Raw genomic sequence first — 70082 nt, 5'->3', positions numbered from 1 at the left:
TACAGCAACCAGGAGCTGGTTGGGCAGCAGCAGTGCCTGGGGCAGACAGTGTTTGTGCTGAGCTGCAGAAGAGCTGAGCCCAGGGGCTGTTGGCCAAGGCCGAGGCCCAAGGAGCATTTCTCATCTGGCAGGGCGGCCTGAGAAGGGGAGGGGTGAATGCAGTAGCACAGGGCCCATGGAACCAAGGGACCATTGTGACACTGTGGGGCCTTGTGACACCAAGGGACCATTGTGACACTGCGGGGCCACATGGAATCATGGAGAGCACTGTGACATCGCTGGGCTCATGGAACCAAGAGGACTGTACTGATACTGTGTGACTCCATGGAATGTAGGTATCATTGTGACACTGAGACGCCCCATCAAACCAAGGGTCCATTGTAACATCGTGGGGCCTCCTGCAACCGTGGAGACCATTATGACACTTTGGGGTTTCATGGGACCAAGGGGCCATTGTGACACTGAGGGGACTCCATGAAGCCAAATGTCCCTTGTGACATTGCAAGGCCTCGTGGAACCATGGAGGCACCATTAAGTGACTTTACAGCCTCATGGAACCATGGGGCCGCTGTGACAAGGAGGGCACTCATGGAATCATGAAGATACTATAGGGCCCTATGGAATAAGCAAAGCATTTTGATACTGTGAGGCCTCATGGAACCAGTGAGACCATTGTGACCCTGGGGGTCCCCACAGAACCAAGAGGAACATCGTGATACTGTGGGGCCTTGTGAAACCAAGAGGCCTTTGTGACACTGCAGGGCTGGAACCAAAGTTCCATTGTGACATTGCAGGGCTCCATTATGACACTGGGCAACCAAAGGAGACAATTGTGACACTCCAGGGCTCATGGAACCAAAGCTCCAGGGCGACACAGAGGGGCCTCCTGTCATCAATGGTCTATTGTGACACTGTGGAGCCAAAGGAGACCATTGTGACACTGCAAACCCCCAGGGTCCAAAGGTCCATTGTGACATTGCAGTGCTCATGGAACAGAGGAGTCACATGTCATTGTGGGGCCTAGGGAACCACAGAGACCATTGTGACAATGCAAGGCTTCATGGAACCCAGGCATCGTTGTGACATTATGAGGCACCATAAAACTAAGGGAACACGGAACAAGTCTGGCTGGTTTGACCTTCCGGGCCCCCTGAATGGTCCAGCTGACCTTGGTATGTTTAGAATCTCCTGTTACCTCCTACTGAAACACTGGGGCTCCGTGCTTTCCTTCCTATGGAAAAGAACTCTCCTTCTCCTCCAGGCACACATGGCCAGAATTCAGATTTCACCTCCAAATTTCCTTATCTCAAGGAATTCTTTCCACAGGAATATTGCCAGGACAAGTCTGGCTGGCAGTGGTTTCATGGTCACTTCCCATCTGTCTTCAAAACACTGGTGAAGGCTCCGTGCTTTCCTTCCTAGGGAAAGAACTGTCCTAGGGAAAGAACTGTCCTGCTTCTCCAGGCACCCATGGCCAAGACTGGGGTTCCATCTCCAAAATTCCCTAAATCCAAAGACTGCTCCCAGACAAAATCTGCTATTGCTGACAACTCTGCTGGCCTTGGCCGAGTGAGGCTCTCACCTGCCTTCCAAACACTGGGGCTCTGTGCTTTCCTTCCTATGGAAAAGAACTGTCCTTCTTGTCCAGGTGCCCATGACCACAATTGGGATTTCACCTCCAACATTCCCTATTGTGACAGACTGGAGGAGATTGTTGGCTGGAAACATTTCACGTGTGGGGGAGGAAGGAGCAGGTCCAGCTTTGCCCTGGAACCCCAGCACTGCCCTGTCCTGGAACCCCAATCCCCCCAGAGCCTCTATCCCAGCCCAGCAGTGGCTGCCAGTCCCTGGCACAGCACAGGCAATGCTCCACAGCCACCTCTGGAGCCACCAGCCCAGCTCCTTAGCGACCAAATGACCCCAAGTCTCACCTGGGGGAAGGGCCCAGGAAGACCAAGGGGTATTGAAGGCTGACCACAAGGCAAGCACACATCTTGACCCTGCAGCCTCTTGGAATTTCTGTCTGAACACGGCTGGAATCCAGGAGGCAGTAGCTGTGTGTGTGCTCCTCTGTATCTTTCTTACTTTTTTTCTCTCTCCCTGTCTGCTTCTACTTTATATGCCCCTTGGAAATTTTGATGAACTTAAAATTGAACAGCTTAGAGTTTGCGAAGTTGAATGTGCCAAATTAATGCTTTGAAAAGTGGTTTTTTTGTTGATTTAATGTCATAATAAACCTTTTGCCAAAGTTTCTCTGATTTTCTAAAGTTGCCAGTAAAGGCTGTATTGCTCTTTTGAGCTTTTCAGAATCTCTTGCTGGTATTTCTCCAGGGAGTCCAACTCAGAGTACACAAAGAAATGTAATTCCTATTAAATGTCTCCTTGAGAGAGTTTTTTAGTGGATGGGAGTCAGGGCTTGTCTGTCCTGCTTGGCACAGCCCAGGCAGGGCTTTCCCAGCCACATTCCACACTCCATTGGCCAGCTGGAGCCGCTGGTGCCTCTGAGTTCTGCTGGCCCAGCCCCAGGGACGCTCTCCTTGTCTGCCCATTCCCCCACGGTCTCTGGGCAGGGATGGCCTCAGTGGGGGCTGCTAACATCCTCAGCAACTTGGAGCCTGCTGCTGGATTTCACTGCTCCAGAGGCTTGTTCAGCCTTCAGCTCTTCAGTGCAGGAATTCAGTGTCCCAGGCCTCATTAACATTCAGAACACCTTAAAAATCCAAGACCCCGGGAAGAATTTTTTTCAAATAAACCTTTCAAATAATTTAATTTGTGGTTATTAGACAGATTTCAGGAGTGTATTGAAACTGAATACATTGTATTTTAAAAGACAGTGAGAAATCATTTTTTTAGGTCCTGTTTAGTTTTTTTTCACTTCTAAAAAATTGATACGTGCAATCTAGAATTGATATTGAAGCCAAGTACCTCCTCATGCAGCTTGAATAGATATGAAAATCAAGACCCTTCATGGCTGACAATCAATCAGACTCTGTCCCTACGCCCACCCCACCATTTCCCCCATCCAAGCCCTGGCACTCAGAGCAGCCTTGTGCAAATCTGAGCTCCCTCCAGACAAGGTTGGACCTGCAGCTTTCAGCTCCTTGGCTCCAACTCCCACCTACTTTCCTTGGAGAAGGAACTGCCTGAGACACAGAGGGATGTTCATTGATTGTCAGCCAACAAAGCCAAGGGAAGGCACAGCTCCATCAAATGCAAAAGTCATTCTTCTCCCTGGCTCTGCCCTGGCCCTGATCCCCACAGCCTGTCCTCTTTCCTTCATCCCTCCTTTGCCAGGGAGCTCTGCTCTGGCTCTGGAGAGAGATCCAAGAGCAGCCCCTGGAGTGGGAACCACAACTCATCAGGTTTGTGTGCTTTGAGGGAGCAGGAACGGGTGAGACTCAGAGGCATAGAAAGGTTTCTCTTCATGGCACACATAATAAATGTAAACATGATAAAATTTAAGAAACATCAAAACCCTTCCCTCAGCACCTTGTGACATGCCAGCAACATCTGACATGTCCACCATCCACAATGGATTGCCATACAGGAAGGATTTTAGACAAAGACTTAGGAAGAGGTGACATAAAAGATACAAATACAACTAAAATGCTCACTGAGAAGGTGTTGAAACTTCTGAAAGATTGGGCAACTCCCTGATTCTCAAAGCACTAAGGCAGTCAACAGAGACACAATGGAATGAGCAGAGAACAGCTGCAGGAGGAAATCTGGGAACAACTGGAATTACATAGATCCAGCTGCTCCAAATCAAGAGATCTCAGACATGGCATTTCCACAGGAGAGCTGGAAACACCTGAAGGAAGAAAGCCATGAAATACTAGAATGAAAGTTGGTAGCAATGGTTGAGGGGAAGATCAGTATTTCTTCTCCTGACATCAGCAGAAGAAACCAGTAGATCCAGGAAATTCCCCTTCCTGGTGGGAAAATTTTGCCATTTCTTAAAAGTACTCAAATGCCTCAGATAAAAAATATTTTCTGATATATTATGAAACCAACAGGTATTAAAACCTGTGCCCCTTTCCAGGCCAACATCAGTTTTGTGTCCATGAAGAGGCAGTGCCACTTCTGCATTGAGGTGCCCAGGGATTGGATCTCTCTGAGAGCACCAGCGGGAGAGCAGAGCACCTTGCAAGCTGCAGGTCCCTGCCAGCACCGCAGTGCTCCTGTCCCATCAACATCTGCCCTGCCCCAGTCTGAAACAGGGCCCAGCATGGTGCCGGGATCATCAGAGAGCTGAGGTGTGTGCTGGAATTCCATGCTCTCCCCATCCTGCAGCAGCCCTGCATTTCCCTGCTCCAGCCTTGGTCTCCAACACAGCCATGGAGGCTCTTTGGGCTCCTGACTGTTCCTGCAGCCCCCCAGGGCAGCTGAGCTCTGCCTGTGGCACAGTCAGCCCTGGCCAGCGCAGGCCATGCTCAGCAATTGCTTGTGTGTACCTGGCCTTGCTGTCAGCCCCGGCAGCGGCTGCGTGGCCCCTTGGTGGCCCTGTGCTGGCCCAGCCATGGTGGCCCAGCCCCTGTGCAGGCCCAGCCCAGGCCAGGAGCATTGCGGCTGGGAACGGCCCCTGTGCCGTGCTGCCCACAGCAGCCTTGGGGCTCTGTGCCCCATGGCCTCCCTGCTGGGCAGCCTCTGCCAGCTCCTGCACAGCCCCAGGCACCTGTGGGCCTGCACAGACAGCCCTGCCCCGGGCTCTGCCGGCCTCTGGGCCAGCAGAGAGGCCGGCCAGGGCTGGCCATGGCCGGGAACAGGCCCTGAGCCCCGCAGGAGGATGGAGCTGGGCCACAGCCAAACTCAGCCCAGGGCAAAGCTGGGCTCAGCAGCCAGGGCTGCCAAGGGCTGGGGACAGAGGCTGGCAGTGACAAATGTCCTGGGCCCCCTCCCTGCTCTGTCCATGCCCCCAAGGGCACAGAGCAGCCTCCTCTCTGGGGCACTTGCCTGTTTGCAATGCCTTGCACAGGCGCTGGCCCTGCCCCACAAGGCCTGGCCTGAGTCCTGCCCCTGCACGCTCAGCCAGGCTGAGATGGACACTGATGGTTTCTGGGGCAGGCTCTCTGAGCCCAGCCCAGCTCCCTGCAAGCTCTGCCAGCTGCCCTGAGCTCTGGGCAGCAGCAAGGGCCTCTCCCCAGCCCAGCCCAGCCGGCTCTGGCCCCACAGCTCTGCTCAGGCCAGGCTGCTCTGGCCACTGGCCCCACGGCCTCAGCCCCTGCCAAGGGCACAGCAGCAGCTGCAGCTCACACAGGACTCTGCCCCAGCCATGGGGGAAGGTGCTGGGCCAAGGCCAAAGGAGGCTCCCTGGCTGCCCTGCTCCCCTCTGGCTCAGGTGCTGAGAGCTCTGCAGCCCCTGCTGCCATCCCATGTGCCCAGGGCAGCACAAAAGCCCCGGCCTTGGGGCCCTCAAGAGTTGCTCCTGCTCCAGGCCCAGGGCCTATCCCAAAGCTGGGGCAGCCACAAAGCTGTGCCCATTGCTGTTCATTGCTGCTCTGATGGGGATGGATCCTCAGCCACTTGGAGGTTGATGATGAATTTTCCTACTCCCAAGGCCTCTTCTTTCTTGAGCTCTTCAGTTCAGGAATTCAGTGACAAAAGCTCATAAACATTTGTTCAACATGCCCAAAGAAGAAAAGCCATTTGGAATAACAGAAGTTTTCAAGTTTTCTCTAATTAATTAGACAGATATCTGAAGTGTATTCAAAGTGTATATACTGTCTTGAAAACAATGCAGACAGAACAGTTTGTTCTGTTTAATTTTTTTCCTGTTTATAGATTGATATCAGCAATGTCCAGTTGATATTGACCCCCAGCACCTTCTAATACAGACTGAATAGCTATGAAAATCAAGACCCTTCATGGCTGAGAGTCAATCAGACTGTGTCTCCTGCCCCCTCCCAACCATTTCCCTCATCCAACCCCTGGCACTCCTATGGACCAGCAATGGTGTCACCAGCAGGACCAGGACAGCAATTCTTCCCCTGTGCTGGGCGCTGGTTGGGCAGCACCTCGGGTGCTGTGTCCAGTTCTGGGACCCCAAATTTAGCAAGAATTGGAGGGGCTGGAGTGTGTCCAGAGAAGGGCAACAAGGCTGGTGAAGGGTCTGGAGCAAAAATCCTGTGAAGAGAGGCTGAGGGAGCTGGGGTTGTTTATCCTGGAGAAGAGGAGGCCCGGGGGAGACCAGGTGGTGTCAGGGCACAGGTTGGACTTGATGATCTCCAAGGTCTTTTCCAACCTTGCTGATTCTGGGATTCTCTGAAACCACCCTTGCAGCAGTTGCACGATGAGCCTTGGGCCTCCTCTTCAGAAGCTCCAGCAGCCCAGGTGCCTCAGCTTCTCCTCCCAGGCCCAAAGCCCATCCTGTCAGTCCTCAGAGCCTCTGCAGCTCCTCCTCATTGCCCAGAACAGGGAGCCCCACAGGCAGACACAGCAGCCCAGATGTGCCCCCCTGGCCTGTGGTGCCTCTGGCAAGGGAGCAGCACCAGGCACTGCAGGAGCCTGCAGACAATTCCTGCAGCACTTGGAGGATGATCCTGCTCCCCAAGGGACGTTCCCATGGTGCCAAGTCAGGAACTGCAATGGGGAGTGGGGCCAGAGAGGAAAGGGCAAACAGGGATGGGCTTTTTGCAGGGGAGGGAACAGGGGTGGGCAACAGGAAGAAATTTGTACCAAAAAAAGGGGAAAAAAAAGCAAAGCTGAAGCCAAGGAAATGCTCAGGGCAGTTCAGGGGTGGCTGTCAGGCAGCCCTGGCTCTGAGCAACAGCATCTGCAGTGGGACAGGAATCTCCCAGCTAATGGGAACAAACTTTCTGGCTGACTGCAGAGGCCAGGACAAAGCTGAGTGGTTTCCCTGCTGTCCCCCAGCTCTTCCTGGCCCCAGGGGCTGATGGCATTTGTGCTCCCTCAGGTTCATGTCCCCACAGCAGCAGCATGGGGGTGCTCTTGCCTGCTCTGTGCAATGCAAACAGGGGCTCCTGAGCCAGTGCTGCCGTGGCTGTGCCTGCAAGGATGCGGCACCTCTGTGAGCTGGGGGAGAGGCCAGGGCTGCAGAGGGGGGATGTTGTTGGCAGCTCCATCAGGATGCTCTGGGACGCTGCCCTGGGCTGTGCAGCACCCTGGGGATGGATCAGCCCCTGCTCTGCTGCTCCTTCCCGTCTCCCCCAGGGCCCTTGCAGAGCCCCAGCCATGCTGTTTGCCCCCAGCCTGCCCACGGCCAGCCTGGGGCTGCTCACCCTGGGGCTTTTCTGTGCTGAGCATTGGCCTGGCCGTGTTCTTGAGAGAGCCTGGGCAAGGAGCCTGCAGCCCCCAGGGCCTGGCCTGAGGCGTCAGCGCTGCCCCAGCAGTGCCCATGGCCTGTCCCTGCTGCAGCCCCGGCACTGCCACCCCCAGGACTGTGCCCGGCCCCGAGAGCACTCAGGCCCTGCAGCAACACCAGGGCCACCAGGGCAGCGGGGCAGGGCCACGGCAGCAGCACTGGCAACACCAAGTGCTGCTGCTGCTGCTGGGCACAGCTGCTGTGCCAGCACTGATCTGCCCCAGCTCTGCACACAGACATTGCTGCTGCATCTCCAGAGAAGGCAAGAATAGAGGGATCTCTGCAGAAAACTTTGCTGGGATATCCTTTAGTTCCTTTAAAACCTTTGAGACTGCAGCCCCTCATTGGCACAGTCTGTGGCCACAGGGAAGGTGGAGAGAAACAAAGTCAGAGATGGCAGAAACAATCGTCTAGCTTTAGGAAGAATATTTAAAAAGAAAAACGACAGGGAAATCAAAGAACCAAACCAAAAGAGCTATAAAAGATTACTTTTATTACAAGTGATTTGCCCAAATTAGCAATCAGTTTAATGCTTCCTAAGATGTCCAGTCATCAGTCTCCTCACTGCAGCCTTGAGCTCCTGGTTCCTCAGGCTGTAGATGAGGGGATTCAGGGCTGGAGGCACCAGCGAATACAGAACTGACACCAACAGATCCAGGCATGCAGAGGAAATGGAGGAGGGTTTCAGGTGGGCAAGTATTGCAGTGCTGAGAAATGCATTTCTCCTGCATTTTCCCTTTTCAGATTCTTTCAGTCATCTCCTCAGAGGTACAGTTTGTTTTGGGGCTTTTCATGAACTGATTGTACTCTTGATTTAGATGGAGACTGTGGAATTGTTTTCAGATGTAGAAGAATCTGGACTGAAGACAGAAACAAACTCCCTGTCAGCCCATTTTCATCTTCTAGATCATTTTCAAGATGTCCTTGGGGGTGTTGGAATGATTATCACACAGCTCTCCACTTCTGGCTGCAGGCTCTAGAGTTTCTTTCTCTGCATTCAGTCAGGCTTGCATTCCCTAAGAGTTCTTGGTAGCCTGTCATCTTTTCTTAGGGTAGAACAGTAACAATGAAAACCTTACCAATGGCACAACTGCCCAGCCCACAAGGAAAAGAAAAGAACAAGCTGTCAAATTCTTCAAATATTTCTCCTGCTTTGCTGCAAGTGTTGTGCTGCACCCACAGTGTGGAAAGCTGCAGTTGGTGGCACACCTTGTGACAGAAGCTGCACCTCGTTCTCCGGGAAAGGTTCTTGGAAAAAGCAAACAGGACTGAGGAGAAGATTCTGGAAAAACTGAAAGAGCTTTTAAGAAATTAAATGAAAATTGAAACAATTCAAGATGTTTTTCTCTATTTATTTTTATGCTCCCCTTTTCCATCTTGCACTAGTTGTCCATCCCATTAATTCCAAACAGATCTCACTTCTAAGATCCATGAGTTGGCAAGTTTTAGACATTTTAAGATACCATGACCTAGACACACTTTGGCTTTCCCTGTTTTTCTTGGAAATCAATGCTGGAGAGGTAAGTGCAGTGCTTGGGTCAGGTACAAATTCTGCATTCAGGGAATGCGCTCTGAGAGTGTTTGACCCTCAGCAGGGACAATGCACAGCAGGGACTGAGGGGATTCCTGAGCCACTGTGCAGGAGTCCAGACTCTGGGTCTGGGCTGAACTCGGCAAAGTTCCCGTGTTTGGACAGGCTCAGGGGCTGCCCTCGGGGAACGTGGGGCTCGGGGCGGGGGCGAGCGGGCAACGGACAAACGGACACGGGGACAAACGGCCCCGGAGCTTCAGTTGCAGCAGCGGCAGCAGCGGCAGCAGCGGCAGCAGCGGCAGCAGCGGCAGCAGCGGCAGCAGCAGCAGCGGCAGCAGCAGCGACAGAAGAAACTTTTAGAGTCTCTTCTCCTCTCCCTCTCCCTCTGTCCCGTACCTCTCCCGCTCTCCCTTTCCCGCCGTCCCTCTCCTCTCCCCGCCTCCCTCTCCCCGTGCCGGGCTGGGCCATGCCCCCGGCCCGCCCCCGGCCCCGGGCGGGGCTGCCCCGTGCCCGCCCCCGGCCGTCCCGCCGCCGCCTGGCCTCAGCCCGGCTCTGGCCGTGCTGGCGCTGGCGCTGCTGGGCGGGCGTCAATGCCTGGGGCTGGGGCGGCATCGCCGGCTTTTGGCTCCGCCTGGCCCGAGCCCGGCCCCGGCACCGACGCAGGGTCCAGTCCCGGCCCCGACCCCGAGCCCGAGCCCGGCCCCGGCTCCTCCCGGGGCCCGCGGAGGACACAGGCGGCGTTGCCTCTCCCGCCGCCTCCGCTGCGGCTTGCCCGGCCCGAGCTCCGCCGCTCGGCAGCGCAGCCGCCGGCCCCGAGCCTCCCGTGCCGCGTTCCAAAAACCGAACGCCGGGGGATGGCCGGGCCGGGGCGGGTGAGGGGCGCTCGGGGGCCGTTGCTGGCCCCGGGCCGAGCGCTGACAGCCGCGTCCCGCCCGCAGGGAAGGCGCAGGAGGCCCTGCAGGAGCGGTACTGCCTGGGTTCCCTGCTGGGGCGCGGAGGATTTGGCAGCGTCTGGTCAGCGACGCGGCTCTCGGACGGCGCCCCGGTGAGCGGCGGGGCCGGCGGCGGGCGGAGTAGGAGGAGGAGGACAAGGAGGAGAAGGTCAGGGTGCGGCGGGACGGGCGTTGAGCTCAGCCTGCTGCTCTCGCTTGCTCATAGGTGGCCATCAAACGCGTGCCGCGGGATCGCATCCGGCACTGGAGCGAGCTGGTGAGTGAGCGGGGCCAGCGGCAGAAGCCGGGCCGTGCCGGGCGGCGAGGAGCCGGGGCCTGGCATGGTGGGAGCCACCAGGAGACCTGCGGGGAGAGCGGGCGTGGGCTGAACAGGGCATGCAGAGCATCCCAGGCTGGCTGAGTGGTCCCAGAGCCCTGGCACGGCCTCAGCTCCACTGATGGCATCGCGCTCCTCCCGCAGCCCGACGGCACCAGCGCGCCCCTGGAGATCGTGCTGCTGGCCAAGGTGTCCTGTGGCTGTGCTGGTGTCATTCAGCTCCTGGAGTGGCTTGAGCTCCCCGACAGCTTCTTGATGGTGCTGGAGCGTCCAGAACGGTGCCAGGAGCTGTCGGATTTCCTGGCGGAGCGGAGGTTCCTGCCGGAGGAGGAGGCGCGGGGGCTGTTCCGCCAGGTGCTGGAGGCCGTGCGGCACTGCACCAGCTGCGGGGTCCTGCACAGGGACATCAAGCCTCAGAACATCGTGCTTGACCTGGCCAGCGGGCAGCTGAAACTGATCGACTTTGGCTGTGGCGCTTTCCTCCAAGACACAGCCTACACCCAGTTTGCAGGTGAGCCCTCGCAGGGGATGCTCCTGGGCATCTCATGGCCCAGCCTGGGTGTAGCACCGGGGCTTCCCCCTACTCCAGCTGGGATGGGATTAATGCTGGACCCAAGTTCATTTGGTTGGGGTGTGAGGGAGGCCAGCTCCCAGCCCTGCTGACAGCCTTCAGTACCCACTGTGCCCTGGGCTGGGGCTGGAGCTGGTGGAGCCAGCCCGACAAAAACCCCCATGGGGGTTTTTCTCCCCCATGGGAGAGGGGAGTCTGAACCCATGCCCTGGATGGTTTGGTGTGCAGGGGAGGAGGGGCTTGGACTGCTCCACTCACCTTGTTTGCCTTGGCTTATTAACATTTTTTGGGGGCCCATGCAGGCAAAGAGGAGAGTGGGTTTTCTCTACCAGTGGGTGGGTTTTTCCTTTCTGTGTCATGGTTGGGCCTTCCCAGGGTTTCTGCTGCCCTCTTCCAGCACCAGTGGCTTCTTTTCCAGCCCTGAGTTTGTACACAAGTCCCAGGTGATGGTGAGAGGGCAGCGGTCACCCCGTGTGTTGCTAGAGCAGCCCCCACATGCCCAGGGATGCTGGGGCCAGGCTCTGGGAGCAGCAGCATCCCCCTGCTGAGCTCTGTCTGTGTTCCACAGGAACCCTGGCCTACAGCCCTCCAGAGTGGACCCAGCACCAAAGCTACCATGGCGAGGCAGCGACGATCTGGTCCCTGGGCCTCCTGCTGTACCAGCTGGTCGTGGGGAAGCACCCGTTCAGGAGGGGCCAGGAGATCATCTGGGGGCGCATCTTGTTCCCACCACGGCTCTCTCAAGGTGGATCCTCATCTCTGGGCACAGGGGGAATACCAGTGCTGGGAGACAGCAGCGGGCTGATGGGCATCCTGCTCTGGCAGCTGCTGAGGAGGTGGCACATGTCCTGCTCTCTTCTAAACAGAGAATCCATGGGGAAGTTTAGGCCCAGCTCTGGGCACACCCAGTATGGCCTGGGTACAGGAACAGGGGGAAACTTCTCCAAGTGACTGGTGATTTCTGGTTTGTCTCCCCAGAGTGCCAAGATGTCATTAAGAGGTGTTTGTCCATGCAACCCTCGGACAGGCCATCATTAAAAGAGCTTTTCTGCCATCCTTGGGTGCAGGGCGTTCCTCGGCCCTAGAAGATGGGAGAGATCCATGTGCACAGTTGGATCCAGGGGCCTGGCAGGTAGGAGCTCCACACATCTCTTGGCACTCAGTGGCAAAGCAAACCAGACTGGTTTTGTCCTGCCTGTAGCTCTGAGCAGGGGTCAGCAGAAGGGAACATGCAGCTCTTGGGCTGGAGCTGAGCTGGAGATCTGGTGTGGCAAGCACTGGTGGCCACCATCCCCCCAGGTTTTGCTTGTCTGGTTCATGGATGGCTGGGGCCCTGGGCAGAGCCCTGACAGCCTGGTCTGGTCCCAGGGAAGGAGAAGGAGCTCCTGGAGAAGCTGTACCAGGTGGGGCTGCTGCTGGAGACAGCAAGGACAACCTCAAGGACGACAATCTCTTCCTTGGCCTGGCCAGCTGAAGATGATGGACTTGGATTCTGGCAGCTTCTCTAAAGACACACTCCACACCCAATTTGCAGGTGAGTTCCACAGCCAGGGGGATGCTCCCAGATCTGGGCATGGCATGGCCTGGCTGGGCACCAAAGGTTCCCCCTTTGCTGGGAGGGATGCAACAAATTCTTCGGTCGACTGCCCAGCTGCTTTTTGGCTCTGGGCAGCTGCTGAGGGCTGGATGTGCCATGGCTGGCTGCAGGCTGGGCACATGTCCTGCCCTCCTGCCCTGCTCCCCAAGGCATCACTGATGGGCAGCTCTGGGCACAGCTCTGGGCACAGCCAGCACGGCCTGGGCACTGCGGGCAGCTGGGACTAGGGGACAGGAGCCATCAGCTGACGGGCAGTTTCTGCTTTCTCTCCTTGCAGCCGGGCTCTGCAGATGCTGAGGCTGCTCTGGGCTCTGCCAGGACTCTGCTGGAGCTCAGCACCGGGCTGGAATCAGCCAAAGAAGAAATGGTGTCACCTGCAGCACAGACTTGCTTGAGCATTTTGACAACGCAGCTCAAGTTTGCAGCGTGGACACCTCCAAGGGAAAACATGACACCTCCCAAAAATTAAAATTGTTCAATACCTTCTGAAATCAAATCAATCTGGGATGACTCCAAATGACATTTTTCAGCTTGCTCAAGATGTAGCTCAGCCCTTCTCTGAACAGTTCTCTCCCCCACCTGCCTTTTACTTCTCAACTGCTCCCTTTTTTCCCCCAGTGAATTCCCAGCCCATCGCAGTCTCCTTTACTTGCTGGCCTTCCGTGTTGCCCCTGACCACAAGGAAGGCCGAGCCCCAGGCTTAGGGACTCGTGCTGTCACTGGCTGAGGAGCAGCAATGTCTCAGAGGTCCAGTGGGATTTTAGTGTCATTCAGAGCCACTCTCCAGCCCTCAGCTCTCCTCACTGCTGAGTTCCCACTCCCTTTTCTTCATCCTTGCAGCAGGATGAGCTCTGTGAATCCCCTTGAGCCTCCCCACTCTTCCCAGCCCACACAGCCACCTCAGTGAGGCTGAAGCTGAAGCTTCTCTGTCTCCTCTGGCACACCAGTCCAGTCCCCTGTGTGGGGAGCCCCAGCCCCAGAGCACAGCACACAGCAGTGCAGTCCGGGCTGGAGCAGCTGCCCTGCAGCCCTGGCTTGGCTGTTTGTGGCAGCTGAATGCTCCCTGTTTCCAGCTGTCCCTGCAGGATGGCCCCAGGGCAGAGCCCAGCCGGGCTCCCACTGCAGCCCCTGGAGCTTGGGGCAGACAGTGCTCCCAGAGCTGAGGTTCATGGGGAGCACCTGGAGCTGTGTCTCACACTCAGTTTTGGAAAGATTTGTGTTCTCATCTGCAGCCTGAGGGGAAAACAACCTGTGCTGCCAGGCCAGCACTGCCCCTCTGGGCAGGGACAATGCTGAAGGGCTTTCCCATTCCAGAGGAGCTGGCACTGAGCCTTGGCAGGGCCTGGCAGGGCTGGAGCCAGGTCTGTCCTGCTGTCCGGGACTCGCTGCCCACCAACAACCCCCACCCACCACGCTCCATTCTCCAGGGACAGAAGGTTCTGTGTGTGCCAGGGGCTCTTGGATGTCTCTGTATCCAGGGACAGAAGGGTCTGTGTGTGCCAGGGGCTCTTGGATGTCTGTGTATCCATGGACTGAAGGGTCTGTGTGTGCCAGGGGCTCTTGGATGTCTCTGTATCCATGTACAGAAGGGTCTGTGTGTGCCAGGGCTCTTGGATATCTCTGTATCCAGGGACAGAAGGGTCTGTGTGTGCCAGGGACTCTTGGATGTCTCTGTACCTAGGAACAGAAGGGTCTGTGTGTGCCAGGGGCTCTTGGATATCTCTGTATCCATGGACAGAAGGCTCTGTGTGTGCCAGGGGCTCTTGGATATCTCTGCACCCAGGGACAGAAGGGTCTGTGTGTGCCAGGGGCTCTTGGATGTCTCTGTATCCATGGACAGAAGGCTCTGTGTGTGCCAGGGGCTCTTGGATGTCTGTGCATCCATGGACAGAAGGCTCTGTCTGTGCCAGGGTTTCCATAATGTCTCTGTACCCATGGGTATGGGATGAACATGGACAGTGAAAGTGTCAGTCACATTGCTTGCACACTCCTTCCTTTGTGTACAAGACACATCCATGCACACCCCCACATATTGGTATATTAATAGGATAGGGATGGATAGAGACTTCACACAGAGCTCTAACTTTGGCATAACTTACCCTTTAGCCAGAGACCAGGGGATTTTTTCTCCAGCTCTGTGTGAGAAGATGTCCGAGATCTGAAGGAGCAGCATTCAGAAGCAGTTTCAGGATTTCTAGGTAGGAAGTGGAGCTCACAACCATCCACATAACTCGCCATATTCATCAGGATGGGCTGCTGCTTCTCTAGGAATTTGGCCCAATGCAGACATGAGACTTGGAAAAATCCCAGCTCTCTGTGGGTTTGTGCAAAAGGGGGAGCAGCTCAAACACTTTGTGCTTGCCTGGGAGACACAAGGTCCAAGGAGCTTTGGTGGCAGAGGGTGACCTGGGCTGGTGGCAGGTGAAGTTCCATTCTATGACATTCTCAGAGTGGCATAGGACAAAGGTCCAAGTACCCCCAAACCCACTGATGAAGTCCTTAGAGTGCTGTACATCCTCTAGGAAAAGCTGCTGTCACACAATCTACTGGGATTTATAACTTTCATTTGCAACACTTTAAATCCAAATTTCAAACTGCAATATTTTTACACTCAAGACACAGTAATGCATAAATGCATAATAGATCTTTCAATTTCCTATTGATTCCATCACAATTTAAAATAACATAGTATTGCAAACAAAACCCTGAATGTTTTAAAAAGGGATGCTGAGGTCAGTAAGATGAATCCATGCCATCAGAACATTTACAGAGTAACTGATTTCTCTTCTTGAAAAGATCAGTTGCCTCTTAATCCAAAGTTACTGATGATTTTCAGTACACATTTGTATTTTTGGTTTTATCTTTCATATTTTTTTCTTTCCTTTTTTGTCCAGTGTTTTTAACAGACAACTCGTCCTACAAAAGGAATGTACAGCAAAATGAGAAATATTTCTGATAAACAATGAAAATGTAGGCTCCTCCTCTGTTTCCTTTTCTATGGATACCCTGAAGAAAAATATCTAGAAGATATGAGCAGAGGTGTGAAGTGTTTCATTTGGACTGTGCTGGAGTTCAGCACTGCTGACATCCTGATCCAGTCAAGAGCTGCAGAATTCTTTTGCAGATCTCGAACCTTGTGTTTGCAGGCGCAGCACCTGCAGTGCTGACACACCAATGCACATGAATAACTCTGTTATTCCCTCTCAGAATTTGGGCTCTGCCCCAGCACGAGGTGCTGCAGCCCTTTGCTCCTGGTTCCCGTGTGGAGCAGCTCCCTTCCTGCTGGCTGAGCTGCTCAGGCAGAGCCCGGCAGCTCCTGGCCCTGCAGGGCTGAGGCTTTTCCCCACTGCTGGGCACAGACTGATGGAGCAGCACTGCTGAACACAGGGGCACACAGAGGGACCAGGAGCAGCTGCCTTTGGCCACCTGAGGCTCCAAGGCCCAAACTCTGAGCAGCCAGGGCTGGAAGAGACTCGCAGGCTCCCTGGTGGCTGTGCTGCCCCACTTGTGCCCAGCCCAGCTCTGCCTGGGGCAGAGGGAGAACAAGGGGCAGCTCCCTCCCAGCCCAGCCCAGGGACCCCTCCAGCCCCAGGGCTTGGGGCACTGTCAGCACCTGCTGCTCCAGCCACCGCTCCTGCTGGCCCTGACAGCAACACCCAAACTGGGGCTGATCCCGAGGGAGCAGTAGCAGGGCCTGGATCTGATCCCTGACTCTGGGGCAGGGCTGGACAAATGACCCCACAGCAGCAGCAGCAGCAGCACATGGAGCTGACTTTCAGCACAGCCCCTGCCACTCTTCCCTCATGTGTGCAGCAGTGTCACAGCAGCCTGAGGCACCTGGGAGCCCCCAGTGCCAGCAGGGACTTGAGATGGCAGCCCTGGGCTCCTGGAGGTTGTGCAAGGAACGGAGCTGGGGACTCCCAGTCCATGGGGAGCTTCCAGATGGAAAAGGCTGCTGTGACCAGGCAGCTCCAACACCACAGCAAGGAGGGTCTCGACCACTGGATCTGAGCCAGTCCCACAGTCCTGGGCATCAGCCACTGAGCCCTGGGGGAACAGAGGGCACAGCTAGAGGGACAAAACCAGGCGAGGTCAGAGACTGGAGAGAGCCAGACCTGGGACAGGAACAGCTGCTTCACTGCACTCTTGGAGAAAGCTCTTGGCTGGTTCACAGCGCTGAAAGGCATGAAGGGCAGAGAGGAGGCCATACCAAACAATGCTCCTGTTTCCACACCCTCCCCTCTCTGTGTCCCAGAAGGAATTGCATGGACTGTATTCAACTCTCCGAGTCATCTCGTTCAGCATGAGCAGCTTAGCACCAGGAGCTGAAGGAGCTGCCGCCATAGTCCACAGGAGCTGAGCAAGAGGGAACTTTTGGAGCAAAGTAATGCTGCTCAAATAGACCTAGCTAAATGCAGCGGATAGAATAATGGAATCACAGCATCATTTCTGTTGGAAAAGACCTCTGAGCTCATCCAGTCCAGCTGTTCACCCAGCAGTGTCAAGCCCAGCACTAAACCATGTCCCTGAAGTGCCAAGGCCTGGATAACAGCCCTGAGTGAGGCCTGAGCAGCAGGCCCTGAGCCAAAGGTGACCTCTGGAGGAACCTTCCAACCAAAGGTTATCTTTGTATATGCTCACTGATGAAATATGCATGGTCATTAGCATTGTGATAGATGTAGCCACTCTTTAGTGAAACATGTATTGATCATTTTGTATTTGCAAGCCAGACAAGGCCATGAAATCTGACATCTGGCCTTGTTTGGGGCTGAAGGATCAAAGTCACCTCCCTTGGTTCCTCCTTGAGCCCTGACCAGGCTTTGGGAGGAACCCAAGAGGAAAATGAAACCAGATGTTCCCACACTGGAAGTGCTGTCAGTTTGTTCATTCAGCACTGTCAGAGCTGGGCCCTCTCACAGCGAGGTTGGAGCCTCACCTGTGGCTGGAGGCACCTGCAGGAATTCCCAGTGTCCAGGAGTGGCTCTGCAGCCCTTGGCTGGGACAGCTTCCCCAGCTGCTGTGTGGATCTGGGGGATGCTGAAGTCTGAGGGTAAATCGTGCTGGATCTTTCTGCAAGCAATCTTTGGTTCTGATGATTGAGTGCATTGCTGAGCTGCTCCTTTTGTGATCCTTTGCTGCTTTGAGCTGCAGTAAATGACACCGATTCCTTCAGTTGGAGTCTGTGTCTTTGGTGCTGACCCTGCCCACTGGTAAAACAAAACTGGCAGAGTCTGGCCAGATCAGAGCAAAATGTCACTTGTTAAATGTAAATATGAGGAATCAGTCCTGCCAGAAATTCCTGGTTTTCTTTTTGGAGCAGTGAGCAAGCACTTAAAAGTCTTTTAATGCCAGATGTATTAAAATGCATCCAAAAATTGCATATGCAAAAAGGAAAAGAACTTGTGGGTTTGGGAAGACGAAGATTAATTTTGTTAACAGCACATTGGAAACAGCACCAACTGAAGGAAGAATTGGTTTTGGAATGCTCCCACATAGAGGGACAGAGGAAAGTTTAAATCTTGAGGTCAGGTTCATTTGTGCAAGTGAAACTATTTACTATTAATATTAATATTATTATATCACACAAACAAACCTGAGCTCAAGACACAAACCTTTTTCTGTCACTTCATGTGGGAGTGTTCCAACAACAGTTTTTCCTTCTGTTGGTGTTGTTTCCAATGTGTCATTAACAAAATTCACCCTCGTCTTCCCAAAAACACAAGTTGTTTTCCTCTTCCCATAAAAAATGGATAATGTGAAATAATGTTGAAAACTGTAATTTGTTAGCTTTGGCTGCTCACTGTAACACTAAATACCCTACAGAAAAGGACTGGCCACGACCCAAATGTCAGTGGTAAACTTTGTATATTGTGTGTAATGAATAAAGGAGGACGGGATGAAATTGGGTATTTTTATAGGGTTTGCTGATACTGTGATGCAGAGTGCTTTTTCTATTACTGTGAGAAATAAAGACATTAAGACTTCTGGGTTTTTCATGTGCTAGACAATCCACAAGCTGCAGGATTGATTGAACAGGTGAAGGGGTTGTTAAAAGAGCAGTTGACAAAATGAGGAGATGGGAACCTGTCCCCATGGAGAACCCATCTCCCAGGTGTGCTCCAAGCCCTTAACAATGGCCCACTGGGGAAACGGAAACCCCTGGCTGTGCATGGCTGCCCCCAATTTATATTAGAGCTAAATCAATTATTACAAGAAATAATAAGTGATGCAGTGAAAATGTCCAATAGCACATACTGTGAGCTCCAACCAACACAAATGAGGCTCTGCAGAACCACACAGCCTTGGATTATCTGCTTGCTGGCCAGGGAGGAACCTGGGCTATTCTAGGGCAGGAATGTTACAGGAATGTCTGGCAGTGCTGGGTTTGATATCCAACCATCAGGAATCTCCTTGATAGAAAGATCAGGAGCAGAGAGGCAGAAAGGAGAAAATTCTTCCTGGTGGGATTGGCTCCCAAATTGGAGGCTGCTGTGAAATGAATTTGTGGCAGTCACTGTCATCATTGCAGCACTTGGTGTGTCATGATTCCATGTTAGAGTTGTTGTGACACCTTTTGCTGGAGATGGAGTACTGAGACTTGTCTAAAAAAAAAAGACACAGTCTCAAGAAAAAAGGGACATTTGGTAAAATAACAGAGAATAGCAGCTAATTAAGCAGGTTTTAAAGGGAATGCAAATTAGAGCTCTGAGTAATGAACTTGAGCAGTACTTCATTGAAGAACAAGAGGTGACACCTTTATGCCTGTCATGGTTTGACCCTGGCACAATGCCAGGGCCCCCATGAAAGGTGTATTTCCAAAATGGTTACTGTGAGATGTGACCCAGAAACAGAACAAAGCAGGCTCCCACCTGGGGATGGAGGGAAAAACACAACACTTGAATAATCTACAACACAGAAACATAAGGGAAAAAGAAAAAAACAGACACAACAATCCACAATGGAACACTCCCAAAACACTCCTCCTCCCCCTAGTCCTCTAACATTCAAATCTCAGTCCAATACCCTCCTTCACACATGCTCCCCCAGTTCATCAGGGGAGAGGAGTCTCCCTCTAGCACCATGGTCCTTTCTCGGAAACACAGTTGGAACTTCTTGTGCTTCTGTGTCACATGCGGCAGCCGCCCCCAGAGAATCTGCTGTGGTGACCATTTTCTTCCTATGTCCAGCGCTCTCACTACCGGCCATGGATCCAAACTGCTCCTTAGGTCCCTTTAAGAATGCATCACCCAGTTTTAAGAAGTGGCCGCCTCTTACCATTTGGGACACCTGTCCCCCCTATATTTTTATTCTCTTGGGGTCTGGGTCTCAGGAACAGAGATCTTTCGCTGAAGGCAGAGGGCTCCACCACACTTTCCCCCTTTGTCTTTGTTCTCTCTATTTCTCTTTGCGGCCTTATCATTCTTGGCTTCCGGCCAACTGCCTCTCTCAAGGTGCAGTCTCTGCATTATTGGAAGAAATTTGTTTCGCTCGTGGCTATGTGAGAGAAAAGTTCAGATAAAGCCACTCCAATCATCTCTTCCATCTAAGGTACTCGCATCTGCTGGCATTTCCTTCAACTACTCAAACCCTTTCTTCTTTCTTATCCTCTGTCCTCTCTAAACACACAGCTGGGGAGGATCAGTGTTTTTACAGCTTCCATTGTTTCAATACTAAAAGAGTTAAAAGCTCAGCCCGGTCTCCCAGCGGCTGGGCACCTTGCGCCCCCGCGCTTCTCCTCCTGGCCGTGGTGCCGGCAGGAGATATCAAATTCCAAGCCAGCACAGACTCTACCACTCTCTCCCGGGGGGGCTGCCCAAACCGTCCCAGTTCTCCTCCACCCCTGCCTCTTGCACGGGCTCCAGCCTCTCTCCCCACAGGCCGCATGGCCTTCCCCTCCACCACCCAGACGCAGCTGGGCAGGGGGAAGAGGTCAACCAGCTCACCTGCCTGCCGGACTCCAAAGACGGAGTTTCTCTCCGAATGCTCTGCTTTTAACCACTGTGTGTTCTCAGAGGCGTATCCAAATCCCAGTGGCCACACCAGGTGCCAATTTCAAATCTGGCCACTGACTGGTTTGACCATAACCCTTCCAAAAACTCACTTCCGGGTCAAACCAAGACAAACACCCACCCAGAAAGTGCCCTACAATTCCAAGGTCAATCTTTCCTCTACAGCATGGGTTTGCTGTCAGAGTCTGCACGGGATTGTAAAATCACCAGGAGAAAAGTTCTTTTAGTTCTTTTAGTTCTTTTAGAAGTGAGTTCTTTTAGTTCTTTTAGAAGTTCTTTTAGAAGTGAGAAAATCACCAGAACAAGTTCTGCTTTGTCACTACCTCAAGACTTTGAGGGAGAGGGTTTGTGGTTCTTACTTGCTCACAGGGGTGCACAACAAGGGTTGAAACAGTAAAAATAGCCCAAACCCTTTAGCAATTGGAAGGAAAACCTGAGGCACTGGGAGCTAGCAGCTCAGAAACACGTGGCTTTTGCTCCTCTCTTCTACCTGAGAGCTTCCTGGGCAGGGGCAATTCTTCCAGTTGCATCACCGTGGCCATGGCTAGCAGGGGCAAGGAGCAGATGGATTTAGCTTCTCCTGCCAGCCCCTGAAATGCCAGTTGTCATTTGTGTGCGCTGAGGATTCTGTTTCAGACTCTGAACTTGCGCAGCTGCTCCTTGGGCGCTGCTGGCCCGCAGGGGCAGTGGTGCTGCAGCAGCTGTCCCGCACACAGGGAGGGCTCTGGAGCCTCCCCAGGGCCACCAAGGAGCGGAGGAGGGAACGTGCCCGGGATCTGCTGCAGTACCGTGGGGTTGTGGGGGATCCTTCGGTCTCTTTGATGGGCGAGGGAATGGGGCAGATGGAATCAAGATGGGACAGGGATCAGACAGCCCCACGCCAGGCAGCATTTTCTCCTCTGAGTGCTCCTCTGGGTTGAACGAGCTAGTGAAGCCTGCAGAGCAAATGCGACCTGGGAGTGAGGGAAAGGCTGGTTGGAAAGGAGTCAGATAAAGCCCATGTGGGCATTTCTCCTGCCAAGGGGCTCCTGGGGAGACAAAGGAGACAAGAAAGATGTCTCATCTCCCAACATTTCCTGGGATATGCTTTTGTGGTTGCCTTGGCAGTGTTAGTGATGTCAGGTTATTGGGAAGACTCTATGATCTTAAAGGCCTTTTCCAATGGAAACAGTTCTGCAATTCTGAACTTCCATTCCTGCTTTGAAGGATGTAGTCCCAAATAGACACATATTTGTGTTTTTAAGGAATTTAGCATCTACCTTTCCTTGAAAGTAATAGGAATCAGGCTTTAAATGCTCTCAAAACACTTGAATTCCTTGCTCTTAAGCTGTGTGTTTGAATTGAAGTGCTTTTGTCCACAAAGGCTGGACCATGGGATGAATGCAGGCAATTCAGTTGCAGTGGCACTTGTTTCACCTGCTTTTCTTCTTCCTTTCCCCATGGGTGGCCAATTTGGGAGTATTTGTTTTGTACTTGGAGTTCTGGCTTCAACTTACTCATGGATGTGCAGTAAAATTTATCTACCCCTTTCTACTAAAAAATGCTTGCAGACTGGTGGGAATTGCTAGAGACAAGGCTTACAAACCAGTCCCCAGTACGATTAGCCCAGTGTCCCTGCTTCAATCCAGATATGCTTGTATTAAAAAGGAGCAAACTATTCTAACTCGCTCACCCCCTCCCTCCCCTTTTATTTGGTAGCTCTTGTAACGAGTCCTTACCATTCCAACTCTTAGTTATCAAATGTGTGAAGGCACAATACTGCTGTAGCAGAAGCCTGAGTTCAGTGAGAACATGTCCAAAGCACTGGGTCCCAACAGCAGTGGGCACGGTGAGAGACTTGGCTCTGCTGCCATGGCCATCCAGCCATGGGGAGAGCAGCTGCTGGGGATTCCCCCATTCTGCCAAGAGCAGTCTGCCTCCAGCATGTGGACTGCATGGCCACGATTTGGAAAGAATGTGTAAAATGCATAGTTTGAATGTATTTTGATGGTGTCTGACATCACCTGACTGGAGCAGTTTGGTAGGCAGGACGCCCTGCGGGCAGGGCCATGGCAGGGATGGGTGGCTGGCACTGGCACTGGCAGTGTTATTTTTCCAGACAGGCTCCTGGTACATCTGCAGGGGAGGGCACCAGCAGCTGTATCAGCCCAGCGAGCAGCAGCACTTGGAGGAGACCCTCATCTGCAAAGAGCCCGTCACCCCCTTTGCTTTCTCCCACGGCAGCACAAGATGATTCTGCTGCAGGTGAAGGGCTGCTGCAGCCTGGAGACTCCTTCAGCCAGCACTTGCTGCAATCTCGTTCCTGCAGCTGTGCCTGGAGGATGTTGGCCTGCAGAGGTGCTGCCAATGTCCCGGAATGCTGCTTGGCCCAGAGAGGCAGTGTGTGTACAAAAGCTGCATTCAAAGCCCTAATCACCAGACCCCGGAGCCACTGGCAAGGGCAGCAGCTCTTCTTCATTCCATGCAGGAGAGAGCCCAGCCTTGGAGCCTGTCCCTGGTGACAGGGAAACACTCTGAGTATAGGTTTGAATTTTCAGGGACAGTCCAAATGAGAATTGCTTTGAGGCAGGTGTTGTAATGTTGGGTTTGGGTGTGTCTGCAGGAAAGAAAGCAGGAATAAACCCCTTGCACAACAATGGAGAACTTTGCATGGCCAATTTACACCCTACAGATACACTGATCATGTCAGCCCACTGAACACTGGGGGCATCTAATGCAGAGATCTTTGAATAGATAAGAGAGATGAGACTTGAAGAATAATTTTGCAGATGCTGAAGAAGGGATCAGACCCACGTGTCCCGTGGGTTAGGCTTAGTTCTGCCAAATCAAGGATGATTAGTTTTATCTGCTCTGTTGGAGAGTATTTTAGAATGACCTGCCAAGTGCTATTTCTATGAAGAAAATTTTGAATTGTCAGGAACTGCCAGGGTCAGAAATGTTTTGAGGAAGATGATGTTTATGTTGGGTTTGGGTGTCTCTGCAATCAAGAAAGCAGGAAATAAACCACTGGAACAATGAAGCAGAGCAAAAGTGGAATGTTTGGATGGTCAATTTGTTCCCTAAAGCTATCGGCCAGCTGAATTGTGGGCTCATCTACTGGGGAGTGCAGAGCTGCTTTAACTTCCACAGCATGGTGCCATTGTTTGTGTCCCAGCACTTTGTTTGATGTGAAGAGAAATTAACCAATTCCCACACCAACCAGCTGCAACCCAGAACTGAGTGGGAATTCCAGAAATAAAGGACTTGAAAAGTAGCTTTGGAGAGGGTTTACTTCCTAGACAGTGTGAAACCCTCAGCTGTGGCCAGGCTGGGCTTAAGGCTGGCTGCCCTTGGGAAGGGAAGGGAAAGGGATGGAGTTGGGGTGGGGTTTTGCAGCCATGGAAATGAGAGAACCACGGGCTATTGCATCACAAAGGGGCAGCCCCATGGGCTGTTGTGTCACAAAGGGGCAGCCCCACGCTGGGGCTGTGAAGGCTGTGAAGGTTGTGGCTGGCACGGCCGCAGCGGCAGCAGACGCGTCTGGCTCTGCCTCTCTGTGCCGAGCGCTGGCGATCGGAGTCACCCGGCCTTGTTCTGAGGCTGGGCACCAAGCTCCTGTCGCTGGCTACACTGAGAGTGCTCCCAAATTCAAACCCAGATCCTTCTGCCAGGCAGAAGCACGGGTTCAAAGATGGAGTTTACTGGAAAAGGAAAAACCTCTGAAGGAAAAGGTGAGCATAGGAAGGAGCTGAAAGAATGAAGCCAAATGGAAAAACAATCCCACCATATTTCAGGAAAAACTGCTCCATGGTGCTCAGTGCTGGCTCTGGGTCAGAGTAGGTGGCTGACAGATACAGATGATCCTGCAAGGATGCCCATGGCATCACAACATTCTGTCATTAGTTTACTCTGCTTTCTCCTTTTTGACAGCAGCCAAATCACTCATACTGTCAGCCAGGACAGGGACTGTGGCCACAGCTGAGCACAGATTGGACATGGTCATGAGACGCAAGTCCTGTTGCTTTCCTTGCCATCAATGTCAGGTCTCACTACAGATAAATTTCCCATTCTTCCTCTGCTTGCTGGTCAGGTCCAACCCTGAGGATGCTATTACAGTGCTACAGAAACACCAATAAGGCCTGCCTGTTGCTGACAGGACTTGGTGGTTTACAGAAATAGCAGTCACAGCGGTGTGGGTTTTTCCTGTGGATTCACAGGCCAGACTGAAGAAGGAATATTTTCTCGTCTTATCATTGGAGCCTTCGCCTTTTCCCTTCAGACTTGCCAGCTCCATACTGTTCATAGGAATTAAATGCAGGCTAGTTCCATGAAAAATGAACCCAAATAAATTTTCTCTAAAATTAAAAATTCTTCCCCTTGAGTGCCACACCCATTAGATATGTTAATGATAAAGGTGGGAATTCACCTAACTCACTTCTTCCCCTGTGAGCATGGCTCAGCCTCACACAGAGGTGAGGGGGAGCTGGGCCAATCTCTGTTGGGAGGAAGGGTCTTGTGGCAGCCCAGAGAGCCTGTGCACATTGCCAGGGAACAGCTGTGCCCTGCATGTGGCCCTGCAATGAGCTGTGCTGCTGCCAGTGCCCCGTGGAGCTGGAGGGCTGCTCAGCTGTGGGGAAGGGAGAGGAGCAGGAGGGTGCATGTGCAGCTGAGCCATTGCTGGAGAGCACAGGGCTCTGGGCTCCCTGCTGTCCCAGGGCAGCCCAGAGGCCAGGGTGCTCCTGTAGCATCCCTGTCGAAGTAGGTCAGGGTTTTCCCTTGGCCTGCCTCAAGTGTCTGCCAGCAAGAGAATGTAGCCCTGTGCAGCTGTTTAGAAGTTTGCAGGGAATGTGTCCCACGAGATATGGAGCTTCAGATGCTTTGGGTTTGCATTTTGGTTTCTCTTATATTTTGTGTCTCCACTTTGCAGGCCTGTCTGGCTACCCGCTTGCCAAGAGGTTTTCCCTGGCCAGTCCCTCTATGCTCCTTCCCTCCAAGCCATTGCCTCCCATCCAGAAGAGCTCTCCTTCTACCAAGCCAAGCCTGATATGCAGCAGAGAGCAGGAGAATGGGAAAGATGGCATTGGCTATGCTGAGGGCAGGAGAAAAGAAGAGGAGCTGAGTTCAGAGGGACAAGGACATAAGGTAAGGAGACCAAGCTAAGTGCAGTGTGGTCAATCTTCAGTTTCTGTGCTGTCAGCAGAGCTCTCAGACCTTTTCCCTGGCTGGAACTGTCCCTCTCACTGAAGTTGAACAGGTCCTGATTTGGTTCTTTAGCTGGCCCAGAAATGATGGGATACAAACAAAGGGTGTGCATCTGCCCCTGCTGCCTCCATTCGCATTCCTGGCCATGGCATGGGGGCCCTGGAGGAACTTGGGCAGGCAGAGACCTTGCAGAGAGCAGCAGGGCAGGGAGCTCTGCTGAACATCCTAAATGCCAGTGAGGCTGAGATGGTGGATGTGTTGGGGTTGGAGAGCAGTGAGCATCCCGAGAGCTCAGCAGCAGCATCTGGGCTCAAAGGCTGCTGGGGAAGTGTAGGAGGGAAGGGCAGCAGCAGAAGAAATGAGGGGCTTGAGAAGAGCAGGTTTTGGCCTCCTGCAGAATGGCTTTGTGGGGACATGACTGGAGATCAGCACTGGCTGTGAGGTACCTTAGAGGCAGGGAGTTATAAAGCCTCTCCCATGACATCCAAAATGCCCGTGGAGGCAGTGACACCTCAGAACATTTTGATGTCAAATATGTGAATGCCAGCTGGGAATGAAGCCACTTTTGGAGAAGAGTGAGCACAATGGGAGAGGTGCCAAATATGTGCCATGGTCTCTCCCTCATCATCTCCCTTTCCATTCCCCATCCTGGGCCAAGCTGCTCCATCAGTTTCCTTGATTTTTCCTGCCAGGACACAGTTAAATGCGTTCCTGAATGTCTTGAGGCATGAATGGGGACAAGGCTGCATGCTTGATCTGAGCACTGTGTTCTACTCTTTGCAGGCTTCCTTGCTGTGTTCCAGTGGAGGGGATATGAAGAAGGGGTTATTGGGACCACCTCTGATCCCCCCCATAGGCAAGGCAGTAAGTCCCTCTCTTGGCAGTGCTGTGGGCTCTCTGCAAAGCTCTCCGCAGCTGGAATCCCAGGAGTCCCAGGAGATGAGGTAAGCCAAGGTGTCTGCTGCTGCTGCAGTGTGCTGTTCATCTCTGTGTTCCCATCCCAAAGTGTGGTTATTTTGCACAGCCAGATGTCCCATGTATTTAGGCAAACCTCTGTGTATTCCCCATTTTGCCCATCTATGATGACCCAGCACAATGTCAAAGCCAGCACCAATGTGCCAAGAGCAGAGGTGGTGGTGGGGAAGAGGAGGCAGGGCTTCAAAGCACCTCAGGATTGGTCCTCTGCTGTACTTGGCTATTGATTCCCTTTGTAATGGTGTGCTCTTTTTTGGGAAGTGAATTGCTTGGGTCTGGGTCCTGCAGATATTTGAATGCTGTCATTCTTGACTGTTAACTTCTGCACCCATGAGATTACGTATGGGCCAATACTGGCTACTGGAGAGGGGTCTGCAAATTCAGGTGCTGCTTCTGTAAACATCAGGAATAATTTCTCTGTGCCTGGGCCTCCACTGTGAAATGAGATGCCAGAGAAGTTTTGGGGTATAGATGTATAATCTGATCAATGTTTAATATTTTGATCTGGGCTTAAGATCAAAGAGGGCAAGGTGGTAGACAAGAGTTACAGGACCGTACCTGATGGAAAGATATTGGCTTGGATATGGGAGAGAAAATGTAGCTGTCAAGCTTATCCGAGTGATAACAATAAAGAAGGAGACACAGAAGTATCATTTGAATTGGAAATCTTTGGGAGGGCTTTTAAAGTGCAATCTGAATATCCTCCCCTAGCAGCTGAGTTGGAAAAAGCCTTTTTGTTCTTGAAAGAGCCAGGAGGTGTCATAGCATTCTCGGAGACAGCAGTGCTCTGACCACATGTAGCATGAGACTGTCACCAGGTTTAGGCACGAGCAGGCAAAGTCAAGCTTTGGCACCTGTACAAAAGTAGCTGCCCTCCATACAGTCTCATGTCTCAGCTGAGCAGCTCTTGCTGCTTCAGTGTGGCTGTAGGAGCCACTTGGCTCCAAAAGGAGAGACAGCAGAATTGGGGAGTTAGGATGCAAGTTGAGGAATGACTGATGGTGGTGAGGAAGAGGAGGCAGGGCTTCAAAGCACCTCAAGATGGGTCCTCTGCTGGACTTGGCTATTGTTTCACACAGAGCTTGGCCAGCTCTCTGTGACTCCCGCAATGGAAAGCTTAAGGAAAATTAATCAGCTTTGCATCCTGGTGTGTTTCTGTGCTGCATTTCCTCATTCATCAGAGTGCCCATGCTAAGAATGTTTACATCCTTTCATGGTACAGCCATTCCCTCCCTTCTCTTTCTACCTCCTCACGTGTTCATTGTCCTCCATTTTCTCCAGGTCAGGATGCAGCAGCAGAAGCAAGGAGGAGAACTCTGAACATGCAGGTAGGTACAGGGCATGTCTGTCCTAAAATGACCATTGTGGTCTTGACTCAGAGGTGACATTTGGAATGCTTGGTTAAAACCCATTCTTTTAAAAATTTCTTTAAATGCATTTCAGTTTTTTGATGGGCTCAGTGGACTCTCCCAGAGCCCAGTCACTGGGAGTGTTCTCTGGTGGTGCAGTGAAAATTCCTCCACTTTGCAGGCGTGACTAGGTTCATTTTCTCCAAGTCTTTCCGGCCATGTCCCTCTTCGCTCCTTCCCTCAAAGCCATTGCCTCCCATCAGGATCAGCTCTCCTTCTTCTAACAATAATAAAATGTACAGCATGGAGAAAGAGAACAAGGACATTGGCACTGGCTATGATAATGACAGTAGAAAACACCAGGAGCAGAGTTCAGAAGAAAAATGTTATAAGGTAAGGAGACCAAACTATGTCCTGTGCAGTAGATTTTCAGTTTATGTGATGGAGGCAGAGATTGGAGATCTTTTCCTGTGGTGTGACCTCAGGGAAGCAGCTGAGCCAAAGAAGAGCTCAGCTGGACACTGTGCTTCAGGCTGTCTCTGCAGTGGCTGTGTAGTGCAGCCTTCATATCCTCAGCATGTGTCAATAACAAGAGAGGTCTTTGAATGGTTTCTGGGCTCTGTTGTGGTTCCTCCTCTGTCTCATGGCTGAGAAAACACCAACAAGCAGTCAGAGCAGCTAAAGTTGTCCAATCTGGACAAGCTGTCCTTCTAGATTTAGTAACCTATGGGTATCTGTGAGCCATGTCTATGTCTTGGTGGTGTTTTTTGTCAGCTGTGTCTGGTTGGGATGGAACAAGGTCTTTGCTGGAGCAGGCAGTCCTGCAAAGTCAGTTCCAGGTTGTCTCAGCTTTTGACTTGTACAGCCATGCCCTCTGCACAGTTGTCTCTGCTGCTATTTCTAGACATCATCAGCTTCTGGGCAGCTGTGTGCTGTGGCATGGCTTTGTCCAGAGGGAAGGGATGGGAAGTGGCCATGGGGAGAGCAGCCCAGAGCCCAGGCACACAATTGCCTTGGCAGCAGGGCCAGGAGCTGCAGTTGTTTTGGGTTTGCCATGGGGTGCAAAAGGAGGCAGGTGAACAAGAGTTTTGGTAGACAAAATGTCCAATCAAAGGCTTGGATACTTGATTTCAGCCTTGCTGAGAAAGGTCCAGTGTCTCCCTGACAGGAACTGTCCCTCTCACTGAAACTGAACAGGTCTTGATTTGGTTCTTTAGCTGGCCTAGAAATGATGGGATACAAACAAAGAGTGTGCATCTGCCCCTGCTGCCTCCATTCTCATTCCTGGCCATGGCATGGGGGCCCTGGAGGAACTTGGGCAGGCAGAGACCTTGCAGAGAGCAGCAGGGCAGGGAGCTCTGCTGAACATCCTGAAAGCCAGTGAGGCTGAGATGGTGGATGTGTGGGGGCTGGAGAGCAGCGAGCATCCTGCGAGCTCAGCAGCAGCATCTGGGCTCAAAGGCTGCTGGGGAAGTGTAGGAGGGAAGGGCAGCAGCAGAAGAAATGAGGGGCTTGAGAAGAGCAGGTTTTGGCCTCCCGCAGAATGGCTTTGTGGGGACATGGCTGGAGATCAGCACTGGCTGTGAGGTACCTTAGGGACAGGGGGAGAATAGTGATCTAAACCCATTCCCATGACACCCTATCCTCCAGGTGGAGGCAGTGGCACCTCAGAACATTTTGATGTCAAATATGTGAATGCCAGCTGGGAATGCAGAAAACTGAGCACAAAGGGAGAGGTGCCAAATATGTGCCCTGGGATCTCCCTCACCACTTCCCTTTCCTAGGTCAACATTCCCCATCCTGGGCCAAGCTGCTCCATCAGTTTGCCTTGTCTTTTCCTGCCAGGACACAGTTAAATGCACATCTAAATGTCTTGAGGCATGAATGGGGACAAGGCTGCATGCTTGATCTGAGCACTGTGTTCTACTCTTTGCAGGCTTCCTTGCTGTATTCCAGTGGAGGGGATATGAAGAAGGGGTTATTGGGACCACCTCTGATCCCCCCCATAGGCAAGGCAGTAAGTCCCTCTCTTGGCAGTGCTGTGGGCTCTCAGCAAAGCTCTCCGCAGCTGCAATCCCAGGAGTCCCAGGAGATGAGGTAAGCCAAGGTGTCTGCTGCTGCTACAGTGTGCTGTTCACCTGTGTGTTCCCATCCCAAAGTGTGGTTATTTTGCACAGCCAGGTGTCCCATGTATTTAGGCATTTTGCCCATCTATGATGACCCAGCACAATGTCAAAGCCAGCACCAATGTGCCAAGAGCAGAGGTGGTGGTGGGGAAGAGGAGGCAGGGCTTCAAAGCACCTCAAGATGAGTCCTCTGCTGGACTTGGCTATTGTTTCACACAGAGCTTGGCCAGCTCTCTGTGACTCCTGCAATGGAAAGCTTAAGGACAATGAATCAGCTTTGCATCCTGGTGTGTTTCTGTGCTGCATTTCCTCCTTCATCAGAGTGCCCATGCTCTGGCGGTTTTCCTCTTTTCATGGTACAGCCATTCCCTCCTTTCTCTTTCTACCTCCTCACATGTTCATTGTCCTCCATTTTCTGCAGGCCAAGATCCAGCAGCAGAAGCAAGGAGGAGAACTCTGAACATGCAGGTAGGTAGAGGGCATGTCTGTCCTAAAATGACCATTTTGGTCTTGACTCAGAGGTGACATTTGCAAAGCTTGATTAAAACGCATTCTTTTAAAAATTTCTTTAAATGCATTTCAATTGCTTGACGGGCTCAGTGGACTCTCCCAGAGTCCAGTCACTGGGAGTATTCTCTGGCAGTGCAGTGAAAATTCCTGCAGTCTGAAGTGTTGAGTGGCAGGAGCTGGAGTAGTACCTCGTGGCCCTGGAAATGCAGTGCAGGAAAAGGAAATATTCCTCTCCATTCTGCACATGCCTTTTATCTCCCTGCAGCCTTCCTAATGTCACAATTAGTAAGGAAAACAAGGCATTTAGCACAAAATGAGAAATTTTCCCACTTCTTCCTCCTGCTTTTGTAGCAGAAAACCTTTCCTTGGGGCACTTTCTGAGCTGAACCCTTTGAGACGGGATGGACATTAATGGACATTGCCTGGTTTTGTATTGGCAGAAATAGAGAAACCTCCTCTGACAGAATGTCCTTATAAATTTTCCTGTCAGGGAGAAGGAGCCTTCCAAATGGATGCATCCTATGCAGGGTCTGAGTTTGTCATCCTGTGACAGCACAAGCCCAAAGCCACCTATGGCAGGTTCATCATGACAAATCTCTTCCCCGGCTCTCTGTGCCTGTGTCAGTGTTGCAGGCTGAGGCTGGGGGAGGAGATGCCTTCTGCCTTGTCCTCCCTCCCTGCCTTGCCTGATCCCTGACAAGTGGAATTGGGCCAGACAAAATGCACTCTCTGGTGCATCTGGCTCAGCCAATGCTTTCAAGTTGAAAGCCCCAATGACACTGTTGTTGTTCCTCTGCCATCTCTGGCTGTGTCATGATGGGACAGATGAGACTTGAAGAAATAATTCTGCTGATGCAGAAGAAGAGATCAGATGACCTGGTCCCTTTGCTCCGGGTTAGTTCTGGCAAATCCTGGGTACAGCCCCTTTGGAATGACTCCTTAATTGCTGATGTGCAGCTGGAATGCTTAATGCAGCTAGGGAGAAGTATTGCTCAGTAAGGAAGGTGACATTTTTTTCTGGACTCATTCTGGACTAGAAATGACCTATATCATTAATCCTTAGCTGTCTCCCTTTTATTACTGACTGAAGCATTCTACAGGGTGAAGGAATCCCATTTTAGGACAGGGATTCCTCTCAAACTGCTTGGCTGCTGTATGAATTTACCCTCTGGGAAGCCATGTAAAGAATTAGTTCTCTTAGCTCTAACAGCTCTGTTGGAGAGTATTTCAGAATGAGCTCCATTGTTCTTCTTGCAATTAGAAAATCAGCCTTTAATCAGGCTGGCCCAAAATTGGCCCAGTCTCATACAGTTCAGAAGGAAACCCTCGGGGAAAATGAATTATCTAGTGCCAAGAACACAGTTCATGTTTGGGTAACACTCCTGCAATGCTAAGTTTTTCTTTGCATGTCCTCTAAAATATTCCAACAAAGAGAAGAAAATGTTGATCTAAATGCATCCAGGTATTAGAACCTGGGACTTTTAGGAACTAAAAGAAGATGTTTACTAATATCAGCATGAATAAGAGCAGATAAGAATTGCTGTCAAGAGCAATCTCCATCTCTACCCATCTCTGTCAGACACAGAGGCTCTCCAGCATACAGGGGTTGGGGCCTTCATCATGCAGCAGGTTTCAGTCTGCTGGCCAGCAGAGTAATGTCATGTCTGCTGCCAGTAGCCCATCCCTTGGGAGAGGCTCTAGGCATTGTACCTTGCTGCTCTCAGTCACAGTCTCTGTGTCTTCTGAGGGCTCTGCAATCTGGAACCTGTCTTGCCTGTTGTCCAGCATTGTGGTTTTGGGGGCTTGACATCTGCCAGAGATTTACACAAACCTTTGCTTTCATTTCCAGGCCTCCCACTGAGCCGGGCCAAGGAGATGGATCATCACACCGATCCTGGTCTTACGAGTGACACAGACCTGAGGGAAGGTTTTGGAAAGGTAAGGGAGAAGGACAGGGATGAGCAGAATTCCTTTCCAGTGGCGGTTTAGTGCTTGGCCCAAAATGTCACTGAAAATCATAATCATCCTCTCCTGGGCAATGTGGATTCTCTTGGGAATATATTTGACAACTAGAGAGCAATTGCTTGGCTGTTTGCAGTGGTGTCAAGGTGCCTGGTTTGGAGATGGTGCTAAGGTCATGTCAGAAGCATTCTTTATGTGCAAAGGCTGTTTTAGAGAAGTTCTGAATGACAGAATAAGCTACACATCAGTGAATGTAAGCAAAGTGCATCCTCGGAAGTAGAGAAGCAAAGATTCTAATGTTGTGTGTAAGCAAGGCTGCAAAAGAAAATGGGAGAGTTTGATTTTTCCTGGTTACCTTTCTGGCTGTATGTCACAGCCCTCTCATTCTCAAGTTTTCTGCTCATTAACAGCAGTGTTTCTGCAGCTTGTTTTCATATGACTCCCCATTTTGGTCTCCTGATGTCAGAGACCAAGTCCTTCAGAGTCCTTCAGAGCTGAGTCCTTCAGAAGCCAGGAAGTGAGAAACAGCTGCAATTCCTGGCCATGAGTGTTAAGCAACAGCTAATTACCCCTCCTTGCTGGATATTGCACATGGTTTTCATTCTCCTGCCATGGCCTGTAGGAAGTGTACTGCCAGCTCACTGGCCGTGTCAGCTCTTCCTCTGTCTTGGAGCACTCCTATGACCTTCATGCTTCAAGCAGGGCTTCCTGACATAGGCTGCAGTTGGAGCAGTGTAAGGTTGTGGCACAGAAATGTTCCACCTGGCTGTTTGTAATTGCCAAGGTGAGGACGGGAGACATTCCTCTGAAACTTTTGGAATGGATATGGAGCTGCATTGAAACCTATGGCACTCTGTGGACTCTGTGCTCCTGAGGAGATGTTGTGTCTGGTTGATGTGTCTCTCCTTACAGTCTATGATGCATTTCCATTGCACCTAGATCCGTGCTGCATTGTGCATGTTGGCTCAAAAGAACTTAGAGCGGAAGGATGCAGAGCTTTTGGAGAGAGAGATGAAGAAAAGGAGGCAAAGGAAAACATCCTTGCAGCCCATTCTGGAGACAGTTGAGCCCGGGGATGAAGCTGAAGCAAGTAAGTGGTGGCTACACTTGTGGTGGTCCTTTTTGACCACTTGCTTGCCCTTTGCACAGTGTTGCAGTCAGACTGGGGGACTGTTCCACTTGCATTTGAGTGGAAGCTTGCTTGGGATTTAATTCTGTTTCTGAAAGAAAAATACAGGGGCATGAAGTGTCTTGCTTGTGGCCTCAGTGAGTCAGTAACAGAATATCAGTTTCCCCCCTTCACCTCGAAAGTCTTTCAGAGTAGAAAATTCTGTCTTGCAAAGCACACTGGAACTTCAGACTCTGTCCTGGAGAGCAGTCTTCAGGCAAGGTGAGTCCAAAAGAATGCTTTTCAACCAGTGTGCAACCTGGAAGAAACAAAATGCAACTCCTTCTCATGAAAACACCAGAGATCCTTCTCCTGCCACTCCCTGCTGAGGAGCTGGTGCTGTAGAGCTGTGCTGAAGCCCCCAGGCAGTGCTTCTGCTGTAGCCCCGGGAGCAAGCAGCGTTCCCGACTGAATCCCGGCCGAGGGGCTCTGCCTGCAGGGCTGTGAGTGCTGCCCGAGGGCGGCAGCAGGGCCCTCAGGAGGCAGCACTCAGCCCCAGGGCAGCACGCAAGGTTATCTGCACTTTCTCTGGTAACTTCCCCTGCCAGCCTCTGGAACAGGAAAACAAAAGCAAAGCAGTACAGGGTTTCCTTGTTTCTTAGGGGAAGCATTGCTGCAATTTGGTTTGAAGCTAGAAGAGAGTAGATTTAAAGTAGATATTAGAGATATTTTTATTAAAGGAAGGGGATGAAAAGCTGGAAGGGTTTGCCCAGAGAAGTTGTTGTTGGTCCATCTTTGAAGGTGTTCAAGGCCAGCTTACATGGGGCCCTGGGCAACCTGATCAGGATGAAGATGTCCCTGCTCACAGGTGTTGGACTAGATAGTGCCTAAAGGTGCCTTCCAATCCAAACTCTTCTAGGAATCTGTGATTCTTTTTCCCATATTAGTGTGCCATTGTTATACTTGAAGTTCTTTGGGATAACAAAGAGATGTTACCCAGCTCTGGCAAGTTTTCTCGCCCTTTCCATCATCACCCTGTCTAGTGCCTTCCACTTAGAAGCTCCTCTTTGGTCCCTGCAGGCTTTAGCCTACCACCTGTTGATGGCACAGCTTCTAGAGTGCAGAGAAAACACCCTGGTAGTGCCTTGAAGAAGAAGGTCTTGAAGAAGCAGGACAATGTGTCCCTACTGCCCAATAGGCCCATCATCCATGGGGCTGGCAGCTTCCCATGCAGATCCTCAGGTAAGCCTGCTCCATGGCAGCTTTTTCCACACAGGTTTTTCCTTGCACAAGGAGTACAAACTGCCTCCTGCCTCAGCCAGCACAGCTGGGATCTTGGGTCCATAGTCTGTCCTGAGAATGAACAGTAAATCTACTTTTGAGTTACTCCAGCTTGGTAGTGCTGGAGCAGTGGTTCTTAGAGCTCTGTTGGAAAGCTGAGCTGAATCAAGTAGTGTAAAGGCCTGAGCTCTGGCTTTTGTCCATCCTGATAGTCCAAACTACAGCACTGGTGCCAGGAGGCAGCACTGGTGGCTGCAGGGTGAGCTGCAGGGCAGTCTGCCAGGGTGTGCTCACCGTGCACCTGCGAGAACCACCACCATCAGTTGCTCACTCACCATCTGGCCCTCTGCCTGTGCTGCTGTCCAGTTCTGCAGCCAGCTTTTCTGCTATCCCAGCAAGGGCTGTCTCTGCAGGGCAGTCAGCAGCTTGGTGCAGTCGTGCTGCTGCTGCTCCCAGAAGTGCCTGAAGGCTCCTCGTTGCTGCCATCCCACAGCCTGCAGTGCCAAGAGGGAACAAGCAGTGCCTCCTGTGTCACCCAGCAAATACAGCAGCCATGTGCAGCCGATGACACCAGGAGGGGCTGCCTGCTGCTCCCAGGCTGTTTGCTGCCTGCAGGAAATACACAGCAGATAGTCCCTAGTGGCTCCTGTCTCTCCTTTGTGGGCAGCCTGCCTGTGCTGTGATCCCAAGCAGGGTGAGATAAGAAGATGGCAGCTAGGAGTGATACTTCAATGCTCTTTTCTAGTGATGCTACTTCCATGCCCAGAATTGACCAGAACTAGCCTGAGGTGTCTCTCCATTCATACTGAATCCAGATGTGTATGCCTACATACTTCTGCAGTGACATCACTGGTGTCAGTGGCTGGGGTACCTCAGTGACATCCAGATTAGCTCCTGTCTGAATATTTCTCTTGTTATGGTTCCTCCATACTTGGTGAGAATATGCAAGGTAGCACAAAAACCCTATAAAGTCTAGGGCAGTTCATCAAGATTCTGTGCAATATTTATACTCCATCATTGTAGACAGCTGAAATGTTTTCATCTACACATTAGAAAATGAGCTTTTTAGTGCACAACATGAAATTTTTGATTGGCAGTGCTTTTGATGACAAATGGGTTTCCTAAGAAATGCATTTATCATCTGATTTTCTTCATACCCTCTAAGTTTTTTTCCTTACCATAAAATTTAATTAAGGCAAACCCAGGTCAACTGATCAACAAGAGAGTGTGTCTGCCAACAAAGCGGATCTGTATTTGCATATTTTTATCCTCAGAGTGCATTTGGAAACCTTTTTAATCAACTGTCTAGTCTGGAAAGTATATTTTTCCACAAGAGAAAGCTTAGAACCTGCTGAGTTTGCAAACACATCCATTAGATGAGAAATTTCACCTCAGCATCTTTGAAATACAGGCAGTGTGCACCTCTGAAAGAGTACAGATTGATGATGTTTGGAAAGAACAACATCCATAAAGTACTGCCTTCCCAATAGTACGGATACTAAAATGTATGTGCACTCAGCTGCCTGCTGTCTAGAATATTTGCAGTCCGTGGGAACAGAGGCGCTGTCAGGTGGGAAGGGTCAGGTATGGCTGTTCCCTGGTAGCTGCTCCGTGGGGATTGAGCTGGGCCCAGCAGGGCTGGCCTGTTCAGGCTTGGCTTGGTGCTGTCTCCAGGCAGCTGCAGGTCTCTCCTCAGGGAGCTGCAGAGGGCCCCTGTCCTCAGGGCTGGGGAAATCAGGGTGCTGAGACAAGAGGGGCACTGAGGGGTTCCCTCCTGCATAGCGAGTGCTGCTGCTCAGTGCTGTCTGGCAGGGAGCGGGAGCTCTGCGGGCACAGGAACCTGCCGCTGGCCGTGGCACCTGTGGCCCTGGGGAGCTGGGGCTGCGGGGCAATTGTCAGGTTTAGCCTGGAGCTGTGCCCAGCTGGGGGGCTGGGAGAAAGCAAGGAGCCCCAGGAGCCAGAGAGCAGGGAAGTCTCTGAGCCAGTGCCAGCTGGCACCACAGGGAACCCTGGCTGGGAGATGGGGCTGCAGGCCGCTCCATGGCGGGGTGCCTTGCCCGGGCCGCAGCGCCCATGGCCGACCCTCTCCTTGCAGTGACCTCGCAGACGGCCACTGGTGCCCCGCGCCGAGAGGAGCCGCTCCGTGGGCATGGGCAGAAGGACAGAGCCTCTCCAGACCCACAGCACTCCTTGCTGGAGGCACTGTCCTTGCTCGGCAGCGATGACTGGTAAGAAAGGCCTTGTTCACTCTGTGTCCCTCTTGGCATTAAGGTAGGTTAGAATCGTGTCTTGCTAGTACCTCTGAGCCCCTGAGAGCCCAGAGTGGACAAAGGGCACTCGTGAAACCAGAGCAGTGAGAGGATAAAGATTTGAGAGCAGCCTTTTCTTGGCCTTGCTCTGCAGCACTGCTCCACCTGCAGCAGCTCCGTGCTGCTTCCTCGCTTTGCCTGTTGCTCCATGGAGCTGCAAAGGAAACCTTGAGGGGATGGCAGAAGTTTTGAGTGTAGACATTTGGGTGCCTTGGGCCACTGGCCCAGTGGGACTGAGTAAGATTCCTCTCTGCCCCCACTGCTGACAGCAATGGCATGTGACAGCGTCTCCCTGTGACCTCCTGCATGGGAGTCCCAGAAGCAGCTGCAGGGAGTTCCTCCAGGGACTTGTGCTGTCCAGTCCCTCAGCCTGCCATTACTCCTGAAGGGCTGATGGCAGAAGAGAAGGAAAAAGATATTAAATCCTCTAGGAATCTTGCACTTTTGGAATTCAACTTTTTCCTTCTCACTGCTTCATATGGGCCTGAGATGTTTTGTCAACACTCACCATGTGTCCCAAAATTATACACAGGCAGAAGGAGGCCCAGAGGTGATAACCCTACAAATGTTAGGTGATATTGGTTTCCTTTTTAATGTCCTTTTGATCACCCTCCAGTAGATGCTTCATTCACACAGGGGTAAGGACTCCATTCACACTGGGATGAGCATGAAAAATCTGCCACAATGCATCTCCTTGTGCAGTCACCTTTGTTTTGTCCTTTCTCTTCTGCTTTCTCTTCCCTATTTCTCTTGGGTGTCCTGTGAGGTGCAGAGAGCTTCTGCAGGTGTGGGGGATCCGGATGACGCTCAGGGGTGCCTGTGGGATCAGTCGCCAGCCCTGTGCTGCAGCCCTGATGCCTCACATTCCTTCCTGTAGCTGAGGCCCTGCACAAAGTGCTGAGAGACAGAGTTGTTTGCACCTTTTAAATAACACGTTGCTGTTGTGGGGGTTGTTTTAGGTAGGGGGTTTTGGGAAAAGCCAGAGTTTCAACAGTTCTTGCTCAGAGGTGGAATCTTCTGGGACATCCTGCTGCTTTTTGGGGGAATATGTGAGGTGGAATGGAGGGGGTGACAGAGAGGCCTAGATGGCAGAGGGGAAACTCAGCTCCAGAGTGCCAGTGCAGACTCTCAGTGCTGAACTGCCTGCTGGGGCTGACAAAAAAGGAAAATGCCCCAATAACAGCTCGGTGGGACTGTGTCTCAGGGACAGGCACAGGGAGGTGACAAGAAACAGCAGCTTGGTCTGGTCTACAGCTTCTAGGAAGCAGTGCCAGGGGGGCATCATGTGCCAGAGATTTCAGAAAGGCTGTCTGCTTAAATGGCCACTCTGAAACCCCTCTATTCACCTCTTGGATTTGTGTAGGCTTTTGACAGCCACATCATCCTGTGGCAACCTTTTCCATAACTAAATTAAGTACTCCTTGAAAAGCACCTCCCATTGTTTGACAGAGCTGCCAGCCTGATAATCTCAGCAGGTGCTGCCTTGGGGGAGAGAAAAAATCAATCTTCTGCCTTTCAGGGAGCTGAAGGAGGAGGGACTCTACAACATCAAACACCTGGCTGGGTCCCATTCAGAGGTCCTGCTTTCCAGACTTCATGACATTTGCTTGGCAGTTACCAGCGAGGTGAGAACATTGTTCTGAATTGTCCCACATACTTCATACATGGTGTGTAGAGTAGGTATGTGCTTGTTCATCTCCATGTGTGCTCAGGGTCTGACTTCATTTCTGCTTTTAGACCTTCTATTTCTAATTTCTGTCAGCTATCTGTAGGATCTGTGGGTACATGTAGCTGTATTTACTGGTAAGTTGGGTATCTGACACTTGTCTTTGAGTGTGGTGCACTTATAATGCAATGTGCAAATGCAGAAACTGAGACACTAATGAGGTTATTTGCCAGAGTCCCAGTCTCTGCCCAAGCTGTAATTCAACACTGCAAATTGGTCTCTGGGTCTGAGCCTGTGTTTTCTGTTTCCTGGCTGAGTGCTTCAGCTGCTGGTGTTGTTTTTTGAACAGGAGCACCTGACTCTTCTATCTTTATTATTTGTGCTTTTATGATTTGAAAGCAGCCCTTGCTTCAGTTTTCTAGTCAAAGGGCTTAAAATCAAAGCTGTGAACATTTTAGAAGGGTTAAGTAGAACACTTGAATGAAATATTTTTTTTAGGCCTGCAGTAAGCAGGTCTGAGACCAGAAATTGGTGCCAGAGTAAAAGCCTTTCTGTACTTGTGCTCTCCTGCTCTTACTGTACTTTGATGTTTCTCTGGACACAGTGGGATGTGTTGTCATTTTCTGGGACTTCTGTTGAAGGCAACTGGTTTTCTTTTCAAGGTGATTCTTATGTTTCCCCTCATGATTTGTCCAGGTGGCCAACCTCCGTTCCAAGGTGTCCTACTCTGCAATTGTCACTCTGGGAGAGCTCTTTGTGACCTTGAAGAAGAACATGGACTCTGAGGTGGATGAGGTTGCTCGGGTCCTTCTGCAGATGGTGTCCAACTCCCCAGAATTTGTTCAGAAAGCAGCCAGTCAGACCCTGGGGATCATGGTGGAGAATGTGACTCCTGCACGAGCAATGACTGCTCTCATGGACATGGGAGTCAAGTAGGTTGTTCTTCTTTTAGTGATATTCTTCACCTTCTAGTGTGTGGGAGGGAGAAGGGATGAGACAGAGAATGGGAATGCTGAGAGGGAAGGGTCCTGTATGCTGCATCTTCTGTGAACTCAGTGACTTCATTCTCCAATCAACATCATTTCTCTCTTCTTGTCACCTGTTTCTGCCCTCCTGCAGCCTATTAGTTCTCAGAATCCCAGAACTTTAGAATATGGGGAGTTGGAAGGGGCCCATCAGGACCATTGAGTCCACTCCTGGCCTTGCACAGAACAGCCCAAGGGTCACACCAAGTGCCTGAGATTGTTGTCCAAATGTTTCTTCAACTCTGTCAGGCTTGGTGCTGTGACCACTGCCCTGGGAGCCTGTTCCAGTGCCCAACCACCGTCTGGGTGAAAAACCTTTTTCCTGATACCCAAATGAAAGGTCCTCTGACTCAGCTTCCTGCTGCTTCCTGGAGTTCTCCCAGGCTGTCAGATTTTCCTAGCTGTGGTGACTGGTGGGGAAGTGAAAGTGCCTGCAAAGGCTGAGGATAGAGCCTTGTGCTTTTGTGGCAAGAGGGACAATTGCAATTGCAGCTGTGAGTGGTGTTTGGTATTTCACAGCACTAACCACAGAGGCCCTGGGAAAACCATGTCTCCTCATGATGCCATTAGCTTGAGAAAGGAGGAGGGTACTTGCTGAGGCGTGGAGCACATGGGGGACAATCTGCTGGGTGTGGCACAGCCTGCACAGCAGGTGCAGCTCCTGCCAAAAGGAGTCTTGTATGACTGTCCTGGCCATAGAACTCTACTTTCTATTCAAACTCATGTTTCATGTTAGCCTTGGGATGATGAATCACTTTAAAGGCACCTTCACAGCCTGACTGCCATGGGACAGTTGAAGCAAATGCTGCCTTAAATATTGGTGCTGGGCCTGATAGTTCCCAAGAGACACTCTCTAGAACAGGACAGCCTGGCTAAACTGCCTGTCCCTCCTTTCCTCAGCTTTGGAATAGGGTAAAACATTCAGATGTATCCGTTGCCAAGCCTCACAGAAGAAACAGGCTGCATTGCTGGATATTCTGCAACTTCATGGCCCACAATGTGTTTTCCCTGCATTTGTTTCTTCCCAGAGGTCTGCAGATTTGGGGATCATGGGTGGAAAGAGCCTCAATCCTGCTGCAGCTCTGTGTACTGGCTGCCCTCTGATGGGTCAGCATGAGTTGTCTTTAATTTCTAAATCATTCATGTGTAATCTATTTCCTTAATCTTTCTCAGAGTAAATACTGTGAAAGGAGCTGAGTATCAGAGAGTGCAGGGAGACTGAATTCCTCCCTCTGCCTTGCAGGCAGTCCTTCTGTAGAATGCTAGCTTTGTGTTTACCTGAGGACAGAACCTTCTAGCGGTGTCTAAAGTTGCAGGGAGAAGCCAGGCCTCCTTCCCCCAGCAAGGACAGGGAGCAGGCTCTGGCCAAGGCCTGTGCTGCTGCTGCTCCTTCTCCCTGTGCCCCAGGGTTTGCTCTCTCCTTCCCAGGAGCCGCCACGCCCAGGTGCGGAAGTGTGGGGCCGAGCTCCTCCTGTCCCTGATGGAGAGAATTGGAGTCACAAAGCTGGCAGGCACAGCCAGGGCTGAGAGGCTGGCACACGTGGCAGGGAAGCTTGCTCAGGACTGTCACCAGGACACAAGGTAATGATCTTCATTTCACCTCCTAAAACAGGAAAAGCCTTTTGTGCCTGGTTATAAAGGTAAAACCCCACAAGAGTGGAAACTAAAGGAAATATGAAGTTCCCTCACTGTGTGAATAAGGGTCATAGAAGCATGGAATATGCTGAGTTGGAAGGGACCCATCAGGGTCATCCAGTCACACTCCTGGTCATATGCAGTGACCCCAAGAGTCACTGCATGTGCTTGAGAGCATTGTCCAAAGGCTTCTGGAGCTCTGTCAGCCATGGTGCTGTGACCGCTGCTCTGGCTTGCCTGGGCAAATGACTGTACTGGGTAACCTGAGGTTGGCCAGCAGAAATGAGCATTGCCAACTTCCTGTGGCTTGAAGGATTCTTTACTGAGATCAAAAGAGCTCAGATGAGCCAGTCCAACAGTTTTGATTGTCTTTAGGTGCACAACACAAAGCCAAAGTGTTGGCTAATATTCATTACTGAAGGATCCCAAACATTTGTTTTTCATTAATTTAATACATTCCTATAAATATTTCAGGGGTCTTTAGCCAACATATTCAGTCTTTCTGAACTTGGTCTGCAGATTTCTAGAATGCTGTTATCTGTGGCTCAGTGACCTCCAAATTTCTTCTTGAAGAAAACTGTGGTTTCCCAGTGGCAAAATCAACCCAAACCACCAAAGTCCCCTTACTCTGATGATGAAATTCCCATTAATAGCTGCCAAGAACACCAGAGCAACTAGCTGCCCCTGTACATGCATATAGTATAGAATAATCAATAGGATGCAGGAGGTGTTTTGTCCTGGCTTCCCTGCCAGTTAAAGAAAGGCAAATTATTGTGCAATGGCAGCAAGACACTGCTAATAGGCTCTGACAACAAAGCAGATGTGTTTTGCTTGTTCTCTGGGATCCTTTGATCCCACAGGAGCACACCCACAGTTTCAGAGTGAAATGGTATTTTTCTGTTGCCCACATTCTCCTCTTGCCTCCTGTGTTCATCTGACAGCACTGTGCAGTGTCAAGTGGAGGCAAATCTCCTTCTTTGCTGAGTAGGTAATGCCTTCTTGTGCAAGGATTGCACATGATGAGTTTAAGGTATAAGCCTCTTCTGTTCACACTCTTCCTTTGTTTGTTCACTTTTCTTTCCTTTCCTCCCTCCCTCCCTCCCTTAGGCATTATGGACAGGAGATGGTGAAGATGTTGCTCAATCATCAAAAATTTAAAATGCTTTTGGAGCGATCTCTTTCCACCCATGACCTGGAAGATATTCTGACAAGAATGCAGAAGAAAGTAAGTGCTTGGCAGTAGAAATGGCTCCTTGGTGCAAGTATTGCCACTGCTAATATGAGATCAAACATCCCCAATCTGTCTTGATCTCATTCCTCTTCTACTGAATCATTTTTCTCCTGGGAATGAGATGTTAATCCTCAGCCTGTTCATCTGCAGACCACAAAGAAATTGATGTTATTAGGGAAAAAGTGGGGTTTGGAATATTTTCAATATCATTCACAAAGAAGAAAGGGAAAGAGAGCAAATGGGTTTACATTTAAGTGTAAGCCCCCACCATGCTCTCCCTCCTCTGTCCCCAGTAAAGCAATTAAGTGAGAATAGTGCTTCTGAAGAGAACAGAGTCTTTGCAAAAGATACTGGAAGTAGTAGTACTAAAAATTTCCAAATTTACAAAAGATGGCCAAGTCAATCCTAGTTACTACAGTTACAGTCTTTTGGGAATACTGCCCTGCTGTCAAGCTCTGTGGAACTGGAAAAATCTTGGTGAATTCAGCAGCATCCAGTGGAAACCCCTTTGTTTTTGTTTTTGGGTTTTTTTGGTTTTTTTTTTTTTGTGGGGGGGGCGGGGATTTTATTTTTTTTATCGACATTACAGAAGGGAGCATGCCTTTGTTCAGGCACAGGGAGAGTGAGTGTTGAACCAAATCCTTCCAACACAATGGGCCAACCCCCAGAGAGTCCAGATTTTTCTGTTGCTTCTGTTGTTTATGAACACTTGTTGCCTGCCAGTTTGCATTATTCCCATTTATGCTGAAGACTAATGAATTTGGGATTTTAGACTGCTGCTCAGTCTGGTAGCACCCATAACCTGCCTTGGGCTATTGAAAGCAAAGAGTTGGCATCACTGAATCCCTGGGCTGTTTCTATCTGCAAGTTAGGAAATGTTTCCCTAAGCCTTGGTAGCAGTGATCCTGGTTCTAACTTGTGTTTTAAACAGGGAATTTCCTATTTTATACTCTAAAGATTGATGGGGTTTCTCTATGTCTTTGTAGGGGATGGAAAACCAGAAGGCTGAACGCCCATCTGTCAAGGAGCTGGTGAAGAAGAGGAACGATGGCTCCAAGAAGCCCCAGGCCACATTGTCTTCTAGCAAACAGTACTGAGCACTTTATTCAGATGTGACAAAGCACATGACAAGCTGTACATGTCTCTTCCTCAGGAAAATCTTTCTGGCAGAGATGGCCAGTGACACAGATTGTTCTCTTTCCCTACAAATGCTCTATGATAAAAAAATGTCTACTTCTGCATTACACTGAACACAACTTCTTTGGAGGGGTTTTCACAACTGAGAGACAAAAAGACCCCATTGGTTACAGCTCAGATGATCCAGTGCAGTGGCAAGGGCAGTGGTATGGAGGCTATGACAGGGCCAAGTTTCTGCTGCCTGACTTGGGACAAGGAAATTCAACCAGGGCTTTTTTTTCATCTGAGTGGAGTCTTTTCCTGATGGGTGTTTTGATGAGAAGTCTCAGTCTAGAAGCAGGATGCCATTCCACAAAGATGCAGTTCTCATGCATGTGGTTTGGCCTGGCTGAATCATGGTTTTCTTACCCTGAAACAGTATCAAGTTTGAGTAGTAAGTAGCAATGCAATTCCTGATCAACTTCAGGCAACAGGTGTCTCAATGTGTACTTTTTGTCTTGATATTCCTGTCCTTCATATGATTTGCTTGATGGAGACAGCATGTTTGGTTTCCTTTGTCCTGTGCTGCAATCAGCATTTAAGACAGGAATTTGGTCCTTGCTGTCTCTTCACGGCAGTTGCAGAGCTACTTGTACCTGTTCTCCTCTGATCACAGAGGGGATTTATTTAGCTCTGTCACGCTCAGCAGTGGCAGGAAAGTGACCACATGCCTCAGTAGCATAGCTAGCATCTTTCCATGCTCATGCAAGAGACAGGTTGATCCAGGAGAATTGTTCCCAGGGGGGTTGTTAAGCTGTGGATCTAGTCTCTAGAGAAGCAAATGAAATGTGAGCATAGTTCTGGGGTGTCTGGCTTCTGTTTTTATCTCTGTGACTGATTTTCTGAATCCTTCACATATGACCCTGTTCATCTGTTCAGATGCACCTGAGCTATTTTTGCAGATTGTCATGCCTGGTTGTAGAGACACTTCTCCAGAGTGATGAGTTTCCTTATTATGAGACAAAAACATCCCATATGAGGAGCCACTTAAACTTGGAAGTAGTGTGTCTCTTTCTCCACAAAGCAATGTGACCTGTGTGCCTTGACAGCCATCTGAAGATAGATCAGATGCATCTTATCCTTGCTTTTTCTGAGTGAGCACTGGTGAGAACGTTCCTTGCAGATTGTCTCCCAAAATGATTGTCATGAGGTCCACGTTGTTTTTCAGAGCCTCATGACTTTCCAGCTTGAAATCACATCATTAGAAAAGCTACTGAAGATGTTTTGCTCACAATTTACTGAAGGTATTATCACCAACAGGTCCTCATTTGGTTTTATTTTCCAGGGTGAAATCTACCTCTGATGGATGCCTCCTACACCGTGCACAAGCCCAGGTCACGTTACCTCCGGTTGAGGAAGAAACGGAGCTGCTCCAGAAGCTTTACAATCTCCTGGAGGCCAAGGGGTTTCAGACGCGCATGGAAGGAGTGTCACTCCTCCAAGACCTGTGCAAAACCAGCCCCCAGCTCATCTCCACTAACATTGTCCAAGTATGTAGTGTATCTTCATTGCTCCTTTCCTTTAGCTCCTTTCCTAAGCCTGTAGCAGTAAAGTTAATTCAGTGTGTCTTGGCATTCCATCCTGTCTGTTTGGGACACGCTGGTCCCTCTTACCCAGACAAATTTAATGCAGGTCCAGGCTTCAGGACAAGTTATTTCAGTCCAGCTGTATACGTCTGGCAGGAGCCTATTGATGCTGTTCATCAGATGATGACAGAATTTTCTGCTGGTGTGACTGCTGCTCTCTCCTACTCCCAGCTGGGTTAAGTGAAGGCAATCCAGCCACTGAAAGCATGGCAATTATTCTCTAGACCAAAAATGGGTTTACCTAGGGAAGAAAAGATCAGACTGGGATGGTTTAAACCCAGGTTTTTTTTAAGAATACTTCCATATACTCCATCTAGTCTTGCACGGGCACAACTCTGGCTCTCATTTCCATCCTTGTTCCTATTCCTCTTGGTAAAGACAGTGCTCACCCTTCTTGGGGGGTCTTTTTTTCTCCTTGGAAAAGGAGGAAAACAGCTAAGGACTCATCTCTGCCATCTCCTCCCAGTAGCTGCTTTTCCCCTTTCTCCAAGAAAAGGTGCCTGATGATGTGTCTGTCAAGGGACTGAACCTGCTCTAATGAGGGCTGTACAGCTCATTAAATTCCAGAAGTCTACCTGTTACTTAGAGAAATGGTCTGCGTCCTGGAAGAGTTGATCAGAGTCCTGCACTTCTCCAGATACTGCTGCTGAGACAAACAAAAGAAAACTTAGATCTCCGCCAGCCGTAGTTTTGGCAAAATCCTAATTGCCCTCAGTACTTGAGGCAACTGTATAGAAAACCGGGCATTGTAAACATCTGCTTCCATACTTCTAAAGCAAAGGTAGTCTTTAGCATGAATAAATGGAATGGATTTAATGATTTACAGATGGAGTGAAATACCATAGGAACTCTTCTGTCCCCAACAAAACCTCTTAAAAACAGAAGAAAATCTTTCTAGCAGCATGAGGTTGCGCCACCATTCCAGTGAGTGGCCCACAGGAAAAGAGTGAAATTGTGCAAGCAAGTGCTGACCTGACAGAAAGGATCACTCTCATCTTTTACATTGCTGACTGCTACATCCACTCTTCAAACAAGGACATGTGAATCCAGCTTTCATGTTGTTTGTTCTATTCACAGATTTTTGATTATTTTGTCCTGAGAATATCTGACAGCCACAAGAAAGTGAAGCAGAAGGCGCTGGACGTGCTGGCTGAAATCACAGGCGTCCTGAAAGATGCCTTGAACCCGGTGATCATTGGTTTGGTGGAAGGAATAACGAAGAACCTGAACTCCAAGGATCCCAGGGTTCGTGCCGCAGCTGTGAAAGCGCTGGAAGAATCCATTGCTCATTTAGGTAAGGCTGAGCCCTGGCATGGACTCTCCTCACCTGTGTCTCTGTCTCTCCGACACAAGAGAGTGCTGAGTGCCTTGATAGCTGCTGTTGTCTGTGGAAAGCTCCAGCTGGCATCCCCCAGAAGCTGTGCAGGTGCAGTCCTTATGCACCAGTCCCCCAACAGGCTTGAACGTGATCAGCATTTCCCAAAAGTCCCAGGAGCCCTTGGCTCTGTGCTGCCTGTCTGAAGAGCAAGTCCCAGACTACAGCTTTGCTACAGTTCAGAGGCAAAGGGGGTTTGGAGTTTGCTTGGGCCCCGTTTGACTTCCCAAATGAATAGCTTTGCTCTTGGCATGAAGGGAGAGTGACCCATCAGAGCTCCTGCAGAGCAGCCACCGGGAATGCTCTACATGATAGGCATTAGCTGCCTATTTACCCCTTTTCTTCTTTGTCTTCTATTTTCAAAGGGGAACTTAGGATTCCCCAAGTTCATTTCTTTATAACAAACAGGTATAAACCCAGCTGTCAATGATGCCCTGTTCCACATGTTGTTTTGCATGGGGCAAGATGTCTACAGCAGTTAGCTACATAGGCAAAGGCTGCTCTCAATTCCTTTGCCACACAGATTTATGTCAGCTCTGAAAATGCCACACTGAGGAAATATGCCTGAAAATAGGAGTGTTGAAGAGGCAGGTGTTCAAGGGGAGTTGCCACTTTCTCCTCCTCAGCTGCTCTGTGAACTCAGGAACTGCCTGACTCGGTGCCTTTCTGTGTCCCAAGTATGGGGTTCTTCCTTTTTGCTCTGGGATGCAAAACCATTTCACTACTTACATGTGACTGAACTCTTGATGTCCCTGATGGGAAATGTTTTAACATAGCTCCTGATACAGCAGACAACTTTGCATTTACAAATGTGAAAGGAGAGCTTTTCTTTTGCAATTTAAATCCCTGCCAAGCAGACTGGAAGGAAAGAAGAAAAGGATTCAAAAACCAGCAGAAATGTACTTTATTTTATAGAATGGGGTTGCCCCTGCCCTTTCCCTCTGCACTGTCCTTTCTCCTATGGTCTCAGAAAAGTGAGCAGAAACATGTGTTTCACTTGTAGATAAAGTGTCACTGCTGAAGGAGTTCAGCTACCAGTGGAATCAACTGAGTGGCCAAGCTCTGCTGGATGTCACGGAGTGTATCACAGGTATGGCCTCCCCTTCTAGGCCAAGAGGTCTTCCCAGGGAGTATTTACAGGCAATGCCTGTGAGCAGACAGCAGAGTAGCTCCTCCAAACCAGGAGGTGCTGAGCTTGTCCCTCCTGCCCAGTGCCCAAGGCAGGTGTATTTGGCAGGTTTCCCTGGCTGCTGCAGAGCTGTGCAGCACCTGAGATGGGGACAGAGCTCGGCCTCGGGCCTGAGCTCCCACTGGGGCATCTCAGAACCCAGCTCCAGGAAAGGGAGGGACTCAAAATACCCCAGCTGGCTCCTCTCTTGGAAGCTCAGGGACATCTGTCATCTTTTAGGGAAAATGGTGGCAAATGCTGTTTCAGGGGATCAGTTTGTTTTGTCCTCACAGAACTCTTGTTTTTCTTTTGGAAAGCTTTGAGGCTGAACTGTGCAGAGCCTGGGGTCACAGCTTAGGTCAAAACTCAACAGATGTATTAGAGGCAGGGGTTTAGTGCAAGGCAGCCTTTGGGGGCAGAGGGGCAGAAGCAGAGTGCTGAGGCTCCCTGCCTGTGCTGCCAAAGTGGCCCTGGACTGAGCATTTCAGGGTGTGCAAACAGTGTCTGCCTGTGTCAGCACTGTCCAAAATGTTACAAATGCAGCTGATAATTGATTCCTCAGAGGTGCTTGCTATGTCAGCAATAGCCAAGGAATGGGAAAATTATAATCCCAATATATAGTAGAACAGACTATTGATAGCCTTGCTTTAACTGGGGCTAAAGCCACTGCTAATTAGGCCAACATCTTTGAATGCAAGGTTTAATACACTTTGTGTCTTCATTAGGAATCTCAAAAGGGCATGTTCAGCAATTGGGAATGTCAAAGGCCCTTTAAAGAGCTTTGAAAAAAGTAGATCTCCAGCAACAGGGAATTTAGTTTTACAGATCTTTTGATCTCTTTTTCAAATAAAGGAATGAAACATAAATTGGACTACTTTAGAAAAAGTAGATGTTCTCTCTGAGATTCAGTAGGAAGAGACAGCTGTTCCTTACCTTCAATAGTCACCAATGTCTTTAATTGCATTTAAACTCAAATGAATTCCCATGTTAAAATGGGTATCATAACCCTTTTCCTGCTTAGCACAATTGGGGTTTGGGTACTTTCAGGAGCTGTTTTAATGTTGATGACTGCCAGTGGATTAAAAGCATAGAGAAAATGAAGTCTCTTCCACCACAGAATAATAAATGGCTACTAGATAACATTTTGCCTGATCAGAAAATAAGAATGGTCTCCAGAGCTTTTCAGGATTTGATCTTTCAGCCAAATCTGCCATGCAAGGAGCCTGTTGGTAGTAAATTTTTGTCTGTGTTTGACATAGTTTGGTTCAGAAAATGAGCAGAGAGCAGTTTTCAGAGACAATATGAGAAAATACTTGTGTTTTGGATGAATTTCAGTCCCTTGTGTAGCATTTTGCTCTCTCTATGCCCTTAGTTCAGTGGACATTATAAGAAAAAATGCCATTAACATTGGGAGGGGAAATGGCATTAAAATGTGGAGATGCTCAAATGCCATAGCAATGGGGTCTGGATAATTCTCTAAGGCACCCTGAGGTTTGAAACAGCTGCTTGTTGGAAGCCCCAGAAGCATTCTGCCAAAGACACCAGCTAGTCACTGATGTTTCCAATCCAACTGTCAAGCAGCAGCCATCTCTGGTGGGCTGGAGTTTTGAGGTGTGTTCTAATCCTGCCCTTTGCAGTGTGCCACTGAGCAAAGGGAAGAGCCAGATTAAACATGTGGCACTTGACATCAAAGTTATGAAAATGGAATCATCCCTTTTATTAGAAATCCCTCCATTTCTTCTCTATGGTGCATTTCCAAATCTTCAGTTTGGGTTTAGACAACTTCTTAATGGAAATAAAAAGCAACTGGACATTTCATTCATTGCTCATGCAGAAAGTGATTGTGCAATAATTTAGTAAAGGTACAAAGTCTGCCACAGGGACAAGGCTGTGGTTGGAGAAATTAGTCCTGAGGGGTTGGTGGTTCTGTTTCCAGGATGATCAGCTGCTTTGCCCGTTTCTGGATCATGGGGCTCTGTGCTATTTTGCTGATCTTAGCCAGAAGGCTTCCAATTAGCAAATGCAGAGGTAGATCCCTGTTTGCATTGAGGCTGATGGTTGAGAAGCTGTGTCTCTCTCCCGGCAGTGCTTGTGGAGTGGGTTTATGCCAGGAGCCCTGAAGTGGTCCAGCACGACGCCCTGCCCGTGCTCTGGTCCTTCCTGGAGAACAAGGCGCTGCCGGTGCGAAGCGCCAATGTCCGCACTGTGGCCACCAAGCTTGCCTCTGCCCTCTACAAGGTGATGGGCACCAAGCTGAAGAGATGTGCTGCCAGCCAGCCTCCACATGTGCGGGAAAACCTCTCCAAAATGTTGGGCTGGTGAAGGCATGATGTTCTCCAGAGAGATGACAACGTGCTGAGTTGGACACCTCCAGATCTGCCTTGTTAGCTGTGCCAAAAGAGACCAAATGCTAAGGAAGGGTGTGCACCTGCCCCCTCTCTCTCCATCGCCCTTCCTAGTCATGGCATGGGGGGCCTGAAGCAACTCCAGACTGAGGAAAAGGTGAAGGCTGATCATGGCTCAGCCTCACACAGAGGTGAGGGGGGAGCTGGGCCAGTCTCTGGTGGGAGGAAGGGTCTTGTGGCAGCCCAGAGAGCCTGTGCACATTGCCAGGGAACAGCTGTGCCCTGCATGTGCCCCTGCAATGAGCTGTGCTGCTGCCAGTGCCTGTGGAGCTGGAGGGCTGCTCAGCTGTGGGGCAGGGAGAGGAGCAGGAGGGTGCATGTGCAGCTGAGCCATTGCTGGAGAGCACAGGGCTCTGGGCTCCCTGCTGTCCCAGGGCAGCCCAGAGGCCAGGGTGCTCCTGTGGCATTCCTGTGGAAGTGGGCCAGGGTTTTCCCTTGTCCTGCCTCAAGTGCCTGCCAGCAGGAGCATGTTTCCCTGTGCAGCTCTTTAGAAGTTTGCAGGATGTCTGTCCCATGAAATATGGAGCTTTAGCTGCTTTAGGTTTGCATTGTGGCCCCTGTTAAACTTTGTGTCTCCATTTTGCAGATGTGACTGGTTACAGTCTTACTGAGAAGGTTCCTCTGGACAATTCCCATGGTGCCTTACCCACAAAGTCCTTGCCTGCTGTACAGAAGAGCTCTCTTTTCTCCAAGTTCAGGAAGAAGCTGCTGCCTGTATGAAGATTGTTTGAAGAATAGGATTTATATGTTAGGTTTTGTAGTAGATGTACATATGTTCTGATCCTTAGATGTAGTTTTGAATAAATGTGTTTTGATTGTACCTTTAAATCTTGATTGCATATTTTTAATTGTATATATTTTATACTGATGATAAAAAAAAAGTAAATAAATAAATTAAATTTAAATAAACCAGGAGAAGAATGTGAGACCAGGTCCTGCTAGCCTAGAGATGGTGGGAGTGCAGCTCACTCAATGTGCCAGTGTCTCACCACATCCTTTCCTCCTCACTGGGCCTCTCCTCTTCCTCTTTGGCCATGTTTTCTTTGTGTCATTTGTGCTGCTCTTTGTTACTTGGCATTATGACAGGGCCACCTGTTGACCTGTTTGGGGGACAATGGATCCAAAAGATCCTGTATAGTCAAAAGCTTTCTACATAGGTGTGTTCTGTGCTCAGAAAAGGCCGGAGAAAAGAAACAAAGAGAAATGTGCCCAAACCCCAAAGCTTTGCTCCTTTGCAGTCTCACACAGATCTGGCTCACAGGTGTCTTGAATCACAATTTCATAGGTAAGAAGAATTCGTGTCTTTCACTGGGAAAAGATGCACTGATTTGGAAAAGTCTCTTTATGTATATTTACCCTGGACAGCAGCCCAGCTGTCTTGTTTGCATCTTGTTTGCAGAAGGATGAGTGCACTGGGAGGCCAATAACAAGTGACAAGGGTTCCTCAAATCTGCACTGCAGCCTGGGTGCCATTCAGCCCAGAGCTAGGGGACAATTTGTTCATCATGGAACAGTGCTTGCCACTGAAATGAATTCCTGCACAGCTGGAAGAAGCAATTCTGGACGCAGCTCCAGCTGTTGCTGGGCTGCATGATCATTGACAATGCTGCCTTTCCAGAAATTATTCTGCAGTTTCCTTTCATAGGCATTTGAAGCTTTTGAACTTCACATTTCACTTTGCTTTGCCTTAGGGAAAAACACTTCTAGGCCCAGTGCAAAATGTAACCTTTTGCCAGCAAAGTTCTCATGGTTGCCACCTTCTGATGTTACAGAAGAAACGGCATGGGAATGTGTTAATTAGGTCTTCTGAAAGCAAAACTCTATGTCACCTGGCTGCATGTGTTTGCTTAGCTATGGGTCTAGTCCTGGCCTAGTAAAGCCAGGGCAGGGTGGCATGTTGCAGGGAAAACTAGCCCGTGAGCTTGTGGGGTTGCCATCACCAGCAGAGTGAATGTGGCCTTTGGGGATTTCTCTGGAGACAAAATTAGGGACCTACTCAATGCCACAATATTCTCTTACATCTTTCTAAAATATCCTAGAAAAGGCAGTGAAACTTCACATCTCCTTGCACAGCCACTGTTTGAATTGGGGCATTTTTATCCCTCCTCAAAGTCATTGCTCTTGCACACCAGAAACATGAACATCCACCAACAGGAATGATGCACGGTCCTCCTGCTGCTGCTTCAGAGCACTGGGAAGTGCAGACCTGGGTATGACCACCATGAACACTCAATTAGCATTTCATGCTCCTTCAAGCTATCCAGATCTCAGGGCTTTTTGTTTCAAAGCAGCCACTGTACTGGCTCTAGGGAAGAACAGGAAATGGGAAGCAGCAACTGCCAGCCTTGCAAGGGTGTAGGGGAAGACCGCAAGTGTCTGCATCAAAAGATGAATTTTCCATTGGGTGTAATTGCCAAAGCAAAAGCCTCATTAGGATAGCAGGATCAGGTCTTTACTGCATGCTTGCATGAAGATCATTAGGGACCTCCTTTTTTGTATCTCATGCAGAAAAGGAGCTCTTAATAATACCATAGTACTTAAAAGCGCATTGGGATGTAGCTCTGTAGTGGTTCTCAATGAAGCAGACTGCCTGCTTTGTCACTGCCAGCCCTGGTGAGCCTGCGAGGGATCCTAGTGTATCCCATGCCTGCTTTGCCTCCAAGCAAAGCTTGCATCTCCTTATTAGTGTGGAGTAAATAGAAGAGTAATAAAATGGACAATTAAACTGGCCACTTTGGAGGATATGCTCATGCTTTCACATGTCAGTTCTGCACCTCATGCTCCCGAGGCCTGTTACTCATTATGGAATATTTTAATAAAAAACCTCAGTTCTCCTGTTGCATCTGAATAAAATTGCATAAAATCACAGAGAATTCTGCTGGCAGGAGCAAGACAAGAGCCTTCCAACACTCACTTGCAGCAGTCCTGGATTTCTGAAGCCCATTGTGAAAAGCTGCTGTAGACTGAGTGTTTGGAGTTGGTTTGGGCCTTTATGAAAGATATGTGGAACAGAGTGCAGGGCTCTCCTAGCAGAAAACTGTTTGTCCAAGCCCAGGGACATGGTGCTGGCAGAAGCGGAGCAGCCCTGCTCCCAGCCCAAGAGTCTGTGAGCTGAGCCACGCCAGGGAGAAAAGGCACTGAGGGGCTCCAGCCCAGCTGCTTCACCTGCTGTGACTGTTCCATGGAGCTCTGCCACTGGCAAAAAGTCGATGCCAGACGAGCCAGCGAGCTTTCATCAGCTGCTAGAACTACTCCATGACAGCTCCTGTTCTTCCCGAGAGAGATCCCGGCTCCACCTTGGAACACGTGTCATAGGGGGATCTGTTTATTAATAAACTGTTGGGGTTTTTTTCCACTTTCATCTATTAGTAATAATTTCCTATTGCAGGAAAGGGATTGTTGGAACAGTTTAGAGGAGATGAACTTATTGCACAGTATCCTGTTTTAAGTTGTCTCAAACTCTGTGAGACAGATGGCTTCACATAGGAGCATCCCCAAGGCTGCTGAGGGAAAGGCACAGAGGAAGACAAACTGAGTATTTCTGAGGGAAATTCCTTGACACCAAACCACCCGAGTTGTCAAACAGTGGACCTGCCATTTTGAGACAGGGGGAAACCATTCAGTGTGTTTGGTCCAGGCTGGGTTATGCTCAAGGCAAAGGAGTGTCAGTGCACTTGATTCCTTCTCTCCTCATTGTGGCCAGCACGCACAGGAGCCCAGAGCTCCTCCAGAAACCATCACAGCACTCAGTGAGAGAAAACTTGTGCCCAGTTCTCACCTAGAGCTGTGGTGCCCAGCATTCCACCGCACTGGAATGAGGAACTGTTCCAGCTCTTTTAGAAGGAGCTAAGGAGGTTTGGCCTTCAGATCAGCTCCTTCCTAGCTCTTGATTTGCTGCCCTGGGTAAGCTGCTGCTTGTGGCAGCACTTGTTTCACAGCTGACAGCCCTGCTCTGATGGCGAGCAGCCATTGCAGGAGCTTTTGCTGGTGACATTGAACATTTCAGATCTTCCTGAGGAAAGCTCAGGACAGAACTTGTCAAAGGAGCATTGCCTGGCCGATGCTTTTAAAATTAGATCTTTCCTCCACTGGCATTCATGTCCAGGGGCCTGTGACCCCAAGTGGGCTGCTGCCTCCTAAAATCCCAAATGCCACAGGATGTCTCCCAGACCCAAGCTGCCAGCACCTCCAACTCGGGCTGCCCTGGCAGTGCCAAGTGCCTCTTGCAAAGTGACACCATGAAACTGGGGTGGTGAGTTTTGTTTCCAATGGAAAATGGCCTGCATTCAGCCAAGGGGCCTGTGGCCCCAACTAGTCTGCTGCCTCCTGAAATCCCAGACAGCGCAGGATATCTCCCAGAGGCAACCTGGTACCACCTAAAGCTCAGGCTGCCCTGGCAGTGGGAAGCACCTCCTGGAAAGGACATCAGGAAACTGGCCTGGTCAGTTTTGTTGCCCATGAAAAACGGCTGGCGTTCGTGTCCAGGGACCTGCATCCAGCCCAGGGTCCTGTGGCCCCCCATGGCCTGCCACCTCCTAAAATTCCAAATTGAGTGGCATGGGGCCTGTGCTGCAACAACTCCCCTGGGCCCTGGAGTCTCAGACCTCAGGCAGGCACCGATGACCAACAGGGAAAGGCAGGCAACAGGATGCTTCTTGCTTTAGCAAAAGCCTCAATCCTTTATTGTGCCAGCGACCAAGACAAGAAACAAGGGGGTAGTCATGGGTTTTATATGACAGGCTAGGGGTGGCATTTAGGGTCAGGGTCCAATAGCAGAAGGAGCAGGGGACTGCAAATGGGTGGGTCCAGGAGGACAGCCAATGGAAAAAACCAAGGTGAGGACATTGCAGTAGAATTTAAACCAATGGGTGTACAGGAAAGGAAGAACATTCTGGAGCCATTCCTTCTTTGACAAGATGGAGTGGAATGCCTTTTTCCGGACTTCCAGGGACATGCCCCACAGGGTGGAGGGGTGGAATCTTCTTTAAATCACATCCCTCAACCGATGCTGTCTGTCTGGGTAGAATCCCTGCCACCTGGGGCGGGGGCACAAAACAACTCCCCTTTTTTATTTCTTTTAGAAACAGGAGAACAATCTTTAAGTTATGGCCCCAGAATACTCTTCAACTTAAATTCCTTCATACTTACGGGGTAACTTCTAGAGGCATTAGGACAACTCATAAAGGGATTCCCGGGGACATAAGAATGAACAGTAAAACATTATTAACAAGTAAATGACAATTATAGAACTGATAATTTTAGCTAAACTTCAGACAATAAAGAATCTTAATGGAAAGATTAAACATGAAAGGCGTACACACAAGAAATTAATTTTGACATATGTAAAGATTGAAAGGTATAGGTAAGAAAATATGTTTAACGTCATAATCAAAGTAACACTTAAGGAAAGTCTTTTCTTTCATTTCTTTGTTCTCAACTTAATGCCGTTAATCATAGTAAACTAGTCCTTTTTTCTCACTCTCACTGTCTCTCTTTTCTTTTTCCTTGTTTTCCTCGTTCTCTTCCCTTTAACAGTCTTTCAAGTATTCTATACTATCACTCCTTGTCTTACAATCAGACAGCTTACACACACCTTATTTTCACTTGCTTTTCACTCTCATTAAAACTTCTCTTACTTTTCTACTAACGAGAATTGTAATTTAACTCATCAGGTGCGAAAGTAAAACACGCCATTTATAAAAACACAAAATAAAACTCATCATTTGTAAAAAACTTTTTCAACCAGTGAAAAATCAAACATCAAATTAGACACTGTTATGGTTTGAGGCTGGCACAGTGCCAGTGCTTCTATGAAAATACACTTTCTTGAGTGGCTTCTGTGCAATGTGATCAGGAACAGAGCAAAACAGGTTTCAATTTAGGAATAAAGGAGACAAACTTTATTAACTTCCAGCATTTAAAAAGGAACAGACACAAAACTAAGAATGAAAACTTTCCCAATACATTCCTCCTCCCCCCCGTCCCTTTCCTTCATGGCATGAAATGACACCACAGATTTTTACATTATCATCATCTCTCAGATAATCAACTTTTGAGTCTATCATCACCTTTCAAATAATCAACTCTCAAGTCTATCAGGGAGAGAGGAGTCTCCCCTTGCATCATAGGCTTCCCCCGGAAACACAATTGGAACTTCTTGTGTTTCCGTGTCACTCGTGGCACTGCTCGGAGAACATCTGCTCTCATGACTTCTTCCCTCCATGTCCAGTGCTCTCACCACTGCACAGGGACCAGAACTGCCTTTAGGGTTCTTCTTTTAAGGATGCCCCGCCTAGTTCTAACAAAAGCAGCAGTCTCTTAACTTCGGGACACCAGTCCTTCCCAAATTTCACCCCCTGGGGCCGAGGGGCCTCGTAAACAGAGATCTTCTTCTCTGAAGACAGAGGGCATCTCACACCCTCCTCAGCTGTCTCTGTTCTTGCCACTGCTTCACTGTACTCTCTTTGGCTTCAAGGCACTGCCTCCCGCTAAGTGCAGTTTCTGTGTCACAGGAAAAACATAGGTCTGTCCATGGCCATATAAGAAAGAGTCCAGCTCAAAGCTACTCTATTATCTCTTCCCACTTAGGATTCTTCTCACCTCTTGTAACATTTCTCACTTGTACTCACTTTCATCACACTTGCCCACTGCTTCATCTCTCTCTCCTCATTCAGATGCAGGAGGATCAGTGTTTGTAAGGTTCTTATTCTAGAAAGGGGTTAAAAATTTTGCCTCTGTCTGCCCAGAACTCCCAGGGCTGCTGGGCACTTTTTTTGTGCCACATCCCTTACTTCTCCTTCTGGCCAGCTGTGCTGTCAGGCTGTGATATTGAATTTTAAGGCAGCACAGGCACTGGCTCTCTCTCTCTCCTGGGGAGTAGGGGGTGGCTCAATGCTTTTCAGGGCTGTTCCACTTTTCCATCTCACAAGGCCTTCACCTCCCCTCCTTTGCCTGAAGCTCCAGCCTACTTCACCCAGCCGCAAGGCTTCGCCTCCCCCACCCAGCCCTGGCTGGGTAGGGAAGGTCTGACTTGCTTCACGGACTGGGACCAGGAAAGTTCTCTTAGGAGTTCTCTGCTCTTTTCACCCCTGGTGTTCTCAAAGGCAGTCCATACCTTCAGTGGCCAAGCTAAGTGCCAATATTCAAATCTAAGCACTGATTGCTTTAATCACAGCTTCCCAAAAAAACTCACTTCCTTCTTAACCTATGACAGACACATACTTTTACAATATGATATTGTCTTTCTGCGTGGTTCCTTGCAGAAAGGACAATAGACAGGGTATAAAGAGTGCATTCTAAAAACTCGATTTTTCCAATTAATTAAAATAGAGGCATTTAAAGATTTAACATGAATAATGGGAGTTAGGATTGTTTCTGTCATATTAAATTCTTGTAACTTTAGTTGAGAACTATTTACATTTTTGTATATATTAAAATTAAAAGAGATAATAACAGTCTGTAAAAACTAAATCAACATTAACCAGCAAAATAATAGTACTGGTATTGAATAGCTTACATCACTTCAATTAATACTATTAAATCAAGTTACTCCTTTTTAATGAAGACTGGGGAGCTGTAAAAGGTTAATCAAACTAACATATCTTCAAGGTGATCTAGAACTTGGTTAAACTTAAAATTATCTAAATACAACTGAAAATATATTTACCAGGAAGGAGGAATAAAAGGGGAAGTGTTATGATTTCTATAGAAAACTTGTACGGTTACATTAATTTGCTGTCTGGAGCAGGCTTGGTGATGATTTCTCCTCTGCTGGCGGCGCTTGGGAGCTCTAGGTGTCAAACTTTGTTGAATGCAGTTTGCCACAGCATGCTGGAGATGCCTGCCACTGCAATCCATGGCGGTGGTCACTGGCGCAGGCACAAATTCATTGAATATGAAGTTTCTTTGGGGAGTCCGGATGGCAATGGCTGCATTTAAAGGAGGCTCTCGACACTGGAACACATGTCCCAAACTGTCTGATGGATCAGCCTGGCTTTAGAGGGGCTGTATGGTGCTGGTGGAGGCAACTAAGGGGGAGACCCTCTCAGGAGAGGGAGTAGAAGCCCTGATGTTGTATGTTGGGTAACTGTAGCAAGTTGTCTGGGGGTCCAGTCGGGGGGTTATGGGCGCCACCATTTTGGCAGAGTAAAAAAAAGAATGGTTTCCGGAGCGGGGTCTCTGGTTCCATCTTCCCTAGAAGAGGCGTGCCCTATGATGGAACGGTCAGAGCCTCCAGAGGTGGTGCATTCGGGAGAAGAGGCAGAGCCAGAGGCGAGATCAGAGCCAGGAAGAGAAGGTGAAGAGCTGGAAAACAGTTTCAAGGTGGTGTGACCATTACCATCTTGAAAAGGAGGGTCAGGGATGGCATGGCCAACACTACTCCAGATCAGGGACTGGGGAGGGTATGGGAAAATCAGAGAGGGGCAGAATAAGGGGAGCTTCACAGAAGCTAGAAGGGGTTTTATGGGAGACGTGACCAAAGGCAGGAGGCCTCCATGTGCTGCATGATGGTGTAAGGTCTCTTGGATGGCAGAGGACATGGGCAGCAATTCAGGTGCCATAGTGAGTGTTCTTCACACAAACTAGGTCCCAAAAGTTGATGGTAAATATGGAGTCTTGCAGATGCACCAGGAAAAGTGTTGTAAAGCCACCAAACAATTCTTTTCAGATCCCATTTAGAAAACTCTGTCCCTTAAGAATCTAAAAATAAATTAAAATGTTTATAAATGACCTGTTCTTCCTTTGTAATTATTGTTCCCATCTTTATCTTTGTCCCTGTAAACTTTCCCCCATGCAACACTAGGACTGGGGGTTCCTGCAATCTTGGCCTGAAAGCTCTTGGGGATGAGACCTGGGTCTTCTTTATAAAATTGTCCTAGCTTGACAGCACTTTTAAAAAAAAGACTTATGGGGCTGTTGGTCTTGACCTGCTCTCTGCTGCCTCTGATGCTCAGCTCTTCTCCTTTCTTACCAAGGGGAGTGTGTCTGGTACACTGGCAATCAATGATCATCAGGGCCTCAGGGCCCTTAGCATTGCTGCCTCACGTTGGGCACCACTTGTTCTGGCAGGTGGCTGTCTAGAGTACCTTCCCAAAGAAGTGTCTTGGAAAAGACTCCTCAGGAGCACAAGGCACGACTGCGCTCATGCAGGGTGATTTCTGCTCTTCTGAGATCCAGGTGACACAGAAAGAGAGATGGGGTCTTTGTGTGGGGTTCCAAGGAGAGCCTTCATTGAGCTTCTTCTTCAGGAAAGTCTGGGGCCTAGGAGCCACTCAGGCAGGGAAAGCACAGCTTTATATAGGGTTCTTGAGGGGCGGGACAGTACACCAGGGCCAATGGGATGAGGGCACAGGGGTGGAGAGAGTGGGAAGGGCCAATGGGATACATTGAATCTGCATATCACAGCAAGGCATGCTGGAAGAAGCCTTTCTTCTCACCTTGACAAGAGTGGTTATTGCTTGAGGGGTTTTCCATCCAGGGGACAGTTGTAGCCTTTTCCCTGTTGGCCCACTGGCCTTCACAACTCCACTACCTTTATTCATTAAAAAGGCTTCTCCCATGGCTTTTTTACAATAGCGTAAAAACCATGAAAATGTAAGCAAAACAAAAAAAAATTAAAATTAAAATCCACAAAATGTTTTTAACTACATGTCCTGAGTTGACTATATAATGCTTTTATCCCCAATCATCTTGTTCTGTTTATACCAAATAATAAGTTTTACACCTTTAAGACTCTCCCAGACAGTGAAGAGGGGAGGGAAGAAGCGCGCAGTTTGTTTTCAGACTGCTCTCACTCCTCCACATTCCTGCTCCTGAACTGTGTTTTCTGCAGATGTACAAACAACCGGACAGAACTCCTTTTTCCTTTTTTTTTTTTTTTTTTTTTACTTTTAGTTAGTTTTAGATAGCTGAGGCAAAGAAGTTCCCTAGACTGTATTTTTTTTCCTTTTTTCTTAGACCGGTTCAAGCCTGCTCTAGACTGAACACCCAAAAGAACACCAACAGCTCCACCTGTGGACCCCTGGCCGGGCCTGGGCCGCGGCGTTTCCAGCACCAGAGAGACTGATCAGAGACTGAGTGAGCCGAGCTGCAACTCGGGGAGGGGACTGTTCTGAGTTTGCTTTTTTTTTTGGAGCAGTGAGAACTTTTATTGTTTAATATTGTTTGGGTTCCATTGTTTAATAAACAGGTTTCTTTCCACTTTTTCTCCAAAGAAATATTTTCTCCCGAACCAGTTAGAAAAAAGAAAGGCAATTGAATCTGCTTTTGTAGAGAAGCCCCTTTAAGAGTTATCTCCCAAACTTGCCCTAAACCAGGACAAATACAGGTAGTGGCGCCCAATGTAGGGCTTGAGAAAGTAGAAAAACCCCTTTATTGATCGCAGGTTGGTTATGCTTGCTGTGTAGTAAGTTAAAGTACCCAGTAGCCATGTTGTTTGAATTTGTAATGTCTCTTGGGGAGGCCTTCATGTGGCTCTGGTCTCTAGACCTTTTTGAGGTTTCAATACCTTTCTGGTCACTAAAATTATTGTCCCTATCATGTAGTTTTTGCAGTAAAAAGACACGGATTAGATTAGCTATTGCGCTGGCCTTGGTGATAATGATTTATAGGGCGTTTACAAAGATACTGGCGTCTGTTTACGATATGTGTGGTTTATGGTTTCTTTGTCCTACCCTGCATCCCAGTTCTAACAGTATGTTTTGAGAATTTATTAGTAATTACACCCAGCTAGTTAGAGGAGGAGCGGGGAATGAGGCTTTCCAGCCTTTCCTTTCCTTCTTCTCCTTTGAATCTGTTACGTCACTTTTGGAGAATGTTCAGTTTCCCCTGAATGTTAAAGACACCATCTTTCTGGTATTTAATCTGGTAAGCTTCCTCTATATGGTCTTCAGCTTCTCTAGAATGAGGGCTGAGATGTCTAGAAGGGCTGATGAGACCCCTGACCCAGAAGTAGACCCACATGTGGAGAATCCTGAGTGGGGTGGAGAATGGGAAAATATGGGCCAAATCCTGAAAGAATTCTCTGACCCTATAGTCTGGGACTTTCCCCATGAACAAATTCAGAACCCAGCTACGGTGAAGAAATATCTGAAAGAGAAATATCATAATGACCCTAAGGAGAAAAAGATCATTGCAGTGAGCTAAGCCCTAGCATATGCTTATCACACACTGCTAGATACTCTAGGGCAGCAGACAGAAGAAAGAGGGCAGAGAGATACATCAAGAGCTATCCCAGTCACTCAGGCTCCAGCCAACACCCCAGGCTCAAAGCCAGCAGTTAAACCAGACAATAAGCCTCAAGCAATGGCTGTTGCTACTAGCACTAGAAGTGCACAGACAAGACCGATCGACCAGTGGATGATGATGATGATGATGATGATGATGCAGGAGAAGGACCCTCAACATTTCCTGACATAAAATCAGGAGTCAAAGCAACTGCCACAAGATCAGAAGCCAATATTGAGTCCTTCTCCCTGAAGGACCTGCGTGGCCTAAGGAAGGATTACACCCGATGATCTGATGAATCCATAATTAGCTGGTTAGTCCGTCTTTGGGATGCTGCAAGCGAGGCTACAATTCTGGACGGCACAGAAGCGAGGCATTTGGGATCCCTGTCACATGATCCTGTCATCGACCAAGGCATGATGAGGGGGGCTAACCCTCACAGCCTCCTGGCACGGGTCTTGGACAGTGTAGCGCAAAGATACCTGTGTGCCGATGATCTCTACATGCAGCAAACACAGTGGAAGACCACAGAACAAGGGATTCAATGCCTGAGAGAAATGGCAGTGGCTGAGATTATCTTCTCAGATGACATAACAACTAGGAATCCAGACTTGGTACCATGCACATCTGTGATGTGGCGAAAACTGGTACGACTTGGGCCACATGAATATGCTTCTGCTCTAGCTATCATGAAGTGGGATGACAGGGATGAGACCATGCTTAACATGGCAAAGAAGCTCCGAGCTTATGCAGATGCTGTACACGGCCCAACACATGCCAGAATCGCAGCAGTGGAAACACGTCTGCAGAGATTAGAGGATAAGATAGAGGAGAATCATAAGAAGCTCAGAGAGGAGATTAAAGAAGACCTTCTCCAAATCTCAGCAGTACAGATCAAAAGTTCTGGTACCCAACACAGACGTTCCCCAGATAGAGAGAGAAAGTACACCCCACCAGCTGAGCTGTGGTTCTTCCTGCGCGATTATAGAAAAAACTTGAGGCTGTGGGATGGAAAATCCACCGCTGCTCTGGCCCGAAAGGTGCATGAATTGAAAGAAGACAGAGCTCAGAGAAGAAGTTCCACCACAAGAAAAGCAACTCCAGTTGCCCATAGCCGAACTGCCAGGTATGATGATGATGATGACATATCCGATCCCCTTGAAGGAACCTCTAAGATATATGCCCAAGGAAAGAAAGATAACCAAGCTTAGAAGAGCCCTGCCTCTAACCAGGTAGAGGCTAAGGAAAATCGTGTTTTCTGGACAGTGTAGATTCGTTAGCCTAGCACATCAGAACCACAAGAGTATAAAGCTTTAGTCCACACTAGTGCACAGTGTACCTTAATTCCATCAAGACATGTAAGGACAGAATCCGTTTCTATCGCTGGTGTAACAGGGAGATCACAAGACTTCACTTTAGTAGAAGCTGTTGTGAGCTTGACTAGAAATGAGTAGAAGAAACATCCTATTGTGACTGGCCCAGAAGCCCCATGTATTTTGGGCATAAATTATCTCCAAAGTAGGTATTTCAAAGACCCAAAAAGACTGAAGTAGGCATTTAAGATAGTAGCTGTAGTGACAGAGGGCGTCCAGCAATTGAATACCTTGCCTAGACTGTCTGAGAATCCATCTACAATAGAGCCTCTGAAGAGAAAAGAGCAACAGATACCAATTGCCACTTCCACAGTGCATCGTCGACAGTATAAAACCACTCAAGATGCTATGATTCCCATCCATAAGATGATCTGAAAGCTGGAGAGCCAAGGGGTAGTCAGCAAAACCCACTCACCCTTCAACAGCCCCATCTGGCCTGTGCGTAAATCTGAAGGAGAATGGAGACTGACGGTGGACTACCATGCATTGAATGAAGTGACTCCACCACTGAGCGCTGCTGTGCCAGACATATTAGAGCTCCAGTATGAGCTTGAGTCCAAGGCAGCAAAGTGGTATGCCACTATTGATATTGCTAATGCATTTTTCTCCATTCCGCTGGCAGCAGAATGCAGGCCTCAGTTTGCCTTCACCTAGAGAAGTGTGCAGTACATTTAGAATGGCTGCCCCAGGGGTGGAAGCACAGTCCTACCATCTGCCATGGACTGATCCACAGTACACTAGAAAAGGGTGAAGCTCCAGAACATCGGCAATATATTGATGACATCATTGTATGGGGGAAGACAGCAGCAGAAGTGTTTGAGAAAGGACAAAAAATCATCCAGATTCTCTTAAAAGCTGGCTTTGCCATCAAGAAGAGCAAAGTCAAGGGACCTGCTCAAGAAATCCAGTTTCTGGGAGTGAAGTGGCAAGACGGAGGGCGTCAGATTCCCACTGATGTCATCAACAAGATCACAGCAATGTCTCCACCATCCAACAAGAAGGAAACACAAGCTTTCCTAGGCGCCATTGGTTTTCGGAGAATGCACATTCCTGAGTACAGTCAGATTGTGAGCCCTCTCTATCTCGTCACCTGTAAGAAGAACACTTTCCACTGGGGCCCTGAACAGCAGCAAGCCTTCGTCCAGATTAAGCAGGAGATCGCTCATGCAGTAGCCCTTGGCCCAGTCAGGACAGGACCAGATGTGAAGAATGTGCTCTACTCTGCAGCCGGGAACCATGGTTTGTCCTGGAGCCTGTGGCAGAAGGTGCCTGGGGAGACTCGAGGCCAACCACTGGGATTTTGGAGTGGAAGCTACAGAGGGTCTGAAGCCAACTATACTCCAACAAAAAAAGAATTTTTAGCAGCCTATGAAGGAGTCCAAGCTGCCTCAGAGGTAATAAGCACTGAAGCACAACTCCTCCTGGCACCCCGACTACCAGTACTGGAGTGGATGCTCAAAGCAGAAGTTCCCTCTACCCACCATACCACCAGTGCTACATGGAATAAGTAGATTGCTCTCATAATACAGTGTGCCCGTATTAAAAAGCTGAACAACCCTGGGATTCTGGAAATAATTACAAACTAGCCAGAAGGTAAAAACTTCAGTCTCACTGATGAAGAAGAACAAGAAGTGACACGTGCTGAAAAAGCTCCTCCATATAACCAACTGCCAGTGGAAGAAACACATATCCTCTTTTTACTGATAGTTCCTGTCTCATGGTAAGAATGAATCAGAAGTAGAAAGCAGCCTTATGGAGCCCCACACAACAAGTTGCAGAGACAACTGAAAGAAAAAGTAGATCAGGCCAACTTGCTGAACTCAAAGCTGTTCAACTGGCCTTGGACATTGCTGAAAGAGAGAGGTGGCCAAAGCTCTACCTCTACACTAATTCATAGATAGTAGCCAATGCTCTGTGGGGATGGCTGGAGAGGTGGAAAGAGGATAATTGGCAGCGTAGAGGAAAACCAATTTGGGCTGTTGAAGAGTGGAAAGACATCGCTACCAGGGTAGGGAGGCTACCTGTGAAGGTCCGCCATGTAGATGCCCATGTCCCCAAGAGTAGAGCCAATGAGGAGCACCAAAACAATGAGCAGGTAGACCAGGCTGCAAAGATAGGGGTGTCCAAGAGAGACCTAGATTGGGAGCACAAGGGAGAGTTATTCCTAGCTTGATGGGCCCATGATGCCTCAGGTCATCAGGGTAGAGATGCCACCTATAAGTGGGCACGAGACCGAGGGGTGGATTTAACCATGGACAGTATTTCTCAGGTTATCCACGACTGTGAGACGTGTGCTGCCATCAAACAGGCCAAGAGGGTGAAGCCCCTATGGTATGGTGGGCGGTGGTCCAAGTACAAGTATGGGGAGGCCTGGCAGATTGACTACATCACACTGCCCCAGACACGCCAAGGCAAGCGCTACGTGCTCACAATGGTAGAAGCCACCACAGGGTGGTTGGAGACCTACCCTGTGCCTCATGCCCAGAACACCATCCTGTGTCTTGAAAAGCAAGTCCTGTGGAGACATGGTACCCCTGAGAGGATTGAGTCAGACAATGGGACTCATTTCAAGAACAGCCTTATCAGCACCTGGACCAGAGAACATGGCATTGAGTGGGTGTACCATATCCCCTACCATGCACCAGCTTCGGGCAAAGTGGAAAGGTACAATGGGCTGCTAAAAAGCACCTTAAAAGCCTTAGGTAGGGGATCTTTCAAAAATTGGGAGCAGCATCTGGCAAAGGCCACCTGGTTAGTTAATACCCGAGGCTCTACTAACCGAGTGGGCCCTGCCCAATCTGAGCCTTTGCATAGAGTAGATGGAGACAAAGTCCCAGTGGTACATGTCAGGGGTTTGTTAGGGAAGACAGTTTGGATCAATCCTGCCTCGAGTACAGACAAACCCATTTGCGGGGTTGTTTTTGCTCAGGGACCAGGTTGCACATGGTGGATAATGCAAAAAGATGGAAGAACACGATGTGTACCTCAGGGAGATCTGATTGTTGGGTGAGAACCATGTATAAATATCACTGTTTGATGAATGTTGCCACCATTGTCTGTGTATAGCTGTATATTAGATGTATAATGTATGTGTGTGTAGAGTTAGAATATATATATTAGTTTTAGTAGTAAGGTGACGATATGGGGATAAGGGGTGGAATGTTCTGGGTTGACTATATGATACTTTTATCCCCAATCATCTTGTTCTGTTTATACTGAATAATAAGTTTTACACCTTTAAGACTCTCTTCCAGACAGTGAGGAGGGGAGGGAAGAAGCGCGCAGTTTGTTTTCAGACTGCTCTCACTCCTCCACATTCCTGCTCCTGGACTGTGTTGTCTGCGGATGGACAGACAGCCGGACAGACCTCCTTTTTTCCTTTTTCTTGCTTTTAGTTAGTTTTAGCTAGCTGAGGCAAAGAAGTTCCCTGGACTGTGATTTTTTCCTTTTTTCTTGGACCTGTTCAAGCCTGCTCTGCACTGAACACCCAGAAGAGCACCGGCAGCTCCACCTGTGGCCCCTGGCCGGGCCTGGGCCGCGGCGTTTCCAGCACCAGAGAGACTGATCAGAGACTGAGTGAGCCAAGCTGCAACCCGGGGAGGGGACTGTTCTGAGTTTGCTTTCCTTGGATCAGTGAGAAGTTTTATTGTTTAATATTGTTTGGTTTCTATTGTTTAATAAACAGGTTTCTTTCCACTTTTCTCCAAGGAGATATTTTCTCCCGAACCGGTTGGAGGGGGGAGGGGCAATTGAATCTGCTTTTGTAGAGAAGCCCCTTTGGGGGTTATCTCCCAAACTTGCCCGAAACCAGGACACTGCATCAAATATATCAACACATTTTGAGCAGAGGAGCAAGAGGATGCTCCTCTCCACAAATCCAGCCTGGGGACCAGGTATACATCAAATCCCCTGGGGGAAAGCCTCTTATCCCAAAATGGAAAGGACTCTATTTAGTACTTTTAATCACTTATACAGCCTTTAAAGCTTGAAGTGTTAACCTCTTGCCTACACTGTTCCAGAATTAAAAGACTTCTGCAAAAGGCAAGAGGAGTACACAAGTGGACCTCAGAAAGAACAGAAGAAACCAAGATGCGCTTCACACCGTCATCATCTTCCCGATATTTCTGATCAGAATCCAAGGCACAGTAGGTGACTGTCACTACCATCATGATCTCCTTGGCCTGCGAGATCCTGCTAGATGGAACATTCAAAAATATTTGGGACCTAATTGGCTAAAAGGGAATAATAAGGTAAAAACACTTTATGCTATTTTAAGGATTAATGACCAAGCAGTTGAAGATTGAGGAAAACCTGACTCCATGCCAGCCTTTCTTGTCCCACCTGAAAGCAGGACCTCTATGGCGTGTGAATTTGAAACTCACAAACCTCTTTTAGTTGTGATTATTACTGTGACCATGCACATCCGTGAGATTTCTAACAAGCAGCGTGTGAATCCATTCTCATGTGATTCCTATCAGGATTTTGCGCTATGCAAATTAAAATGGGAGACTATAACCTAGCACAAGATAGTTCCCTTCTTCTGCAGGGCACAGGTGGGGTGGGAGGACCATCATCACACAGAGATACAGGAATTGAGCCTGCCAGGAATGCGACCAACACATATTGTTTCCAGCAGGCAGTTCTTGTGCCACTAGAATAATAAATTGTCCTGTTGGTATGCTTAGTACGTGGAACAGGGCTCACAGAGCATCTGCTTTTGAGAACTGAATTTCATTCTTGGCATATTCCAGGCCATCAGAAATAGTCACCAATCAAGTTGGAGGGGAAGCCGGGAGCACAATCATCCTGTTAGGGTATATCATGCCCAATGTCATGACCGCGTGATGGCAACCCAGATATGCATGGACTCCTGACAGCACAACTACATCCTCTTATGGGCTGAGGTACTCAGAATACTCAGCCATTTGTAGTGGGAAATTTAGTAAAGTAAGTGTCCTTTGTAATACTACCAGGGGCCAGTGTAAGGTTTCTGAAGGTTTCTGAAACGCTTGCCTAAAGGCAGGCAATGTATCTGAAGAAACCTGTTACCATGCCTTGGGTACTCGACAAGGAGCGAAACAGAACGGGTCACACAACAGGCATTTAAAATTAAAACAAACAACTTTACATGAGCAAACAATGGCATAGCACGGGACCCATGTGTGAAATAATATAGTCTTTCACTCTGTGGTAAGAAAAATAAATGAACAATTGTTGCTTCTAAATCCAAGGTACTCTCTGAAAATGCTGGAGGTAAAGATAGAGGCTAATAGATCCAAAATTAAACAGCAATACTACCCGTTCATACAGCAAAGCCTAAAAGGCTGGGAGTCATGGATGCATTCCCAGACACCAAATCATAGGTCTAAAAAAGGCTTAAGGGGATGGTTTGGGTCTGAACTGGGAATATGAAATTCTATTGATCAAGAAGTCTTAATAAATGAAGCACTGTGAGTTCTTATATTGGACAGACACAAACTCCTCTCAGATCAGCCCTGATAACACTTGCACAAACCCAAAGCCTGGCAGCTAACCTATCAACCACCCTGGCCAACAATACACAGCAGGATTGTTTCCAGCAGTCGTTGGCTTTATGGGGAAACTACACGGTAACATTTCTTTAGCATTTCAGTGTAGACAAGCTCAGCTGTGGCTACAGTTTGTAATCTCAGGAAAACTTAAAAAAAGGAGAGCTGGGGGAAATTACCATGAGAATTAACTAAATCATGCCTAAAAATGAAACCACAAAGGAGTTTGAAAAAGACTTCCACACTTGGTGGCAATTGGTCAGTTTCACATAGAATGAACAGAACGCTGCAGTGTTTTACATTAACCATTAAGAATGCAACAAAATACTGTGTAATTCCAATTTTGGCCTGTGTGAGATCTGCTTGCACAACAATGACAACAGATTCATTTAATGAAACTGCTAATGGTAATAACTTCTCTATTTGTAATTCACAACCAAAAGTGGATGTGACTTGAGCTGCACCACACAATAACTTCTCTTCAGATTATGCAGAATGTGTATGATGTGTATCATGAAGCACCCAAATTCCAAACTGGAAGGAACATTGATGTACTAAAACAAATGCTGTACCAGCCTAATATAGAATGGCCAGTGGCAGAAGTCAAAAATGCATCTCACAGAGCCTTATGGACACTCAAATTGCTATCAAAGAAGTTACCAAAATCATCACCAAAATAGGGAAAGATAGAGAACATCATGAGTCAGATGTCTTCTTGTGATGGACAAATCTTCAATCACCAACAGCTCCTCAGATTTTTAGCTTCCTCAGCAAACCCGTTCTAATTTTTAAAAAAATGAACCCTCCTCTAAACCATCATGAACCTATGGATGTGGTAGAAAATTAAAAGAGCAGCATAACAGTACATATGTCCTGTGGACTGTGGAGGGAATCTTGCAAAAGAATTTGCATCAGGGTAAAGAGAAAGGGAGGATGAAACAAGGCCTTTGTTTGACATAAGCACAAGCAATTCACATAAGCAAACAAGTACTTAGCACAGACCCAGGTAAGTACTTAGCACCAGTTAGCATAAGAAAAACCTGGCGGGCCTAACTTGACAGGAGAGGGACTTGAAAAAAGCTTTAGACACATTCTAGCAGAAGAAGGAAGGGCAAGTAGGCAATGAGCCCTGTGCAGGGAAGCCATGAGGAAGAAGTGCTGCTTTAGGGCATGGAGACCGCTCTGGCCAGCTCCTGGACATCAGCTTCAAGGACAGGAATCTGACAGAATGTATTTCTAACCCCCTGCCTATGCAATCACCTCAGCAGGGTAAAGATGGATGGTATTTTTGATGCAATTCCTACATCAACCCACTGAAATTTATACATGGCAGAGAAGCATTTTGGTGGGGTGCAGACCCCTGCCCTCCCGTCAGCTCAAGAAAAGGGCTTTTGGTGGACAGTGCATTTGTCTGCAGATCTCTTTGAATTAGGGAGACCCCTCGGGACTGCTGTATCCTGAGGGAACACCATGGGCCCTGACCTGTGCCTCAGCTTCCAGGGCTGCTCTTGGCCAGCATCCTGACGTGGATGCAGGACAGCTGCCAGGCACTGCTGGGACCCAGCGGAACAGGGCCGGCTGTCTCGTGT

The 70082-nt window shown here is 49.3% G+C and overlaps 2 protein-coding genes and 1 long non-coding RNA gene across 3 annotated transcripts; all 3 read left to right on the top strand.

The window, feature by feature from the left end:
- Nucleotides 1–7981: 7981 nt before the first annotated feature.
- On the top strand, nucleotides 7982–10686 carry LOC135288463 (serine/threonine-protein kinase pim-1-like). The gene is made up of 5 exons (XM_064401853.1): nucleotides 7982–8009; nucleotides 9791–9897; nucleotides 10011–10061; nucleotides 10266–10632; nucleotides 10676–10686. The coding sequence occupies exons 1-5, from the start codon at nucleotides 7982–7984 to the stop codon at nucleotides 10684–10686; spliced, it is 564 nt and encodes a 187-aa protein (XP_064257923.1).
- Nucleotides 10687–41221: 30535 nt separating this feature from the next.
- LOC135288558 (TOG array regulator of axonemal microtubules protein 2-like) lies at nucleotides 41222–47678 on the top strand. The gene is made up of 5 exons (XM_064401946.1): nucleotides 41222–41371; nucleotides 42533–42650; nucleotides 43643–43746; nucleotides 45118–45322; nucleotides 46496–47678. The coding sequence occupies exons 1-5, from the start codon at nucleotides 41271–41273 to the stop codon at nucleotides 46937–46939; spliced, it is 972 nt and encodes a 323-aa protein (XP_064258016.1). The 5' UTR covers nucleotides 41222–41270; the 3' UTR covers nucleotides 46940–47678.
- Nucleotides 47679–48241: 563 nt separating this feature from the next.
- Nucleotides 48242–51194, top strand: LOC135288568 (uncharacterized). The gene is made up of 2 exons (XR_010351626.1): nucleotides 48242–50497; nucleotides 50953–51194. It is a non-coding gene; the product is annotated as an uncharacterized LOC135288568 (long non-coding RNA).
- Nucleotides 51195–70082: the final 18888 nt, after the last annotated feature.

The sequence above is a fragment of the Passer domesticus genome, chromosome 33 (assembly GCF_036417665.1).
Source record: "Passer domesticus isolate bPasDom1 chromosome 33, bPasDom1.hap1, whole genome shotgun sequence".
In the NCBI taxonomy this organism is placed as follows: domain Eukaryota; kingdom Metazoa; phylum Chordata; class Aves; order Passeriformes; family Passeridae; genus Passer; species Passer domesticus.
Note: the sequence above shows the minus strand (reverse complement) of the source record. Positions and strands in the feature narration are given on the sequence as shown.

Bases quoted from the DNA above. Each gene is read 5' to 3' on its own strand.
- LOC135288463 (XM_064401853.1), top strand. From the start codon at position 7,982: ATGCAGAGGAAATGGAGGAGGGTTTCAG. The intron at 8,010-9,790 runs GTGGGCAAGTAT...TCCCGCCCGCAG, and splicing joins GAAATGGAGGAGGGTTTCAG to GGAAGGCGCAGGAGGCCCTG. The intron at 9,898-10,010 runs GTGAGCGGCGGG...GCTTGCTCATAG, and splicing joins GGCTCTCGGACGGCGCCCCG to GTGGCCATCAAACGCGTGCC.
- LOC135288558 (XM_064401946.1), top strand. From the start codon at position 41,271: ATGGAGAGAATTGGAGTCACAAAGCTGGCAGGCACAGCCAGGGCTGAG. The intron at 41,372-42,532 runs GTAATGATCTTC...TCCCTCCCTTAG, and splicing joins GACTGTCACCAGGACACAAG to GCATTATGGACAGGAGATGG. The intron at 42,651-43,642 runs GTAAGTGCTTGG...ATGTCTTTGTAG, and splicing joins TGACAAGAATGCAGAAGAAA to GGGATGGAAAACCAGAAGGC.